The sequence below is a fragment of the Echiichthys vipera genome (assembly GCF_963691815.1).
Source record: "Echiichthys vipera genome assembly, chromosome: 17".
Lineage (NCBI taxonomy): Eukaryota > Metazoa > Chordata > Actinopteri > Perciformes > Trachinidae > Echiichthys > Echiichthys vipera.
The window spans coordinates 26,039,472-26,096,872 of NC_139842.1; the positions used below are offsets into that span (position 1 = coordinate 26,039,472).

The following is a 57,401-nucleotide window of genomic DNA, read 5'->3' on the forward strand; positions in this document are numbered from 1 at the left end:
AAGATGGCAGCTCCCAGAGGCGAAAATTATTGGATCAAGTTGCGAGAACGGACCCCGGCCGAGAAGCTATGTCCATTTTTTATGAGTCATACCTGTGGCCGCTGCCTCGAGGACCTTCAGCCTATTTACATGGGGCGACTGCTCTAACTACTCAGCCTCCAGCCGCCATGGCTTATTGTTTTGAATGTGGACATTGAAAAGCCAATCGAGACGCTTAGGCAGAGGGGTTACCGTGTCTGTTTACTATGAGAGGAGCTGGTACAGGGGCCAGTAGGTTAGTCTTTAAAACACTCTTTTAATAAACTCTGGGTTCACTAACTAAGTTGTTGGTGCTTTGTTTTCTGTGTAGAGACTCTTCTCATGCTACTGCAGAGGTTTGCTGTTATTTTCAGCAGTATTAGTGGTTAAAAAAATAAGTTTTTAATGCCTTCACCCTACTGCCCTGAGCTAATCACTGTTAGCTGCATTTGGCTGTTAGCGACTGTTAGCGTCCGTCCCGGATCTCTCCCATAGTAATTCCTTATGAAATTTCTCCATGGCTTGTTTCATGAGCATATTTGCCGACAAAGACCCTGGGGTGATTTTACGCTGGAATTTCACTTCACTTTTGCTGTATATGAAACAATGAATATCATTATCAAAATAGATGCCATAGGAGTGCTGTTTAGTGTCCATATTCATTTGTGTCAATATTTGTCCATATCTGTTTAGCAACTGTAGGTTCATTAAACTCAAAGGGTTCATTTCTACCAGCGCTAACCAATACAGACATTACAGAACATTTATCTTTTTCCAAAATGTATTCAGAACATTGCACATAAAGAAAGAATTTAGGCTTAAGGGCCTAAGGCTATATTGGGACAGGCAGGCAACAGGCTTTAACACGCCTAAACAGTGTCTCACTAGTCTACTACTAATTCAGGTCCTTATTTTTCAGCATTGTTTTTGCAACATTGTTCATACATACATAATACACAAGGCTTTAGCCTTTTTCTTCTCCTCCTGGGCACCACTTTCATATTTTCCTTTAATTTTTGCTGTCTGCCTACTTTAAATTCTACAAACTAACGTATCACGTGTACAAGCACGAGCGCAAGCATTAACGGCGGCCCTGTCTATTGATTTCTAAATGACTGTTCCTCGCGACTCACATCTAAAAAGATGCAGCCAAACAGTTTGCGGTAGTCTGATGCGCAGGTGGAGTGTTTACTGCAGATTAGGTCAGATGAAATTTTCAAAAACTAATTCTCCAATGGGTGATGACATATAAGCACCAAGCAGTCAAGCCAAGGCTCGGATAATTTCAGGTGACGTGAGTACAAGCAGGCCGGTGCCGTGGAGGAAGAGGGAGGATACCGCTAAAGCACGGCACGGATCATCTGGGCCAAGTGAGTAGCACCCTAAAACGACACGTGGGCACTGGGCGGGGCCGCGGGGTGCCAGTGGTCATGAGCAAAGGACAAAACATATATTTTTATTGTACTGAGTTTTGGTAACATCACAAAACTGTGAAGTAAGTATGTAAGTAAGTAGTAAGTATTTCCTACTCAGTACTTATTACATCCATACATTTTTGCTGGACAGTTACATAACTGATAAAGAACACACCACATGCACTGTAGGTTCATTAAGAATTTTATTTCACATACATGCCATCACCATCAATAAAAGGCATTCACATAGTCCACAATTGAGAATGAAAACCACTGACATTTTAGAATGAAAACCACTGACAGGAATAAAGGGAACATCTTTTGGAGTGTAACTTAAGAAAATACAATGAACAATGCCAAAACAATGTTCAAGCCTCATTATTAACCAAGAGTAAAAACAGAAGTAACAGATTACACAGAAATAAACAATAAACTGTATCCCGATATCTATTTAAAGACGGTGCTAAACATAATGTTAAACTTTAATCCTGACCATGGCACACTGTAAAACTGCAGCTAAATGCTAGCTTTGCTGCTTTTTCTTGTGAGAGGCTCATTGTCCACTGTTGAAAGCCTGAGGCCACTGATGTCATCACTAATACATCCCATATTATTTGATCATAGTAATAGATGTGGCATAGCAGAGTAAACTGAGTCAAAGGGTGGCTTTAACTGGCTTTATGCTTTCTTGTTCTTATAAAAAAAAATATACATATATATATAATTAATAATAATGTGAAAAAAAATAACAGAAAAGAAAGAACTGTTTTTCTAAAATTAGAGTGGAGAGAGGTAGAGTTGTTATAGTGTGTTTCTGCAGCTGTCTTTACCATTCCTTTACGTAAGTGACATCAGTGCCTTTTGACTGTGTGAGAGAGCTGCTCTGTCAGGCAGCAGTTTGGGAAATGAGCTGCTACACGTCCAACCTGAGACACACACGAAAGTCACTGCGGTCTGACGTTGACAAGTCTCTCTCTAATAAAGAGATGTAAAGTTAGTTAGAAAATATGAGCAAAGATGTAGTGGAAGGTTAACAAAACCACACAGATTGTAGCCAATGTTTCTATTGGTCCATAAAACGTGTGTTCATTTTAGGAGTGGGGAACAGGAATGACTGTGTGTGAAATATGTTATTTGCTCTCTATTTTGCTCTACCACTACACCAGTGGAGATGAGAACCTATCCTGATGATGCTAACAATCACTAAGTGAAGTAGATTCTTGTTAACACACACAGAAGACAGAGTTAATGCACGTTACACACTTTCCCAAAGCAGTTGCATTGATTAAAAACTTGCATTGAAACGGTTTCACTGGGTGAGTACTTGAAGTCAGGCACTCATGTGTTTCTTAAATGCCATAGAGTAGCTTTCAAACCAGGGAAGAGTCATTGTGTGAGTATCACTAAGACATTATTGACCTCCTCCCCTGGCACAAAGTACCACTGGTGGAATGTTTACTTATGTACCATTGTAAATCTAAATCCGGATCATGTCCTTTGACCTTTCCAATAGAGTGTTGCTGTTTGTCTTTGCCATATTAAGAGTTGGCAGGAGCTTCTTTTCCCTTCTGGGTTCCCAAACTTATCCTGTGGATATCAACTGCAGATTTCACTTCTTCCCACGACATATTGGCATGCACAGACTAAATAGGGCAGACAAAGGAAGGAGAAGGACCATCTCTTGTTAACAGTCCATTTTTGGAGTAATGTCAACCCAGAAAGGCACTTAAGCTAAACACAACAAGCCACTGGAATGCTGGAACACAAATACCACATGACCCTGGGGGCACTCCTGGTGTGACATTCAAGAAAGAAAGAAAAAGGTTTGAAAAAGGTTTTCATAATGAAGTAACTGCTTCAGTGACAGTACAAATAATCACAAAACAAAGAAACTCAATAGCACACAGCAACCATCTCCAACACTTCATTTAACAGCAGTAAAACAACCGTGTCAAGCTGAAGCATATTTATATCTAAATCATTCGACCTAAAACATCAAATCAATCCACTGAACTGACAATTGGAAGTTAAAAAAAATCTATTTTCCCCTCCTTTCCTTCCATCCTCCCAACACATGGAAATAGAACTCACATGGTCTGTCAGCCACTCTTTCCCTTCATGGAGATTTATCTTCTTAATCTGCCTTGTTACATCCCCTTTCCCCTCATACTTTTCTGATTTTTAGCAATAACCTACAACATGAACTCTGTTACCTTGAACATGTAACATTAATGTGAGTGTGTTGAGCACTGGGTTGCAGCGAAACACCACTTCCCCTGTGTACTGTGGGATGAAAACCATTTGAGGTATGATGGGATCATTTGCTTATCTACCATGTTGAAAAATATATTTTCAATTATTTTCTACAGAGAGACTTTTTATACATATTTCCCTTTAAAAAGTGGTTTCAAATTTAAATATATGATAAAGTGTTTGTTCAACCATAAAAAACTGTTTTCATGGGTCACTGTAACTGAGTATAATAATGTTGCAGTTATGGTACTTTATAAATCTGCATCCCTACTTGAGCTGCACAGCATCATTTCCCATGGACACTTGGGTCTGCAGACAAACTCAAGACATTTCTGTTCACTCTGATTGAGATTTAGGGTCTCTTAATGCTCTCAACCTCGTGTCAGAGAGACGTTCTTCTTAAGTAATGATATTTGCTCCCTCTTTCTTTAAAAAAAAAAAAAAAAAAAAAATCAACCATCACAGGTTTTATATCCTCAGGGAAAGAAGCGCTCGGAAGCCTTTAGCATTCTCACGTTCTCTCTCTCTATCTCTATGACGAACACGGCTCATAATATTACGAAACCATACAAAAGCGTAGGTTTAATGCCGAACAGTTATATATAGATGTTGGTATTGTTCAGGCCATTTGTGTCAGGTGTGTTTTTCTTTTTTGCCTCGGAGCGGTGTGATGATAACGGTGTTATAAATCAACTGGCCAACATGAGAGAGCTCCTTGTAACTTCAGTCTGCCTCGTTTTCTCTGTCTGAATGGGGCCTAAAAGCTACATTAAAGCTCTGTCTTAAAAAGGTGGGAGACTGAAATAGAGAGCACGTCCTCTTGAATAAGGCTGGGATCTCTCTTCAATATTAAATGAAATATTATATAACATAATAATGTTATATAATAATATTGTCAGTTTAATTCTTTTCGTTTTTAATGTCTTAAGGTCAGTCAAATAAGGGGGTATGTACAGGTTCTAGATAATGGCTTCTTAAAGGTTTGTACACTCATGTCTCGAGGAGAGTATCTGTCCACGTGGTGAGCTGATTTCTGCCATACTCAGAGGAGCTTCTTGTCCTCAGGCAGGGCTGTGCTTTTGGAGGAAGAGGAGGATTTGGTGTCAGCAGAGAGGAGGGTCATGAGGTCTTGGAGAGCTTTACTTATCTGAGCTCCAAACCTGTGGGAGTCCTAAAATGAAGAAAACCATGTTTTAAAAAGAGTGTGGGAAAAGGGAAAATATGTAGGACTGTCAGTTGATAATTTTGGTTTCCATTGACCGTTGTTACACCATTTTGTTCTCAACACATTATACAATGTACACCAGTAAAGATTTTGAACTTGAATACTTTGTTCATCAAGGTCTGACTTGTAAAAATCTTATAAAATCTTTATAAGATGCTCATTAGCATTATTATGTGTTAAAACAACAAATCAAATTTGTTTTTCTGAAAATGATATGCCCACAACACATTTCAAAAGAGTTGTGACAGTGACAACAAAAAGAAAACACCTGGTGAAAGATTAACTGGCAACAGGGACATAACATGATCAGAAAATGGGAAAACATTCCACTTACACTCCAATTACAGCAACTAGTCTCCTCAGTTCCCAAATGCTTACAGCATGTTGTTTAAAGATAATGCAAGAGTGGTAAACATGACCCTGTCCAACTGTCTCTAAGTGGAAAAGTCCCGAGCGGTTGTTAACAGTTGTTAATAATATGTAGTATATAATAACTGCAATTTCCCAGGTTGGGATCAATAAAGTATTTCTATTCTATTCTAATGTTAGCAATAGCTTTGGCTGACAGACAAACTGATCTGTTTATCACACACATCATAAATAATAAATACACATATAAATCAAAGGTTTTAATAACATATAACACAGATGATAAACAGTAACACATGAACACCGTTGGTTCACCTATGCAGGCAGTGATGTTTCTGCTGTGTGTACTCTAGCTGGCTGAATGGATGCAAGAATTCCATGAAAGAATCTCGTAGCTGTAGCTGCCTCTCGTGAAGGGAAAAGAATATTCTACCGTGAAACTAAATAACCACCACACAAATCACCAGAATTATGGGCCTTCTGCCCTGAGCTCTGGGCTGGCGGTGCTTGTTCTGGCTTTAGCCTTTGCGAGTCGTAGGGTACGCAACGTGTCGTTTGGTCAACATTTTTGTTTGTTTTTTCTATATTCCGTTTTTGGATCTTCTGGTCAAAGGACAGGCCACTGAAACGGGGAATGTCCCCGGAAACCGGGAACGTCTGGTCACCCTACGGAATGAGTAATTCTGTGTAAATGAGGTGGTCGGTGCAAATGCAGAGAAGTTATTTAATAAAAGGTTTTGTCTCTTCCTAGCATGTTTACACAGGACATCTAAATACAGGCCTGAGGGAAACATCCCACGATGCTACAGATTGAGATGAGAATAAGGAAGTCTTTTTGTTTTGTCATGTCTCATCATCCCAGCTGGAATGAATATAGTTCAAATTGAAGTGCATTTAGTGATGCAGAGGGTTAGTTGTGTAATGTTCTGTAATTTGTTCCTCTGTGAGAGCTGTCTACTTGTGATCTGATTACTCAAGTTGGATGTTAGTACCACATACTAAAATGATCAATACCGTATCCAAACACTGATGAGAGCAACAGAGGAATTACTTACAGTGTCAGCGCAGGAGTATTTGGACGACACGTGGAAGTTGATCATATCCTCCCCCACAATGATGTATGAAACCCCATAGCCATCATCAGCAACCTGACATGACCACAGAGATAATACAAGATAAGTGTCAATACCTCACACATCATGCATTTTACAAATATACTATTATGTGTGCTTTGCTTCTGACTGTGTGAAAAAAATGCATCCAGGATGTTGCCATTTAAATTTGCAACTACAACCGTTAGCACAGGCAATCAGACAGAATGAGAAGGTAAAAGGAATTAATATCAAAGGACAGGAACATACAATAAGTCTATTTGCGGATGATATTTTAATATATTTGGACCGCCCCAACACAAACTTTATTCAATTAATGCACCTTATAGATGAGTTTGGGATCCACTCAGGATACAAAATAAATGTAAATAAGACGCAGATTCTGACCTTTAATTATACCCCATCCCTAGAAATCAAGAAAACCTACCAATTAAAATGGCACGCAAAAACTATAAAATATCTTGGTGTAACTCTAACAAAACGACTCTCTGACCTATACAAAGCAAATTACGATCAGATCCATCTCCAGATAAGTAGAGACATAGAAAGGTGGACAACCTTGCTATTAGATCTTAACTCAAGAATTGAAGTAATTAAAATAAATATTTTCCCTAGACTACTTTACTACTTTCTCTCTCTACCCATCAAGATTCCACAGGAAAAGTTCAAAATCTGGGATAAAATGATCTCCAGATCCATATGGAATGGTAAAAGACCACGGATAAAATACTCTACGCTGCAATTGGGAAAAGAAAAAGGAGGTATGGGACTCCCAAAATTAAAAGATTATTACCGTGCAGCACAATTAAGACCAATAATTATGTGGTGTGACAAGGACTATAATGCAAAGTGGAAAGATATTGAAAAGGTGGTGGCAGATACACCAACCCAGGCCCTGGTTGGCAATCTAAAACTAATGAAGTCACTACAAGAATGGATAGACCCAACAACTCTACACACACTGTCTATTTGGTTTGATTTTGTCAGACAACACAAATTAGAAAGGGACATAAAATTGTTAAGCTGGTTTTCCTATGATGACGGATTTAAGCCAGGTGTAAATGACTACAACTTCAGGGACTGGAGTAGGAAAGGGCTCACAGCAATGTGTAAACTAATGAAGAATGGACACATAATGAGCTTCCAGGAGCTGAAAACGGACTATGGCCTTGAAAATAGAGATAATTTTAGATTTATACAGCTACGGGACTATTTTATAAAGGAAATACAAACTGTGAAAAATCTAAATGGTGTACTTGATGTAATGATCAGGACATACAATGGAACCAAACTGAAAGCATAATGCACCTTATAGATGAGTTTGGGATCCACTCAGGATACAAAATAAATGTAAATAAGACGCAGATTCTGACCTTTAATTATACCCCATCCCTAGAAATCAAGAAAACCTACCAATTAAAATGGCACGCAAAAACTATAAAATATCTTGGTGTAACTCTAACAAAACGACTCTCTGACCTATACAAAGCAAATTACGATCAGATCCATCTCCAGATAAGTAGAGACATAGAAAGGTGGACAACCTTGCTATTAGATCTTAACTCAAGAATTGAAGTAATTAAAATAAATATTTTCCCTAGACTACTTTACTACTTTCTCTCTCTACCCATCAAGATTCCACAGGAAAAGTTCAAAATCTGGGATAAAATGATCTCCAGATCCATATGGAATGGTAAAAGACCACGGATAAAATACTCTACGCTGCAATTGGGAAAAGAAAAAGGAGGTATGGGACTCCCAAAATTAAAAGATTATTACCGTGCAGCACAATTAAGACCAATAATTATGTGGTGTGACAAGGACTATAATGCAAAGTGGAAAGATATTGAAAAGGTGGTGGCAGATACACCAACCCAGGCCCTGGTTGGCAATCTAAAACTAATGAAGTCACTACAAGAATGGATAGACCCAACAACTCTACACACACTGTCTATTTGGTTTGATTTTGTCAGACAACACAAATTAGAAAGGGACATAAAATTGTTAAGCTGGTTTTCCTATGATGACGGATTTAAGCCAGGTGTAAATGACTACAACTTCAGGGACTGGAGTAGGAAAGGGCTCACAGCAATGTGTAAACTAATGAAGAATGGACACATAATGAGCTTCCAGGAGCTGAAAACGGACTATGGCCTTGAAAATAGAGATAATTTTAGATTTATACAGCTACGGGACTATTTTATAAAGGAAATACAAACTGTGAAAAATCTAAATGGTGTACTTGATGTAATGATCAGGACATACAATGGAACCAAACTGAAAGCAGTTTCAGTACTGTACCGAAACTTAAGAGACTCAGAAGATGTCTCCACTCTGTACATTAAGGAGAAGTGGGAGAAGGAATTGAAGATTAACATTACTGTAGAGGAGTGGCAGAGTATGTGTGAAGCATAGCACACAACCACAAATTCGAGAATATGGCGGGAATTCGGGTGGAAAAACCTGACCCGTTTTTTCATCACTCCCAAATTAAAAAGTAAACAAACAGGCTCCCAGCACTCATGTTGGCGTTTATGTGGAGAAAGGGAAGCCAATCATACACACATTTTCTGGGGATGTCAGAAACTTAATCCATTTTGGGAAAACATACACAATATAATTAAGAACATCCTGGGTTATGAAATACCTAAAGAATGTGGTGTTATGTACCTTGGGAACTTGAATCAATATGTCCTGGTCAAAGACAGATATTTAATAAAAATATTACTGGTCACATGTAAAAAAACAATAACAAGAGGATGGTATAAGACCGAGCCACCAGCTGTGAATGAATGGCTAGAAATCCTTAGAGAAGTCCATAACATGGAGAGAATGACATATAGACTTAGAATGAAGGAAAATGTTTTTGTGACTTAATGGGAGAAGTGGACCCGATGGGACACAGTTGGGAATACCTGAAATCTGTCTTATTCATATTTTTTCTCTTGGATCTGTATACAGTGTAATTTAACAATGGACACATGTAGCCACGACTGTTTTACTTCTTTTTTTCTGTTTTTGTGTTCTTTTTTCTCAGTTGTATCTGATTTTTCCAACTGCTCCACACGCAGAATGTAATTCATGGATCTACTGTATATGTATACCTTGTTGTCCACATGTGGAGATGAAAAATTTCAATAAAAATTTAAGTTTAAAAAACAAAACAAATTTGCAACTACAGGAAATTGTGTCACTCACAGGTCCAAATCCCCCGCCCAGAGATATGAAGTCAGGATGGTTCTTCAGGTCAAAGAGCTCCATCTGCTGAACTGGAGTCTGACTGGTGGAGAGACGCCAAGGCTCTGATAGAACCTGGAATGTAAGCGGGAGAGAGAAGAAGAGAAATAGGTGATTCTATTCTACCACACATCAAATTCTGTCTACATCATCGGGACAATCAGAAAAGATTAAGATAGTAACACTGAACAAAACCAAAAGCTTACCTCTTTGAGGAAGGGGGAATCCACCCCCAAGTATTTGGACACCACATACAGACAGAAGAGGTGTCTGTCAACTCCAGCTCCGGTCATGGCCATTCGATAAAGGTTCTGGTGCCTCTCTGAAGCCAGTCGGAAAAGATGCCTGCATTGTTCCTCTGGCTGTTAAACCAATGCACAATCACTTACAGATTATCTATTCACTTTAGATTTACCAGAAATACGGATATTATGACAAAGCCAATATTAGACCGCCATTTTAAGTGAAAAAAAATTAGTTTGAGCTTTCAATTTTAAGGCTTGAAAGAGATTAGAATCGTGAAATTCATCAATACCTCTCCACTCTCTAGAGCTTTGACGAAGGCGCAGCTCTCGTTGGAACAGGATCGCACAGTTTCTGTCCGGCCCTCCCTAAACAGACGGGTCATTGATGCCTCGTAAGTCAGACAGAAACCACCACGATCCTGAAAGGGGGGGGAGAGAAAAAGTTGCAAACATGACAGACACTATTGTGTCTCTCTCTTACTCATGTTTTTAATGAACCAGCACCACTGTTAGGACTGAACTAATGTGCGCACTTGGACACTCAACCATCTATATTCATAATGCCATTTCAGTTCTAATGGGGATTTGCTGATGTTGGACAATATTGAACTAAGTCATTTCATTTTCACCTTGTGTTTCAGACTTGGTTAGTCAGCTCCAGCTACATACGGTTTCACAATTAAGTTTCTGGATTATAAAGTCATATATAAAATATACTTGTGTACCACTATACCACCTCCACTCTACATACAATGCATGTGTTAAATGTGTGCCTGTCACATAAGTGTTACCCTGTAGTAGGCCAGCTGAAGACTGATCTGTATGAATGCGTCAGGGCTGACACGTAGCTTCTTGATCCGTCCTTTTCCGAACTCCCTGAAGGGAAACACATGGCAGTCCACGTCATCTGCCAGCGCCTGGGCAACAGACAGGGAGCTGCACACCTGAGCCTGAACCTGACAAACAGAGAAGAAGTGATCATTTGGAGAAGTTTGCCAAGTGTAAACAACATGGAGGCTTCCATGGATGAGATGAGCAGCTATGGAGCAAGCTGCTCACTAACTCTTTTTTCTCTGTGATTCTTCTGTTGAATATGGACCGGGCTCCTGAAATGGGGCCTTTGATCCGTAAATTCACGTTACACAAACGGAAAATATCCTTTACCCACATGTTGTTCACTTTCTAAGCTTTGCCTCAACGCTGTTAGTACGTGATATGCTTTGTTGATCTGATTGGTTAATTTGGCCCGTATGTTGGTGATAGACAGGTTTATCCAATCAGCAATCAAAAGATCTCCAACCAAAGTTCCCAGATGGAAATGCTGAGCAAATGTGAATCATGCGAATAAATACATCTGGTGGAGTCAGGTAACATTAAATATCTATAAAAGAAAATAAAAACTTTAAAAACAGGGAATCTCGGACACAATATTGTGCAGAAGTTAAAATATTGGATATAAAAAGACACATTTGTGGTAGATAGGTACACGGTAATCGCAAATTGTCTGACATTAGTCACCTTTTATTCAACAGTGACATGCACTAAAAAGAATTTGGCAGAATTTGTAAAAAAAAAAAAAAAAAAGCCTATCATACTCTTTTTCAGGTTCATACATGTATTTTGTGTTTCTGCAAGAACATATTTACATGCTTTAATGTTCAAAACACTTTATTTTTCTCGTACTGCTTATGGCTGCTGCACCTGTATTCACCCTCTGTCTGAGAGACACTGTTATAGCGCCTGACTCTTTAAGACCCCCTTCAGAAAAGCCCAGTCTGCTCTTATTGGACAGCACTTCGGGTTCTCCGCTCCACTGCTCCATTCTCCGTCTCAGTACTAATGCAGAAGACTGAATGCAACAGAGTGTATAGTATTATTTTCTACATTCATAAATCCCCAGTAAGTCTTACAAACCAAACACAATACAAGCGGACATGAAAATGAACAACATCAGCAACTAAAATCACAGCTTGACCTAATGTTAGCATGTAGCTTAATGCAGCTAGCAGTGGCTTGTGAGGGAACATTGCAGCATGCAGTATTCTACAGTCAAAAATCACAAATAAAGGTCTTTAATCCAAAAAAACCAGGACACATTCCAGCAGGCGTTTGAAGCTCCTATGTGCATCACCCTATGGACTGACGAGCCAGGACCGACTATCAATACAAGACAAACATTATGTTATGATGATATTTACAGCCTCGACACGGCCCTTTATAGACGGAACAGTCTCGTCTTTAAGCATTAGCTTTACCCATAATCCACCTGCACATTGGGCTTTGTTGTTGAATGAATCCTTGAAGTGGAGTGAACACATACAGACTCAGCAGTTGTTGGCCTGCTTTCTTCTTCAGGAAAAGCTAAACTAATTTCCCCTTGCAACCAAAAAAGCACTTTCTTGTCAACATACTGAAGAACTTGTAACGTTATACAGTATATAGAAACTAAGGAAAAGTATGCTCCTCTTTAAGGGAATCTCACTGTGTACTTGCAGATTCATTTCTAATACATGCATACACGTTTGTTTGACAGATTAAACAATTGGCAAAAGGGATGCTGTGATCAAAAGAACAGAGTGCAGCCGCCAGCCAGGAAATACTAAAATAAACAGGAAATGTCGTTTTAGAGACCCACAGCTACTCTTTCAGCTCGCTGTAACTGGTCAGGTTTACGGCACACACCTGACACAAGACCCCAAATATCACAAGTTGCATTTCGAACAACCCAAAGAACATGCTGGAAAAAATGTGAACACATGTTCACGTTCCTTGAATGGGAACTTGATAAGGGGAAGGGAATGTCAATACAGCCCAGAGCAGGCGAGCCTATTGTTCACCAGTGCATTATCTCCACTTTCATCGTCCGTCAGCTGGAATGTCAATGTTATTTTAAGATATCACACACATTAATACATACAACATAGACAATATAACGATAACTAACCTGTGTGCCAATATACACAAAGTCTGAGTCAGGTCCACTCCTTTAATGCTTATCAGTGAACCTTCTTTAATACACTTAATCAAGTGGTTTGGACATCTCATCATTAACATATCCTCTGCAGATAGTATGTTTTAGATGGAAGCAGCGCCAGGATACAGAGAGCTTCATTATTCGTCATGACTCAACTCTTAAAAAAAAAAAATCTGTTTTTGCAAACTACAGAAAAAAAAGACAGCCCTTAAAAATCCAGAACCTCCTTGAGAATCATCACATTTTCAAGTTTTCTTCAGGATTAAAGTAATCCAGTGATTCAGTATGCTGATGATACACTGGTCTATTTCCCTGCGGAAAACACAAGAACCTGAATCAACTTCCTCCCTCCATTATTGCTAAGCAACCCCCAAGGACTGGATGTCTCTTAACTGAATTAGATGCATTTTGTCTTCTATTGATCTTTAACTATTAATTCACGCTCTGTCTACTGCCGTAGCCTACTGTCTAGATTATTACACTTCCCTCTACTCATGCCTTAGTCAAGCTTCCCTAAATAGTTTACAGTTGTTTCAAAATTGAGCTGTCAGACTGTTAACTAAAATCAGCTGTCGGTTCCACCTTAAACCTGTTTTTTTATTGCTCCACTAGCTTCCTGTACAATTTGGAATAAAACTACAAGATTGTGTTGATTACATATAGGGCACTGCATGACCTTGAACCCAGTTATCATTTCTAATCTCCTCGGTCCTCATTCTACTTCTGGACCACTTCGATCAACTAAAGTCAGCCTTTTATCCATTCTCCACTCCAGCAGCAAAACAAAAGGTGATCGATTTTAGCCCCAACCCCCTGGAATCAGCTTCCCAAATCCATCCCATTTTCTTTTCCTTTTAGGCAAGTGTTGTTATAGCCTAGCTCTCCATCCCTGTCTTGTGTTTTGGTTTGTTTTGCATTTCCTCTGTCTCTCATTCTTTTTTTATTTTATTGTTAAACTTTTTAATTGTCACAGATCAATGTGTAAAGGGGGAATTCTTTGCCAGGCACGTGGCACACCTACAGTACACTTTGATACAGGCTGTGACTAATCACATAATTTCCCCTTAAAATGCATTGCTTTCTCTGTCATGACACACTGACAGTTTGGGAATACTGTGCAGAGTTTCCTCAGATGAACTTTGTTATCACCAAGGACATACACTGGAGATCAAAATTAGAAAACAAAGTTTCAATACTTGATTTATTCTGGAATATTGTTACTTGTTATTGTTCAGAATTTGATAGAATATCAGCTGTGTTTATACCACTGCTGTCCTAGCAAGTTTTTTTAAATGACCAAGGCACTTCAACAAAAACCTTTATTATGTGAAAAATAACAGTGATCAAAATTAGCGAACAGTAACCACTGTGTCAGAGGAGAAGATTTCAACAATGTTTTCTTCTATAGGATTCAAAAATGAACAAGAAGTGTAGAGGCCACAGCTTTGAATGACTCGTGATCAAAATTAGAGAACACTTTCAGATTCCTCACAGTTATTGGTGTTAATCGGCACCTGGTGAAAATCGACTTCATTGCTGGACACACCCCATTTATCTGCAGCTCTCCTGGTTACTTTTTAAATGGAAGCTGCTCTAAGGTGAGTGAACCCTGAGACAGCAGGTTGTCCAGATGAAGGCCAAAGGGATGACCCTCTCAGCCATCAGAGAGAGGTTGGGCGTTCACAGTCTGTGATTTCAAGTACTGAAACTTTACAAGGACACAGATCCATTTTGAATGTGTTCACTTAGTGTTGACTGCACAGCTACAGGTTGTTCTTATCTACCGCCCCCCTAAGCCTCTACCAGTTGCTCACTGAACTGCTTGCCACTGTTTGCCCGACATCCCCGTCTACTATCCTGCTGGGTGATTTTAACATTCATGTGGATTCCAATGATTGCTCTTTTGCGACTGACTTTTTATCATTGCTGGACTGCTTCAATTTTGTGCATGGCCCCACACATGACAAAGGACACACCCTGGACCTGGTGTGCTGTACTGGCATAACCCCCCTCAACCTGCAGTGCACTGACCTGGCTGTCTCTGACCACCACGCTGTCCTATTCCTGGTCCCTGTGCGTCTCCCAAAGCAGTGCACCAAACGGCCCATCACTTTCAGGAACATCAAACGGGTGTGAACTTCCACTTTATCTGACTCCCTGGCGACCAATCTCGCTACCCACCACCCCTTCCAAACAGTTGATGACATGGTGGAACATTACAACCGTGCCTTCGCTCTCATCCTGGACTTTGTAGCTCCTCTCACCACACGCTACGTGTCTTTCTCTCGTCCTGCCCCCTGGTTCACCCCTGAGCTCCGCAGGATGAAGACCATAGGTCGCAGGCTCGAGAGACGATACAGAAGATCAGGCCTACCTGTCCATCGTGAAGCATTTAAAGAGCACGTCGCGAACTACAAAGAAGCCCTCTCACAGGCAAAAACACGGTACTACTCCACACTAATCAGTAACCAACAAAAACACCTCAAATTGCTATTCTCCACCATCAACCGTCTTCTTCACCCTCCTGATGCTGCTAAACCCTCAGATGCAGCTGACCTCCTCTCCAGGTTCCTGGATTTCTTCCAGCAGAAGGTGGACACCATCCATCGGCAGCTCCAGTTTCCTGGGCTCTCCCCCTGCCCCACACTGTCCCAGCATGACCTTCACCAGTCAGCTGCCTGCTCACCTCGGTGCTGCCTATCCGCCTTCTCTCCAGTAGATGCCGACAAAGTAGAAAAACTGGTCACCTCAGCTAAAACATCAACCAGCAGTCTTGACCCAATGCCCACCACCCTGGTCAAGGCCTGTTCTACCATTCTCCGTCATCCAGTGGAAAACATCATAAATGCATCTCTTGCCTCTGGTGTGGTACCATCCAGCTTCAAAATGGCAGCATTCATCCCCACTCTCAAAAAACCAGGCTCCGACCCTGACGACCCTAACAACTATCGTTCGATCTCAAACCTCCCTTTCATCAGCAAAATCCTGGAAAGAGCAGTGGCTGCCCAGCTTCAATAACACATGTCCCACCATGAGCTCTTTGAACCTCTCCAATCTGGTTTCAGAACCCACCATAGCACTGAGACCGCCCTCATTAAAATCACTAATGACCTCCTGCTCGCTGGCAACAATGGCCTCATTACCATGGCTCCAACTCTAATCCAGCACCCGCCAACCATGGCGTGCCCCAGGGCCCTGTGCTTGGTCCTCTGCTGTTCACCATCTACATGTTACCCCTGGGTCATATTATCCGTAAAAATGGACTCAACTTCCACCGATATGCCGATGACACCCAGCTTTATATCAGCACAAACCCCTCCTTCCATCTCCCACCCATACAACTTGTCAACTGTCTGCAGGAACTCAAATCTTGGATGACCATAAACCTACTCAAACTCAACAGTAATAAGACAGAACTCATGGTGGTAGCCCCTGCACCACTGCTCAGGAAAATTTGAGACCTGGCCCTGGATGGCTGCTCCATTTCCCCATCTACTGAGGTGCGCAACCAGGGTGTTATTCTGGACTCCACTCTCTCCTTCCAGTCTCACATCAACAATGTCACCAAGTCTGCCTTCTACCACCTCAGAAGCATCTCACGACTCCGGCCTTCACTCACACCTTCAGTAACTGAGACACTGAGACATGCCTTCATCACCTCCTGTTTGGACTACTGCAGTGGTGTCCTGTCTGCCCACCAAGGCCCTTAGCAGACAACAGCTCCACTGGTTGCCAGTCAAGTCACGCATCGCCTACAAGATCCTCCTGCTCACCTACAAATATCTCCATGGACTCTGACCACAATACCTCACAGTAATGTCTCCTCCACCCCTACACTCAGTCACGCTCCCTGCGGTCCTCTGACAAGGACCTGCTGGCCACCCCACGCACCCGGTTATGGACTTTTGGGGACAGGGCTTTCTCCGTCAACGCTCCCACACTCTGGAACAGCCTACCACTCCATGTTCGCTCCGCCCCGTCCCTGCCCATGTTCAAAAAGCACCTCAAAACATTAATTTTACCTTTGATCGCTTTCTGCAGCAGGAGTTGGGCCTCAGCTCCATAGCAGGTTGAATGCAAAAGTTTATGTGAACCTCCTCCAGCAACGTGCAATACCTCCACTGCAATTGTCTCCCAATCAGCTGCAATTTTAATGCAGGACAATGCCCCCCGTCACACTGCAAACCAGGTGAAGCAGTGCACTAAGCTAAGAATATTGAAACAATGAAATGTCCAGAGTCCAGATCTAACCCCCATAGAGAATCTCTGGAAAATCCTTGTTAAAGTAATGTCTAAGAAACCCACTACAGTTAGTGAACTGTGGAAGAGACTGAGTCAGAATAGACCAAGATCAAACCAGAGCAGTGTGAGAAACTAGTGATGTCCTGTGGGCGTAGATGTGCTGAAGTCATTCAAAGCTGTGGCCTCTACACTTCCTGTTCATTTTTGAATCCTATAGAACATAGTTCACTAACTAGCAGACCGCGGTCCGAGTCCGGACCCAGAGGCAATCCTGTACGGACCTGGATCTATAATCCATTTATTCTTACGGTAAATTAATTTAACATGCACAGCTTTTCGGCGCAGCTATCTAGTGTTTACGGCTGCTCCGGTTGAGATCAGGAAATGAACTGACCAATCACGTACGAGCTAAGTCATCCCACGTGATGCTACTCAGCCAATCAAGTCTCTGCATTCCAGGCAGCAAACAGCGTCACAGTCAAAAAATAAAGAGGCGAATGACGGATGACAGGGCGACAGAGAGACAGAAAGGATGATAAAGAAAGCAGTACAGAGAGAGGAGACGATCAGAGGAGTGATTTGGAGAAGGGGAGAGAAACAAAGACGATCAACATACAATCGGGAGAGTGAGGCGGGAGTAGGGAGAGAAACAGACGGTCAGAAAGTGAGTCGGGATCAGATAGAGGAACAGACGGTCAGATAGTGAGTCGGGATCAGAGAGAGGAACAGACGGTCAGAAAGTGAGTCGGGATCAGAGAGGAACAGACGGTCAGAAAGTGAGTCGGGATCAGAGAGAGGAACAGACGGTCAGATAGTGAGTCTGCATCATAGAGAGGAACAGACGGTCAGAAAGTGAGTCTGGATCATAGAGAGGAACAGACGGTCAGAAAGTGAGTCGGGATCAGAGAGAGAAACAGACGGTCAGCAGGGGGTCGGGAGCAGAGAGAGGAACGGACGGTCAGAAAGTGAGTCGGGAGCAGAGAGAGGAAAAGCCACAATTGGCACTATCTAAGAAAAGAAAAGTTGATAGCGAAAATAGAGCTTTCAATCCGGAATGGACAGACTCATTTCTGTTCATTCTTCCCTCAGGCAGTACACAACCACTGTGTCTGATATGCTCCGAGACTGACCCACTCATTCACTGCCCAACACAAAAAAACATCTACTGGTGGGGGGGTTGTCAAGGAGTGCATGAGTGCCGAAGCTGAAACCTTATATGAAGGAAAACAATAAGAAGAGCTGTGTAACAAAATAAAGCAAATACCTAAGTCAGCATCATCAGCCACAATGAAAAGTGAGGTTTTAACATAGGATGTACTAGCCCAGCTGAATGAAGCCATCCATGAGGCACCATGTGTAGGCTTGGCTGTAGATGAGTCCACTGATGTGTCTGACAATGCTCAGTTGTTAGTCTATAATAGGTTCTTCAACAAAGAGCAGAAAACATTCTGTGAGGACCTGTTAAGTGTTACTACCCTTCAGACCAGTACACGAGGAGAGGAAATATACCAGGCCATTAAGGAGTCGTTAAGAAAGCGAGGAATATAGTCAAAACAAGTGGTTTCCATAACCACAGGTGGAGCCCCTGACATGACAGGGAGAGAGCTGTAGCAAGACTGAGAGAAGACAATCCTGAGCTCATTGCATACCACTGCATAATCCACCAGTCTGGCCTCTGTTCCACCCTGTCAGATGAGCATGCTGAGGTGATGTACACAATAATGAAAATCATCAATTTTCTCAGGGCATCCTCTTCCTATCAGCATCGTATGCTCAGAGAATTCCTCAGAGATGTTGAAGCAAATGCTGATGATCTTTTGCTGCACAACAATGTGAGATGGCTCAGCAAAGGCAGAGTTCTGGAGCGGTTTTGGTCCATCAGAAGGGAGGTAGAAGAATTCTTAGTAGCGCTGAAGAATCAGAAGGCAACACAGTTTTCTGTCTTTTTAAAAGATGAGAAAAAGATGAATAATGTGGCATTTTTGGTGGATATCACTTCACATCTGAATAAACTATCTGAATAAACTAAATATGAAGCTACAGGGCAAGAACAATTCTATTAGTGAACTGATAATAGCTGAGTGCTCCTCTCAGAGGAAACTAGAGTTGTTCAGCGAAGACCTGCAAGGAGACTGTGCCCACTTACCAGCAGTGCAGGACCAGGTTCAGGGAAAGAGAGATGTGTCTACCTTTGTTGACTTTGTTAATAACGTGATTGTTAACTTTAGCAAACGTTTTGACGGCTTCTGCTTTTGACAGCAGCTCACCATCTTCATTCAGAACTCATTTCTCATCTCAGATGTCAGGGCATTCTCAAAGGAAGTCACACAGCTCTTCAAGTGGGCAAATGCTGCACCTCTGCAAATGGAACTGGTTGATCTCCAGGCAGATGTTGCCCTGAAAGAGCAGTTCAGAGGAGTTGACCCTGCCACTTTCTGGTTCCAAATGGTTTCTGAGTCAGCTTTTCCAGGTCTGAGGAAAGTAGCCCTGTGCATCATGACCATGTTTGGCTCCACGTACAGTTGCGAGGCAGCTTTCTCCACAATGAACATAATTAAGACAAAATATCGGTCCAGGCTTACCAATGAGCACCTCCACATGTGCATGAGAATGGCCCTGACACCATTTAGGCCTGATTTAAAACCCTGGCAGGAAAAGCTATAGTTCATTTTTCTCACTGAGCAACAGAAAGAAGGGAAGTGGAATATAAAAGGGAAAGACGGAGAAACTGAAAGTCTTCAATGTTATGATTTGTAAAGATTTTTATTGTAAAAGTGGTTGAGTTTGTTCAGTCAAAATGTGAGACAGTTAAAGAAAAATTTGATTTCTCTCAAGTTTAGAATTTTGTTTGAAGATGCTACATTTTTCCAGAGCCATTGTATTTATTTTCTCTTTAAAAAAAAATGCAGCACTTCTTGAGAGGGATTGTGTACCTGTGCACTTCAATACTAAGTGACAAATAGTGTCAAAATAATGTTTTATAATATGTTTACTTATCTGTTATTTACATGCAGAAGCTGATGCGACTTCTTCAACATATAACACACTAACGCAAGGACATGATGTTCCAGACCTTTACTTGAATATTCTCTGACTGGACCTCTCTGTGTTTTAGTTGAATACCCCTGCTATAGAAGAAAACATTGTTGAAATCTTCTCTTCTGACACAGTGGTTACTGTTCTCTAATTTTGATCACCGTTTTTTTTTTTCACAAAATAAAGTTTTTTTGAGAGGTGCCTTAGTTAATTAAAAAAAACATGCTAGTACAGCAGTGGTATAGACACAGAGGATATTCTATCAAATTATGAGCAAAATAAAATAATGTCAGATAAAGTATTTATAATTTGTTCTCTAATTTTGATCTGCAGCTTACAGGTTTGCTAGTAAGCCAATGCAGATAAAACTAGAATTGATTCCTCTTTTCAGAGAGAGAGCGAGAGACCAGCTGAACTTCTAACTCTCCACTCTCTTTTTTAGAGGTTGATGAAAAATTAATATCCCCTTTATATGAAGTTGAAAACATCACCACTGAGCTTCCATAGTTTATTGATTTTCAATCAAGATTCCAGCACCGAGCAGACAATTTCAGTGAGACGGCAGCCTCAAAATTTATAATGCAGAAAAAACCCTGAACACAGTTCATAATAACACCTGATATTACCGTATTTTCTGCACTATAAGGCGCACCACATTATAAGGCGCACCCTCAATTAATGTCTTATTTTTAAACTTTTTACATCTATAAGGCGCACCGCATTATAAGGCGCATAGAATAGACGCTACAGTAGAGGCTGGGGTTACGTTATGCATCCATAGATGGAGCTGCGCTAAAGGGAATGCCAACAAAACAGTCAGGGGAGGTCGTCTTGTTGCTTCCTCCACTTCCGCACCATTGATTCGTTCATGTTAAACTCTCTCGCTGCTGCTCTATTCTCGTGTTCTACTGCGTGACTAATGGCCTTGAGTTTAAACTCTGCGTCGTAAGCGTGTCTCTTAATAGGAGCCATTTTGGGGTCTTTACACAAATACAAAAAAGGAAATGAAACGGCACGCTAGCGCAGTCATATATCTCATGCACCGCGCGTTACTTCTTCTACGGGGGAAAATAGAGTCGGCGGCTGCTTACCATAGTTGCAAGACCTGTTATGGCTCAATATTGGTCCATATATAAGGCGCACCGGATTATAAGGCGCACTGTCAGCTTTTGAAAAATTTTAAGGTTTTTAGGTGCGCCTTATAGTGCGGAAAATACGGTACCCGGTGGAGCTGTACGCAAGAACACAAATGTCTGTCAAATGATGGGACATCAAATGGAGTTTACCCTCCAAGCGCCCTAAAACAAAGACTGAATACTCACAGAGTAATCCCATGTTAGAACAGACTAGGAGTGGGCGATATGCAGGGGTGAAAGTAAGCCGTACCGGAAAGAAAGATATACTGTCTCTGAAAAACTTGCACTTTCAATTTGAAAACACACCTGATTACATCAAATTACCAGAAGCAACAGGTTTTCCCCTGTATACCTTGCATATAACTTGTTCTGAACTGTCTCAGAATTAGGTCTCAACCTTCAATGCATCGTTTCACTCGACGGACAAGAAGCGAGATAGTGCACTTACATCCTATCACCATACCATCCTACACCAACATGCGCAGCTGGTATCCAAAGTGTTTTAGTTGTCTCCCAGATAAAAACAACATATACAGAAAAAAAAATGTTTATAAAATATTAAATATAAATATTCTGTTTTTATGTGTGCAGTGTTTCGCTGGAAAGACAATGAGGGGGCAGCATGTGTACGGCTTACCTGCGCCAACGTGAGCAGCTGGTAATCAAAGTGTTTAAGCAGACAGACGTTTGTTTCAAAGTCTGAGACTTTAACACTAACAGTGTGATAAAAAGTACTAGAGTGATAAGAAGTCCTAGTAAATGCTTGATAAGTAGACTATAATAAAAAATTAAGTGTATTTTTCAGTGTGCTATGCGCACTATTGGTTCAATATGATAGTACCGTCAAGAAATAAAAATTACTTTCACCCCTGGCGATATGGAAAAAATATATCACCAATTTTTTTTTACAATAAAATCACAAATTTATCAAGTTTTTTTTTAAACATTGATTTTTAATTATTTTGCAAGCTACTGAACAGTGCAACCAAAGTATTTCCCTATGTAAAAACATAGCCCTAAAAGAAAAATATATTCCAAAGAATTCAGGCGTATGAGCCATAATGAAGAGATTCTTGTGGCAAAGACAATAGACATTTAACAAACAGCTGCCTAAAGCACCTGTTGCTTCTGCTGGCTGAGGTGTGGCTGTTTCACTCTCAATATAGTACCTGATTTCTGTTTTACTCCTGTCGCACGCATTGAAAGTGTTGCGATGAGCAGAGAACAGCTGATCATGAAGTTGAAATGATGAATTATCTAAACCAGACCTCTTCATTCACTACAAACCTAAATAAATGTGTTGTTGAAGCTAAACAGGCCAGATAAGGTCCATTCGTAAGAAGCTCGGAGTGAAGAGAAGGTGCGCGCTCCTTGTTAAACACATGTGTCGAGTATTCACAGCGACAGGGTTTCAATGCCCCGGACAAAAGGAGAAATTCTAGTTAAATAGTATTGTGACGTAAATTACAACTTACATGTTTTGGGTTTTAAAACACAGGACAAGACCTATTTGGTATCGCCTCATGATGCAGAGCTTCTTTATCTGAGCATACAAGTTCAGCTCTGTGTATCTTGTGAGATACTTCCTATCTTGTGATACAAGTATGACGATACAAAACAATTGCCAGGTAGTTTATAAGAATGATACCATGTCTAACATTTTGTATTTAAATGTCAGCTGCTTTTGGATTACTTTGTAGAATTTTCCAAATGAATGTGTAGTAAGAGAGGACAAAATGTTTCAACAGACACATCTGGCAGGGTGTATGTACCTCTAAGGGTATGTCCCAGATGAGCCTCTGGGGTGCAGGTAGTGAGCGGTCCACCTCTCCTTTACAGTGCCCGTCCTCGGTGTAGCCCAGCTGGAAGGCATCAGTGGCCAGGGTGTACTGAAGAAGGGAGCATACATGTTCTTATTATTGTTTTTATTGAGTTTATAACCGAACTGGCAATATCTAAGGTGTTTTCTTATTATGGCAGCGACTAACCAATTATTTTATTCTGCATGACTGTGTATTCTGTTTTTTGTACTTGGCTCAACACATCTTGACTATCTATAAGCATAGTTTTGATTTCTGTGTATCATTTGTATTTGGTACATGTGTGGCAGTTTCTCACAGGAGGCAAGCCACAGGATGTGGTCTGTCACTAACACACAGCATAAAGCACAAAGAACAAGAACTGCTCAGACAAACAGTTCAACTTAAGCTGGGCCTACATTGTATGATGTGAGTCCACAGTCAGTGTTTTTTTTAATCACTGCACCTGTGAGAAGCAGTAAACAGTTTTTGATATGTCAGAGCTACATGACATGTCATTAAATATATTGGTCATTCCACCATTCAAAATAACAGATCTTGCAGAAGAGATCCTTACATTACATATCATAACCCTCAGTATACATGTACAGTAGGAACTTGTGGGTAGAGTGGGACAGGGAGTTGAATGAAGTTGCTACGGCCAGGCTGTTTTAATATATTTTACACGTACAGTGTAAGGACTCAGGTCGTTGATGATAGGACCAAACAGTGTGAGCACATAAATCGTGAGCTTTGACTCACAGATTATTAACTCAAACAGTATCAGGGGGAATCCAACAGCATTTCTGAAACTGTACAGTGTATGCCCAACTTTAGACAAATGGAACCTTACACAGACATACACACACACACACCTCCCAAAGGTGAGCCACTGTGGGTGCATCAGCCCAGGAGTGCTCTGCATTTAGTCCACTCTTCCCGTTCTTGTAAATCACAATGGAGAAGGATTTATCAAACCACCTGAGGGAAGACAGAAGACAGATGGAAATAGGGAAAGAATCTGAGATATTATTATCTTGTATTTACAGAAGAAAAACAGCTTAGACTTTGAGAAATAATAATTAAATGGGTACTAATATAATCAAACAATGTCGTATTTGAATCACACGATATATGCACAATATTCATGAAAATGTGAGAAGAAATACTTGTACAAATGAACATAATGTCTTATGGCCGGGCGATAATTTAATATGATCATTTATCATCTTTCAGTGGACTCGTATCCTGATGAAATCATAAATCAGGATAATGTTAGTAATTATTGTGGAGATTGTCAGTAAAAAATATTGCAATTCTCACCTGTAAAACTGTAAAAAAAAAACAAAAAAAACCTCCCACTCCTGGTAGAATCAGGGATTTCTTTCCTGTATAAATTTATTTTAATTTTATTTATATTACAGACGTCCTGGGATAAGACTATTTTACCCCATGTCCCCACATTAAACTAGTCCTGTTAGAAAGGGCTTTAGAGTCTGCAGCCATACATGCTGCTCTTTAAGGCTGTAAATCAACATCAGCATGCCAGCATGCTCATAATGACACACAAAAGAGATCTAACTCTGTATTGTAGGTGGTTCCACAGTTTTGGAGGCTGACAAAGTATGATTTCACCAGTGGGTTTCTGGGGGGATTTCGATAGCAGCCAAAAGAAGTGTGACCTCATACTGGGTTTGTTTGTTGTTTATATGGTTGTGATATCAGCTTAAAACTGTTCCTCAACACCCATCTAATGTCTTTCCAGTGTATCCTCCTCACCTATCGTAACATTTGCCATGCAGCAGGGACTTGGCATAGCGGTCTAAGTTTCCCACTGGATCCTCTCCCCTCATGCCTTGCTCTTCGTCATCCAAGGTTACGAAGAAGGCTGACCTCTCGATGGAATCCAGTGATCGCTTGTTAATGCCGGAGCTGAAATACTGCTTCCTCAGCTGAGACCAAGGAACCCTGGGATGGGGCGACATTTCATTATGAATATCGTTTAGAGTCTGTATATTTTACATGTGTGTGTGTGTGTGTGTGTGTGTGTGTGTGTATGTGTATGTGTATGTGTTTGTGTGTGTATGTGTTTGTGTGTGTGTGTGTGTGTGTGTGTGTGTGTGTGTGTGATTGATCACAAATGCTCACCAAACAGAAAAGACATTTCTAAATTACACAGTAACAGAGGCTACAGAAAGGGCTCAAACGCATAGGAAGTTCATAAAATGGAAACTCCAGATGTCCTTTTATGATTAAGAAGACTTGTTGAACTCTGAGAAGATCTAAGATTTTTTTATATATTTTTTTTGCCTCATTTCAAATAGGAGCTAATTATAATACAGCATCCTTTGAAATATTTGTATAAAGAATGTTTCAATCTCATTCGCAGGACAATCTTGGAAGACATGAAATGCTTCAAATATGAAATATAAAAGTACATGTATATATCAGCTGGAGTGTGTGTGTATCTCTGTGTGTATATTTTGGGGGGTGGGAGGTTTGGGTTTTCATGGTGTTTCATCTTCCATGTTTTATTTTGTTTTTGTTTTTACTATGCTTTTATTTTCTGTGAGGCACTTTGTAGTACTGTCAAAGTATAAAAAAAATGTCATATAAATAAAGTTGATTGATTGATATTAATAAGAAATGTACTTATACCACTGATACATTACAAGATTATTTTAAAGAAAAGTAACAATATAGCCCACTTTTTAAATTTAATTTCTTTGTATGTACTCATTTTTGCTTCACTTATTGTTTTAGTCTATGCCTTTATATTTCATTGTGTATCTAAGTATTCTTATGTTATGTCATCATGATTTAAAATTGTAATGTTTATTGAAAAGAGAATTGACTGCCTTATATATACATTCCTCTCTTTGTCAAGTACAATGCCAAATTGTTCTTCTATATTTGTATTATATTTGTGAAAATTAGCAAATTAAGTTTTAAAAAAAGTGTTTACAATTTACTTTAAACATGGCGGCCACCGAAGCGCAAAAACGTTACCCATTGATCAAAATTTTAGAATATGTATGTTTTCCTTCTGTCATTTTACAAATAATGCTGATCTAAACAATCCAATAGTAAGCATGAATTCCAGCCATTACTACTGAACAAAACACATTAAACAGTAAGTAATTCAAGTAAGCGATACAATGCGCCTACATGCAAAATAAACTAATACATTCCAATATATACTATGCCAGAGCATACCCCCACCCTACTGTTCCTACCTGTCTCCAGCAGTGAGAGCTCCCAGTTTCTCCTCTCCAGGTTGCGGTGGAGAAGGGTCATCCAGGATTCTCTGGATCTGGTGCTCGATCTCCCTGGGAGACAGCAGCCGGCCTGCCCGGTACACCCACAGGCGAAAAAAGCGCCCCTTATGATACACTGCCACAAACTCACTGTCCTGCCAGTGCTGGAGCACATCTGAGGAGGAATGGAGGATTATTTCAGTGGCTCAGCAGTCGTATCAACAGAATAGTCATGTGTGGGAATCATAAGCAGTAAAATGTGTGCAGCTTTTTGTGGGTATGTATGTAAACGTGTTACCAGTCTCGACTCCTGGTTGACGTGTAGTGTTGAACATCCTCTCACACTGAGCGGCACACAGAGGGATGACAGTGCCTGGAACACGACTCTGACAGAGTAAAAACACACACATCTGTTATTAATATTTATTGTTTAGAAGCGCAACATTCTCTCAGTATTTTTTTCAAGAAGAGAAGAGAGTTATGCTTAAAGAAGCATGACGGCAGGCCTCATATTCAGAGTATTAATTTAGTTTTTATTTTACCAACACTGATTAGCTGGTAAAAAAGTATCTATTCTGTATTAATTTGTGTTTGATGAATGCTTTAGGAATGTACATTTTATGGCATTCATTTGATGTGAGTTGGCGAATGGGAGCTAGCTCTATCGCTTTCCTTTCTTTTTAAGGAAAGTATTGCAGAAACATCTGACTTTGGTAATAACAGAGCTGCATGATGAGATTTTGTTATGTCATGTCCTGGCAGTTGCAGACCTAGAATAGTCTGCTGGCATTTCTACTACACGTCACAGTTACCGTCATTCTGCCATTCCACCATTCCACCACCACCGTGATAACATTACCACAGTAACCTGTTTTGACATGGGGGATAAATGCGCCCAGTTACACAGGCGCATGCTTCCTTTTGTGTTTGGCAAGCAGGAGAGAGAAACAGTTTTGATTGTGAAAATGTTGTATCAGAAAGGCTAAGCGAATAATGAATAATAATAAATAATAGTGAATAATTCCTTAGATAGAAACATGTTATGAATTTTGGAAATGATTACATCGGTCTTTTGGACTTTACAACGCTCTTGAGTTATTGGAAAGACAAGTCATAAACAATGCTACGCAGCCACCACTAGAATCTAAATTTAGCTAAAAATAGTAATAACATCAGTGTAGCCTGATCTTTATCAGAAACTGTACAGAAATAACGGCTTTAAACAAAATAAAGAGAAATGCAGACCTAACTTCGCCTAAATACACTTATTGTCTCATTTTGTTCTACTGATGATAGGAAATAAAAATGAGAAACCTGTTAACGGTCTCATTTATGAAGTGTGTAACATATATATAGGCTATGCTTCAACAACGCATGCATAAAACAAACGTATATCTCTTCCAAATGGCTGGTTGTACTATTTAAAATAATATAATGAAATGGCAGTAACAATGTTCAGGAATGTGAATTTATGCACAAAATTAGCTTGTACATGTGAGGCTGATTGTGACTTGGGCCGCGATGGTTTGTCATTTTAAAAAAGCAGGTCATCAGAAAAAAGTTTAGGAAACACTGCTCTAAAGAATCATTAACCTGCTTCACATCACTTGTGAGAAACTTGTCTCCATATCGTCTCTATTCACTGACTTTAGAAGTGATATCATCAATAGTCCTGATATAGATAAGTTAGACATTATGGCTTCACATTACACAATTCAACGCGGTCTTACCGGTTTGAGTTCCTCCCGGTTGACCTTTCGGCGGTAGAGCAGGAGGGCAGTGATGGTGTTGCCTGCCCTGGCCGCCTGTACGCAGGTCGGGGTCACGTAGAGAAAATCCTGGAGGGCAATCACACAGGATATTAGAAATAAAACAAAAACAGGCTCAGAGGATTTATGCTTTTGAAGACATAAGAAGAAATGGAGAAAAATGTTACGATGTTATACAAGGTAAAGAAAAAGAGATGTTATCCTCCGTCTTGGCTCAACTTAATTGCCAGTATACTTTAAACTGCAAAAAGAACATATACAGTAAAACACAAGATCGACTCTGGTACTTTTCTAAACTGCAATACTGCGAAAAGGCAGCTAGTTACCATGCCATAGTAGTTACTGTTGACCATGATGGGACCTCGGCTCCTCAAGTAGATGTATTCCTCCCACCAGTCACTCACCTGGAATCACAACGGGAACTTATTCACTCAACATAAACAGGGAACAAAACAAAACACTTCCTGTAGAGAGATGAGGAGATTTATTTTTTTAAATAGAAAATACCAAAGCTTTCCAGAACCATACACTGAATATCAGCCAATAGATGATTGAGTAAGATAAATGTCGCTGTGGAAAGTATAGCAATGCTATGAAATGCAGGACTACATAAAAGGGTAAAGGGGGAGGGGAATTTCAGTATTATTCATCCTGGACCCTAGTTCCTTTCTGTGTAAGTGACTAATAGCAAATTAGTCCAGTATTCAGTGCTGCAATACCGACACTATATTTCCACTAAAAAAAATACTTTTAAGAGGGCGGCACGGTGGAGTGGTGGTTAGCACTGTCTCCTCACAGCAAGAGGGTTCCTGGTTTAAATCCTGGCTGGGGCCCTTCCGTGTGGAGTTCTCCCCGTGTCTGTGTGGGTTTTCTCCGGGTTCTCCGGCTTCCTCCCACAGTCCAAAGACATGCACGTGTTAGGTTCATTGATGACTCTGAGTGTGAGTGGTTGTCTGTCTCTATTTGTCTCTATGTGTCCTGTGATAGACTGGCGTCCTGTCCAGGGTGTACCCCACCTTACGCCCAATGTCAGCTGAGATCGGCTCCAGCCCCCCGAGACCCTGATAGGGACAAGCAGTTGATAATGGATGGACAAATACTTTTAGTGGAAATATATTGTCGGTATTTTACAGTGGTGGAAGTGGAATTTTATTACTGTAATAAGAGAATGCAACCCCCCCAGAAACTATTCACATTTAAGAAACTGGAACTCAAGCTGGACAATCTGGCATTTCACTTGCCAAAATTTTTGCTCGGTCACTCGCATAATTTTTTCAGCACTAGTGCGTGACTGAGAACACCTACATAGTTGGTGGCCCACAAAGCTTTGAGTTTTAGGTAGCGCTGCAGGCGGTTTCCCAGGTTAGACTCAAACTCATTGGCCAGTTCAGTCATTCGTTTAAACCCTTGATCAGTCAGCAGAGGGCGCGCTGACCTCAGGTACTGAGAGAGAGAGAGAGAGAGAGAGAGAGAGAGAGAGTGTGAGTAACAGAATCAGTCAAAATCTGCTTCTGAAGTTATGAAATTATTATCAATTTCCGAGCTGCAATTTCATTTCTTCATTTCATTTTTAGATAATTATACATAGATACTGTATACAAGTGTGTGTGTGTGTGTGTGTGTGTGTGTGTGTGTGTGTGTGTGTGTGTGTGTGTGTGTGTGTGTGTGTGTGTGTGTGTGTGTGTGTGTGTGTGTGTGTGTGTCCATGACTATATGTCTAAGCATGTGTACCGGTGTGTGTCTGCTCACCCTGTTCAGTGTGTCTTTGATGGCAGGAACAGGCAGGTGAGGCAGAGAGGTTTGATAGCTGTACAGCAGCGGTTTCCTGCTTGATAATAATCCCAGCAGAGTCTGAGAGAAACAGACAGAGGTTTGTGACTTTTCTGATATAATAAACGTGGGATCTGAGTTTGTTGCACTACAGAAAAATGTGTTGTTAAACACTCAGCCAAATTTATGACTTAAGCACTCTCTACTCTTTTCGCGTGTCCGCTGGAGGTGCTTTTAGGCATGATTCTGGCTTTTGCTTTTTTGGCAAAGTCTCTCTCAGTATTACATGAATCACAGTCTTTTTACATGTTGGCAGCAATCATTTTCCTACATGTATAATGTGCTTTGAAACAAATCTCTGAATTTACTTTACAGACTTTAACATAACAGACACCTCATGTATGATTTCAACAAATTAACTGGGATTATATGTAACAATAAGATGACATTTTAAAGCCTCCTTTGCCAGGTGTTAGATACCATGTTGTTAAAACCAGCTAACCTAGCACTAAATTAAATTCAATTTTGAGTCCAAATTTGACCTAAAACAACCTCTGCAGTGCAGCCACCGGCTGGAACTGTGATAGTAGAAGCATGACTTACCACCCAGATTTTCGTGGTGTTGGAAACTCGGCCGTGCTGCTCGAACATCCATTGGTGGTAGGAGAGAAGCAGTTTGAGGCAGAACCTGAGCGCGAGGATGAGGGAAAGCCACAGCAGAGTGCTGAAGACCAGCGCTGATAGCATGGTCTGACCCTGGGCGCTGAGCGAGACATGGAGACTGGACAGTAGGAGAGGGAAACAACAATTACAGGCTACATAAATACAACAGGATGCCTGTCACTTTTAAACATTCAGCATCACTTTTTAATATTACCTGGAGCTGAAAGTAGGAGCTAGGGAAAAAAATAAACATACAAAACAAATTATTTCTGACTGAAGTTTTCTAAAGAACATTCTAGAAACTGTCAACTTAATAAAAACACCATGAGTAAAACTAATTGTCAGGTGCAAGAAGTCCAACTGTGAGAAGTTCTTATGAAAAAAACCCTAAGAATAAAAAATCAAAAGTATGTCACAAAATATTTATGCACCTATGAATGTCCTGCAGAACAGATTTGACATACTACAGACACTAATCTGTCAGAGTATATGCCTCATTGCAGCCAGCAGAGGGCAGATAATTCACACTACACACAGTGATGAGGTCAAATGAAAGATGCAGGGACAGTAATGCAACTTATATCACAAACAGTGAATTTATGTGTCAAAACTGAAAAAACTGTAAGTTCTGTATCCATTAGACATTTCTCATGTCACATCAACAGCAACATCTGCTGGGTCACTTAGGAAGAGAAATATATTATTATATTCGAAATCAGGAAAAAGAGAACACATAGAAACTTGTATAATAATGTGGTGAAATATATCATTGCAATAACCCCACAGGGTTTTATCATTAAAGTGTAAATGGTCTGTCTCAACACGGCTGCAAAATAAAACTAAAAACTATTACCTATTAAACTTTCTTCTTCAGTCACAATGCTGTATATTCACAGAGGCCACCATATTGTTTTCAATATGCTAATATTGATTTTGATATGGGAAATCACATAAAAATAAAATAGCCTTTAAACTGGAGCTGTGCATTTTCAGCGGGCAGTTTCATCCAACAGCAATGAGACAAAGATAACAATCTTCATCACCGCCATCCTGTCCATATTTTTTTAAGTCACATATCTAGTCTGTCAACACCAGACTAATTTGCATAGAGCAAATGTGAGCTAGTCAAATTTGTCTGGTCCCAAGGCTAATACCCTGTTGCTTATACTTTACATTGGCAACTTTACTCCAGAATGAATATTATCAAGGTGGAATGTACAATGTAGCAGGTGTGTTTGTGTGAGGTAGAGAGTAGAGCTACAGTAAGTGAATAGACTGGTAGGGAAGTAGGGGAAAGTTCAAGTGCAGCTACCACACCCACACTACCAAACAATGACTCTGTTATAAGTACTCACAAGTAATGTTTGCTTTGATCAATTCTTGTTCCTCCTTCCTGTCACTTGCAGCTGGCAGCAAATTCAAGTATAGCTCAACTAACACTGGATTTTTGAGGGAGACACTGATATACTGTAGATATATAATAATAATTATATATAATTAATTTATTAATTCATCTTCAACCGCTTGTCCCTGTCGGGTTCGTGGGGGGCTGGAGCCGATCCCAGCTGACATCGGACGTGAGGAGGGGTACACCCTGGACAGGACGCCAGTCCATCACAGGGCACAGAGAGACGAACGGAGACAGACAACCATTCACACCTACTGACAATTTTTAGAGTAATCAATTAACCTAACACGTGCATGTCTTTTGGATTGTGGGAGGAAGCCAGAGAACCCGGAGAAAACCCACGCAGACACGGGGAGAACTCCACACAGAAAAGCCCCAGCCGGGAACCTTCTCGCTGTGGGGGACGACAGTGCTAACCACTACAGCACTGTGTCGCCCTCTAATTATATATCAACAGTGTAAAAACAAATCTGTCAGTTTGAATGTATATGATGGGATAATATGAGAACCGTAGGTTGATTTCACACCTGACCTGTTTGGTCCACTTTAAACAAATCCTGGTTCATTTCCATGGATAATGTGGTTGGTTATGGGTGGTGTGAAAGCTCAACCAAACTCTTGTGCGGACCGAACATTTTTCTTTCTTACAATTTTTTAATTGATTTTTGTAGACCAGAACACAGAAACAGGTAAAACACATTTACAGTACATCTGCTTTAAGGTGGAAAAAAAAGGAAACCACAGATAAAAACAGAAAAAGCCCAACATGAATCCCGCTATCCCTCCCAACAACCCATGTCAGACACGGTCACAATTAAAAAAACAACCAAGCAACCAAATAACATGTAACATAAGTAGATAACGTAAGATAAAGTACAAAAAAAAAGAGAGAAACACACTAAAACAAATAGCAGAAATATTTAACGTCAACAAAGAAACAGGACAGCAAAAAATAAATAAAGGGGGGCGGGGGGGTCTCTCCTTTCAGTACTAGGAAGTGTCCTCCGCATCGTCAGGAATAACAGTAATACTATTGCTAATAAAAGCTAGCAGTGGATCCCAGGTTTTGTGGAATTCAGCAAGCTTCAGGCACCTCCAGAACATGTGTGCGTCGCCGGCTGGGGACTGCTTACAGTGGTTACAAGCATCACTTTGACTAGGGTATATCTTAGCCAACTTATTATTGGTGAAACGGGCTCTATGAAGCACTTTTTACTGTAATAGGCCGTACTTGGCACAAATCGAGGATGAGTGGACCAGTTTTAGAATGTCCCTCCACTGGTCATCAGTAATGTCTACCCCCAAGCCGTACTGCTTCCAAATTTTAATGGCATTAACGACAACCAGAGTCGATGAGACCTTGTGGGCAGTTATAGGGAGCTGTGAGCAAATCGTAGAGTTCAAAAAGCAGGAGGAAGATGTTATCTCAGTATGAGCCCAGGGCGGTCAGATGTCTGCAACTTCACCGCAGAGCTAATATAAAAGTTTATTAATGTTGCAAGCCTAGAAGTAGTTGTGGAAACAAGAGAGTGCTAGTCCCCTTTCAGGTTTAGGGAGTGAAGAATATGTTTTTTGTCAGGGCTGGTTTATTTTGCCAGATAGAAAGGCGTTGTTGGTCCAGGTTAGTGAAGAACGATTTTTGTTAAGACAAATTGGGAGGTGTTGAAAAGGGTACAGAATCTTTGGTAAATTGACCATGTTAATAACATTAACCTGACCTGCAAGGGACAAGGGGAGGCCTGCCCATCTAGACAGGACTTGCATTTATCTATTAGCTGCTCGAAGTTCTTTTGAAAAAGGTCCCTGAAGGAGCTGGTGATAAATACCCCCAAATACTTGAACCCCTCGTCAGCTGTTTCAAAGGGGAATATGGATTGTGGGAGTGATCTCGCCAAGTTGTTGACAAAGAATAATTCACTTTCCTGAATATTCAATTTATACCCCGTGTCCAAAATGATACAGGATTGATAAAACTGGGGGGAGAGAGGTTGTTTGGTTTGAAATAAATAAGAGAAGGTCATCTGTATGTAAGGAGAGTTTGTGGATTAGACCAAAACGAGTGATGCCTTCAAACTCATTCTGGGTTCTAAGCCAGATGGCTAACGAGCCGATGGCTATGTTGAACAACAAGGGTGAGAGCGGACAGCCCTGCCAAGTCCCACCCCTGAGAGGGAAACATGCTGAGCGACACCATTAGTGTTTACAGATGCAGAGGGGGTTACATACAGAAGCTTAACCCAAGAAATAGAATTAGGATCAAAGCCAAATTTCTCCAAATTATAAAATAGGAAGCCCCACTCTATCCGGTCGAAGGCTTTCTCTGCATATAGCGCCACTACGACCTCAGGAGTGTCCGATCCATGTGAGAATATGATGTTGAGCAGCCTTCTGGTGTTGAAGAATGGATGTCTCCCTAATATGAAGCCGGTCGGGTCTTGTGAAATCATCGATGACATCACACTTTGGAGGCGGAGGGTGAGGACCTTAGCAAATATCTTACAATCAATGTTTAGAAGCGAGACCGGTAGCTGCCACATGAAGTAGGATCCCTGTCTTTCTTCAGGAGCAATGAAATAGATGCTTCATACAAGGTCGCTGGCAGTCTGCCTTCAGTAAAGGAGTCATTGAACATTCTCACCAGGATGGGAGCTAAAAGCATCGAGTACGTCTTAAAGAGCTCAACTGTAAAACCATCTGGACCAGGAGATTTCCTGTTCTGCATCGACTTGATTGCTTCGTGCACCTCCAACAGAGCGATGGGTCTACCGAGCTCCCTAGAGATATTTATATCAATCTGAGGGTACGTTAAGCAGTCCAAGGGGTTGGGGGCCACTGCAGTATTTGGGTTGCATTCAGAAGTACATAATGAGGTGTAAAAATCAGAAAAAGACTTGTTGATCATCACTGGATCAGAAGTGTGGCTACCGTCTGGTAGTTGAATTTTAGAGATTAGTCTGGAAGCACTAGCTGTGCGGGCCTGCTGCGCAAGGAGTCTCCTTGCCTCATTTCCCTGCTCAAAAAAGGTTTGTTTAGATTCTGGCAGCTGTCTCTCCACTACACGTGTCATTAAGAGGCTGTGTTCTCAATGCAGTAGTAGCCGTTTCTTATATAGAGGAGGGTGGTGGGGTGGAGAGATAGAGTAAGTTCCATCGAGTTTTACCAGTTCCTCCGCAATTTCCACCAGCCTAGCCCGTTCAGCCCTTCTCATTTGAGAAATATGGGATATCACTTGTCCTCAAACAGTAGCTTTAAGTGCTGCCCACAGAATGCCGTGGTCAGAAGTGACTATTGGGTGATATTCACATGCATTCACACAGTCGAGGAGGTTGTTATCGATTAAGAAGAAATCAATTGGGAGAATGTATGGTGTACATGGGAATTTCTGATCCCTGGAGGTTTAGATATCCCCATGGGAAAGTTTTCTTCGTTTTTTCTCAACTGTGATGCATATGTTTTTACAGTGTAGTCTGTGTAGGAGAAGTTCTGTCAAGAGTCACATCCTGCCCCATATTGAAGTCCCCCCAACAAGCACGTTGCTAGGTTACCTTAAGTACCCGGCCGTATCAAAGCCGTGATGTGATGTTTAATCCACTTTAAAAAAAAGAAAAGTACAAACCAGATTATTAAGAAAAATGCAACAATGTTGCATCTTTCCCCCTGAGTCCACTGAAGTCAAGGTGTGAAAGCGACCTTAAAGGCATAAGAAACAACCACATGGCAATACCAAGATGCATCTGTAGACATTATGAGTTCCAGCTTTTATTTGGTTATCATTTTTGTAATTTTGATATTTGTTTTTTTGTTTCAAAAATGTAGGATAGAATCCTTAAAGAATAATGCCCTTAATTACAGTTAACTGAAAGACACATGTTGCAGCACAGTGTTTGCATTTAAACTCGGTGTGAGAGTCTTTACTGTGTTTAGCTGTCATCTACAGTTGCTTCTGCTCTCTTCTCTTTTCTCTCCTCATGCTGGGACCAGGTGGAAGCAGGGAGCAGCAGGGAGCTGCAGGAGCGACTCAGCAGCTAGCCTGCTACAAGCATTAGCTGCTTAATTTTGGCTTTAAAATCATGTATGGGTGGAGAAATGCTTCCTACATAACCTCAGCAAGAGGTGTGAGGGACAGGATATTAGTGGTCCTTTACGCTTGTATTTAGTGTTCTCCACTTGTGATCTGATGCATTTTAAAACCAAGTGTAAACAGGGCCTCAGATACCCATGTGCTCCTAAGAAGAATGACATTACATGGACCAACATCTTTATATGCAAAAGAGAAAAGTACAGTTGTACCCTCTATCTAAAGAAGGTAAAGACAGGTCCCTGTGTTTCTATGTACCTTAGTGGCAGGTGTTGCTGTATCTTGGTGATGAGCCCCATGCTGGGATCTGAGCGCATGTACATGGTGGCCAGGATCGCTATGACGACAAAGAGCCATGAGGAAGGGCTGGCAGGGTACACTCCCTTGATCACCCTGTTCTGTTAGCACAGAAGCAGAAACAAAAGGCATTAATGAATTAACCTTTTTTTCCCCCTTTTACACTGGGGTAAAACAGCTGAAACAAAAAATAATAAACTCTGACGCCCCCTTCACATTTCCCCTCATGTAACATTAAAGTAACATGTATGATTCTGTCTATTCAGCATTCTGTATCCACTTGATCCAACATATGGGGTGCATATTGAGTCCATTCTTCAAATGCAAGATGTTTTAACAGCTGGGCCATAACATCAAATACAGTACATGTACATTCTCCAAAAAGGTAAACATGCCACATTGGTCCATTGGACAAGAAGAAAAATGCATTTTGTGGGATTGAACAATGTTTGGCATCAGAACATCCACATGCATGTACTGGCACGATTAGTAAAGAGAGGAGCTTGTTTTTGAGCATAACACACAACTGCACATGCACATAATAAACAGCTATGCCTATGTCATCAGGGGCAGAAATGCTTGTCAGTACATGTCAGGAAAGGCTCTTCATCCCTAACCTATACAGATGGGAATATGAGCTCTGTAATAAAGCTGTCTGCATTTAGCTCCTCTCCATACACAAATTACATCCCTACACACCTCCTCCAGGGGAGTGGGGATAGTGGGTGCTGTATGTTGTACAGATTATAAAATGCTCTGTAACAAACTCGTCATTGTCTGCTATATAAATAAAAGTGATTTGAGGCACTTTGATAAATTAAGTACCTAAGGAAGGGTATTACAGTGCTTACCAAATCTTTATGTTTAAAACTTTTCTGATAGCTTAAATACTCTGTTGAAAAATAGCATTGTGTCACTCTGAGCTAGAAAGTAGCAGCAAGTTTTTTTGTTCAGTTACCATGAAAACAAAAAAGACCAAACGCAATGTGCATCACAGACCTTTTAAATTGCAAACGTGTTGGAGCTCAGCTTTAATCTAGTTATCAAACATCAAATGTCATTAAATCTACCCTGTAAATGGCCGTACATTTCAGTACATGTAGCTTTGTGAGGAACCTGACAGAAGACATTCCCCTGCCCCTTCCCCTGACCTTAACCATCACAACTAAATGCCTAACGTCGATCCTTAACTTGACCTAAATCAAATTCAGACCTGAACCTTAGAACCAAGTCTTAACCCCCAAAAGGGCCTTTGAGTAAGTGAGGACCAGTCAAAATGTCCTGACTTTCCAAAAATGTCTAAACTCTAAAATTGGTCACACAGAGTATTGTTCCAATCATCCTCACCCTCAGGCGGCTGACTCGTTTCTTCCAGGATCGTACTCCAGACAGGTAGATCTGGTTCAGGGCCTGATAGGATAGCTGCAGGTCAATCCCCTCTGGGGTTATGGTGAACTGGAAAGCCACTGCCTGGTGGGCCTCCGCCATCGCTATGGAAACACAATTAAACAAAACTGTAAACACCGATATCACTCCTTGAAATATGTCATTCTGAACTGTTTATTCTAGTTTAAACGACCAAAGTCCCATGCAGTGTTGGGATAAAGCCTGGAATTACTTTACTGGAAGTGTGGCATAATTGATGACAGATTATACAGGATTTAATAACCTTTTTAGATTTAGTTTTATGACAGAACTGATCATAACACTAGTTTTGTAGGGCAGCAGGCAGCTCAGTGTGTTTGCTGTCTCTCTTATATGAACCATCTGTGTGCCAACACGTGAGTAATTGAATGCGTCAGTGGAATGTTGTTGTCTCACTGAATCCTGCTGCAGCACCAACAATACTGAGTAAAAGCTGCTCATACTACGCTGTTATACAGCATATCAAGATACAGGTGTTGGTTTTCCAGCTGGGCATTACTGCCTGACGCACCTCCTCCAGTGCCTTTTGAACAGGTGCGCAGTGACACCTCACTGAACACCTCTGGGGGCCTAAACGGATCATCAGCTGGGGACCACCACTCATCAACGTTTCGTTCCTTTAACCCCAGTAGTTCTCTTTGTGGCGGAGCGATCCCTGCCACCCCCTGCTGATTCCCTAGGTGTTTGCCCCACATCCCTTCTGCTTCCTCCTTAGCCACAGCCAGAAGCTGCCTTTCTCCGCCTCCTCTGCCAGCTCTTTCATGGCTTTCCGATGCCTCGCTCATGTGTATCTCATGTCGCGGAGTAGGCGAGCAGTTGAGGAACCTACGAAGCCCCTACACCCCACTTCCACAGGGAAGATAACAGCTCTCCAGCCCGCCTCCCTGCACTCTGCTGCCAGATCAGAGTACTTGGCTTGCTTCCACTCATAAGCAGCCTCCATACCTCCCCTCCCATGGTACAATGAGTTCCACCAGGAGGACTGTCTTGCAAGCCTCTGACCACATGACGAGGTCTGGCTGTAGGGATGTTTCCACAATCTCCCTGGGGAACTGGAGCTGCTTTCCCAAGTCAACCCTCATGGTCCACTCACTTCCCGGTGAAAGGAGCCTTGCTGTATCTCTGTGGCGGGAGGGTCTGACACTCTCTCCAGCCCTTGCAACCTGGATGGGATGTCGTCCTCGAGCGGACGGTCTGCTGTTTGCCTCCTTTCTGCATGACTCTGATACCTCTGCCAGCACTTGGTCGTGTCGCCACCTGTAGCGGCCTTGGGACAGTGCTGTTGTGCAGCCCGACAGGATGTGCTGGAGGCTTGCGTTGACGTTGTTGCAAAGGGGACAGGTCGCTTCAGCACCAAACCATTGGTGGAGGTTTTCGGGTACAAGGCAAAGTGTCATATGTTGCTCTGATCAGGAAGCTAAGCCCAGCTTGGGGGATCTTCCATAGGTCGGACCATGACATGGACCTGTCTGTGAGACCTTCCCATGACGTCCAACGTCCTTGCTGGCCCTGGGACACTGCTTTGATGTTAAGGCGTTCCTACTCAGTTCTTGCCACTTCCGCCACCACCATGGCTTTTCGGTCTTCTTTGAAACCCTTTGACCAGAACAAGGGAGCATCGCCCCTCCCAAGGCCTGCTCGACCCTCCTGGACTCTGCCGACCACCTAGCGGTGCTTCAGCCTGCCGATTGCCATGTCGACCTCTTCTTGGACTTTCCACTTTCTTCCCGTTCTTATCTGGGTGCCCTCTGCTCTCACCAGCTGGTCAATGGATTCCCTCAGCTCCAGCACCAGCCGATCCTTCTCTTGCTTATATCCCACGCTGATGGATCGCAGTTGTAGTTGTAGCGTGTTGCTACTAAAGAGGCCTACCTCCGAGAGGCATCTTGGTAGTCCAAGCCACTTCCTGATGAATGAGTTTGCCAGCCCGTCCAGCTTGCTCACCATTGAGGAGGGATTTCGCTCATCTTCAGTGGCCACATCACAATTTGGTACAGTATGAACTGGTAACACCAAACTTTGTACTTTCCGGGGAGTTGGCTTTGATTGATCTTAGCCAGGCCATCTGCGAGATGCTTCCTCACAGTCCCCCCCATCTGCCTGTTAGAGAGCTCTGTTGTGTAGGTGCGACCCAGGCTACAAACAGGTTGATCTGCCAGAAATGGTATTTCTCACCGCCTGCTACAAAGATGGTGTTGTCGTTTCTGACTCCTTTCCTGATCGACAGACTGCGTGACTTGGGGGGTTTGATTTTCATCCGCGCCCAGCCCACAAGCTTGTCGATCGTCTTCCGCAGTCTTGTTGTGCATGCTGCTGTCTGGAGTATGGTGGTGATATCGTCCATGTAGCCTCTAACTGCTGGTAGCCTTTGTCCTGACGGCAGTTTCACTCCTCCGACCATCTTCCTAGCCCCTATGAGGATGATCTCGAAGGCTGCGACGAAAAGGATGGGCAAGATTGAGTATCCCATGGCAATGCCTACTTCCAGCTGTTGCCAGCCTGTTGTGAAGTCCTGATGGGTGCAGCACATCTGGAGGTCTCCAAAGTACTTGGCCACAAGGGCTCTTATACAAACTGGGACATGGTAGAAGTCCAAGGCGAATTCGATGAGATGGTGGGGGACTGACCCATATGCGTTGGCAAGGTCGAGCCACACAACGTGCAGGTGACCTCTCTCTCTTTTCGCCCTTTGGATCTGCTCCCATATGACTGCAGAGTGTTCCACACACCCTGAGAAGCCTGGCACACCTGCCTTCTGGTAGCTGGTGTCGATGTACCCGTTTCCTGTGAGGTAGCTGGTCAACCTCTTGGCCAGGATGGAGAAGAAGATCTTCCCTTCGACATTCAGGAGGGCGATACTCCTAAACTGGGTTTAAGGTTTAATTATAAGACATGAGCAGGTTAAGCCGATTATCACGCAGGCTCATCTGCAACCAAATATTGAAAAACAAAAAGCAACAAATATCAGGTGCACTGTATGTCCTACAGTGTCCTACATTATTGTATGAATAACTTAGTCATTATATTGCTGACTGGCAATTAGCTCATCAAGGTTGCAATGACAAATTCCTGTACATTTAACTGTGCATTCAGGTAAGTGAATGTTCTTTGCAGAGGTAATGGTCAAACTAATGGAAAACAATATGGGTTTTTCTATGGTCGATGGTGATCTTTAGAAATCAGGGCAGCTGATGGCTGATATAGGATGCCGGTTGTTTTTGGGCAATTGTTTTTTTGGCTGATATTTCTTGTTTCCCTCCATCTGTTAAATTCAACAGTTTAATAATAAATGATAGAAAAATTAATAGGGTATTAGATTTCTCAGCCATCTTAGCAACTATGTAAAAACAAAAAAACAACAACAAAATAACAAGGTTAGTATTTTATTTATTTTGTAAGTAATTCTATAATTCCATTTGAATCTAATATATTTTGGAAAAAAAACAGATGAGGGAATTTGGGTAAATGTTAATAGTAGCCCTATACTGAGTACTATAGTAATAATAATAGTACAGGGCTCAAAACCTTTTAAGCATCTTCCCAAAAATGTCCTGAAGCATGTTTTTTGTTTGTTTGTGACACTGTCAGAAGGCAGATGGCTGTAATCTATGTGATTGAAATAAATAAATAAAAACAATTCGGACTGTACAGATATTGGAGTGAAATAAATAAATAATAAATAGAGTGTGCTGTTAAAGAGTAATGCACAGATATGCAGATGAAAAAGGCCTCAGGAACACAGTGGATGATGACACGACTATAATTACAGTCAAACGTCCTACAGAGAGTAGGTCAACATATAACCTCTAAAGTTATGTTTGTGTGCATTAGCTGTGTTTGCACACCTCTGCCATCTCTTCCCCTCCTCTGTCCAGCCGAGCAACTGATTGCTGCATATTTCACACTACCCACAGCTATTTCTCACAAGTGTGTGTGTGTGTGTGTGTGTGTGTGTGTGTGTGTGTGTGCGTGCGTGCGTGCGTGTGTGTGTGAGAGAGACAAAAAGATAGGGCTGAACTCTCAAATTTTGTTCAAAAACATTTGTTTAAATCGGCTATTGAGCACTTATCCTTTGCTTGACAGGTGTGGTACATCGAGATACTGATTAGACAACATGATAGTCTGTATATGTCTACACAAATGGCAATGTTCCAACTTTGCCAACTATAGGCTAGATTCACATAATTGACTAATTGATGTTTATCTTTATATTGACGTGAGTCATTAGAGGTTAAGCTGTAGCAGTATTAGTTAGTGGTGGGAAAAAAAACAATACTGCGAAATATCATCCTAATTTCTCTTGCGACACTGGCGCCAAATATGGATATTTTATGACAACATGCAGGTGTTCTGTATTACTGACTCACTTTTGCCATTTTGACAGTCACTATTATATACATGTCTCCTGTGGTGGTGCGAATCCAATGAATGAGGGTAAAGTGGGTGGAATTAAACTGCTGAGAAGAAGCTTAATGAATACAGGTGAAAGGGTGGACAGCGACAAATTAGTAAGAGAGGCAACGCAAGCTCCTCTCTGAGAAGAAAACAACTATTTCGTTTTTAAAGCAAAGCTTCCTTGAGCGTCCCCAGGGCTGCAAGTAATACCAAGTGGTAAGTCCATTGTCACGTTCATTTTCAAGCACCTTCGACCATACTGTGTAATGAAAACGTAGGTTACAACAACAGTGGAATGAAACGTAGGAAAGCTAACAACACTGGAAACAAGAAACAAAATGCATGTTCTTGTACAATGTTCTTTAAACTTGAGCGCTTTAGTTTGGAGAAATATTACCAATAAGTTTGGTTTAAACATGTGCTGTACTGTAGTTTCAGCAAGAGCAACTTTGAGAGTCAAATTAAGCTGATAAGTGAATAAATGCAGGTGTCTTAAATGTATTGTGGCAAAATGTAACAATAATTCAATTTGAGACTGGATATTTAAGTGAGTGTGTTTAATCTGCTACAACCAGCAGCAAGTTACTGTACGTTATGTAGTGGAATCTAGTAAAGCTACAAATTGGTATTTCATTCTGGATGGCAAGACAGTGTTGAGAAACGGGTTGGACCTGCTGGGGAGGAAAGGCAGCAAAACCCCAAAGCAACTTCAGTCAAGAGCAACTGGACTTGGTTATTTGTAATAACCAATAACCAAATAACCAAGTCCAGTTGCTTTGGACTGAAATTGCTTTGGGGATAACGATGACCTAGAGAAATGAGAACATTCACAGGCCCAGGGCATTTAAGGTCAAACAGGCTCAGCTCGCACACGCAAGGGCGGCGGGAAGAAAGAAGCGCGCGTGCACGGACTACAATACAATACAATAATTCAGATATGAGCGAGACTAATGTTAGCGTTATGTAGAGTTAATTGTCTGTGGACTATTGTTTAGTCGAGGCACCAACGGGTTGAACGTTTTATGGGCCAACCACACAACATTGTGGCGCTTTCAAGATGTTAGTTAGTTGTTTTTAATTGACTCTTATCTCTCGCATTGGCCTAGCTAACAAGAAATAAGCCCTTATATCTGACTAGCATCGCTTTTTTATTTTAGAGTGCCATGATTAGCTGGCCTGGCATAGGCCTTCTGTCTGTCAGATAGCCTCTCATGTTTGAGCGTGTGTCTTATAATGGTTTGTATGTAAACAGGCTAACGTTACCTTTACTTTTTTTTAGATTTGCCTCCACAGGTGTTTCCCTGACGTTAGGTACTGTCCGGCCTCGTAACGTTAGCTCACATGTTGTCATTTCAACGTGCTAAGCCTATATAACTTTAGCTGTAAGTAACAATAACGATTTAAAGTCACGACGTGTGGTCTGTGTCGGGCGACAGCTAGGACTTGTTTAAATGTGACTGAACCTAAACCAGTTTCCTTTAAGAAAACTGCGATGCAACCATGAAGCTCTCCATCACTGCCACCATGTTCCGGTGTGAGTGGAAACACCCACAAATACCAAAACAACAAATATGAACTAGAAACTCAACACACGTGAAGTTAAGCAGTAGTGTGAAAGTACAATGATTTAGCTTACATTACTGCACTGTAGCCTTGTGTAATATCAGTGCACAGTGGTCCATTCATGCTCGGTCGGCAACATCTCCCAACCCGCGCGAAGCACAAAAGAGCAACAGGATAGCAACAGTTGAGCAAAAGTGGCCCAACGGCTCGATGAAAGTTAATAAAAAGGGGTGAAAATGTACCTGAAGTGTCTTTCGAAGAGCTTTGTCAATGAGAAGGTTGATAGAGACACGTTTGTTCGCACCCCTCCCTTCTTCCAGCCTGCTGCCACTGAGCACACCCAGTGAAAGCGAACTTCCCCCGACCAACAAGGAAATCACTGACAGTGGTAGCAGACGAAGATAGTTTGGGTTTGAGAAGATGAGGCACTCGTAGAAAAGATAGGGGGCCGAACTGGAGCTGTAGGCGTTAACTCTAACGCATTCGCTGTAGCCAGGGACTACATTTTAGGAAATTATGAGATACAATAAGGTGACTTTATGTATCAAAATTTGAAAGAAATATCCGAATTTGACTCTGCTTTTTTGTTCTTGAGTGTAGGTACTGCACATGGAACCATTTACTGTTCTCACCTTTCTTGTTTATTTGTCCTATACAGCCAACAGAGTATCACTGTTTACTGAAATGTTATATTAGTAAATCATCATTTTTACTGAGCTGTTATATTGAGTAGCATCCAGCTGCAGACCCGGAGCACAAGCCCCTCACTTGTCACAGGTCCCTCACTTGACAAAGCCCCTTGCTTGCCGGAAGTGAATCAGTAAGTGGGCGGGAATTTTAGCGAACATGATGAAGATAATGGAGACGTTTAAAAACAACGTAAGCTTTGCTATGTTGATAATGTTGCTAACTACGAGCTAACTAGCAATCTTTGATGCGCGCGAATTTGAGGATAGTGCTGTCACTCTGTGGCAAATACATTTCTGATAAAGTTTTTTTGCAACCTGTGAGATGTGTAAGGGATTTTCCTGCGCTGAGATTGTTGTGTCAGCCGCTAAAGGCTTATTAAACTGCCAGTGCTAATGAAAACCATGAGCACCACAATGATGAAAAGACAAGCCAGCCTCAGCATGTTTCTCTTTAACCCGTATATGGATGCACCATTTGACTTCACTGTTGTAAGTAGACATTATCAAACATGAATAATATCTCTTTGGAATCATGAGGTTACCGTACAACATAGAAAAATACAAACATGCACTTTGTATTTGTGGCAATGTTCTACCTTTAGGATGATATGGCAGCTCTGCGGAGATGGTGGTGTGCAGTGCTAGTGGAAAACCTGCACCTGGAGGGGTCTGTGTCTGTTTTTGTCATATTTTGACTCTTTGTTTGTTCTACAGACATGGCAGAAGGTTTGCCCATTTTTCCAAGGAGGCAGAAAGCATGCTGAATGGTCTTCTTCAACTAGTCTTTAGACTAAAACGAAAGAGAGGTGAATTAAGTGTCTAATATTATAAAAGTCTATGTATGTTAATCACCATAACTGATTGATTTCTAACAGTTTGACATGGTTAAAAAAATAAATACTTTCCTCAAAAGGACACAGTTGTTTTTAATGTCCAGGAGGAGGTCACAAGCCAAGCGGAGGACAAAAATGGAAAGGTTTGAGACATTATTTGTTTAAGAAACTAATGTGATTTTTACAATTTTAAATAGTGGTAGTAATGTAAATTTTCATGACATTACTAAAAGTTCATTATATTATAATATTATAAATGTGGAGCCAACACAGGATGATCACGTCATCAGGGAACACAGTGACTTAAAGAGGCCATGCACAATCAACCTGGCTGAGTTGGTTAGTATGTGATTTAGTTATTAATATCAAGCATGCTATCTTGTCTCCCCAATTTATATCAAGCATTTACTAAACATAACTACATTTTAAAATGTTTACTTTTAGGACAATGGATCTAAGGGAGCATGAAAAAACTAGAGGTCAGTAAAAAGCCATCTAAGTATCTGGAATTAACTGCGCTTAGTATAATTTTAATATTTGCTCTGTGAAACTACAGGAAATTGTAGAAGAGGCACAGGAGAAGCGGAAACAGCAGTGTTCAGTACTGATTGACTTCATAACAGGGAACACTAAACTAAGACAACACCTTGAGGTATCTATATGGCACTAAATTCATTAGAAGTTATGGCATTCACTGGATGTCCATCTTAAAGCATTTCTCAGAAGATGATCAATGCCATGTCATTTTAAAGTGATGTTTATTTGCAGGCCATCACAACCGGCTATCTGCATTCGCTGTGGGAAGGAAAAAAAGCAACAGCCATCATCTGCTTTGATGACACGCAGCTTGATGAAGTTCTCTTTTCCTTTTGGAATCCTTAAAGACACACCAGGAGCGAGACAACCCATAGATTGTGTTGCCTTTGTCTTTAACGTGCTTTTGCCTGAGGTAAAATGTCAGTGTTCATCATTCAGATCCAGATTGTTAGAAACTGGTATATTGCCTTACTATACATGACTATTGGTGTTAAAGATTTGAACGGTGTAGATGTGAACCCGGTGCAGGACACCCCTGTGGCCTCCAGAAAGGAAGACACCTACATTCACTCCAGTGTGGACGTGGAGATCCAGAGACATGTGGAGAAGTTACCAGAAGGAGCAGCTATCTTCTTTGAATTCAAGCACTACAAACCTAAAAAGAGGTTCACCGGCACTAAATGTTTTGCCTTGGGCCCCATTGTCATGGAACTGTACAAGAAGCCCACAGACTTCAAGAGGAAGAAACTGCAGCTTCTAACAAAGAAACACACCTATCTCCATCTTCACAGCCACTGCCTTAATAAATAACACGCAAACGGCATCATGTTTTGATCCATCCTGCCACAAAAAGTCCCAGAATTCTGTCCAGAGTGGTTTCAGTGTGCCATAAAGACTTTTTTGATGTTTAATTATTACCATTTAAATAGATTAAATAAAAAAAGCTTGATCGGCTCCATGTATTGTTGCCTAGATGATTATTGATTATTGAATTCTAAAATTGGATCATGAAATCAATATTAAAAGGCTATTAAACTAAAGTTTGTTAATCCATACTCGTGTCTGCTGGTCAAACTCTGCACCATCTCACAATTTGTCCGCTTTAACAATTTACAGTTTCCATTTTGTGATTTCTTTAAAATTAACTAACCTTTCACATAACATAATCATTTATTAATATAAATTCATATATTTTTCAATTTTATTTATATTTATTGGCAGTCACAGGACTGTTGTGCTCGTGGACTAAGTATCGTCATTTCCTACAGCCCACTATTATTTTGAAATTTCATGTCACCCTGTTATAAAGGGCTTTAAAATATTTGTTTATGAAAGTTGCATTTAATTTTCGTTTCCATTAAAACTTTGCAGATTTTTATCTTCACTAAAACATCCACATTGTAATATTTGATTTTAATTTTCATCTTTGTAATGTCACAATATTCAGGACTACATTAACTGTAAGATACACTAACTGTGTATAAAGGACTGAGACCTGACTGAGGGGAACTGTATGTTCTTTTTCAAAAAAACGAAAACTTATTTTTTCAATAAAGTTAAAAAAAAAAAACGATTTCCTTTAACTTGCTATGTTTTTTTGCTTTTTCAAAAAAGTTTAAATAACCTATTAAAAAAACTTATTTTTTCAATAAAGTTAAAAAAAATCGATTTCCTTTAACTTGCTATGTTTTTTTGCTTTTTCAAAAAAGTTTAAATAACCTATTAAAAAAACTTATTTTTTCAATAAAGTTAAAAAAAATCGATTTCCTTTAACTTGCTATGTTTTGTGCTTTTTCAAAAAAGTTTAAATAACCTATTTAAAAAAACTATTGCGTGACTTTGCATAAAGTAAAAAAAAAATACATTTTCTCTTCCGGCAAGCAAGGGGCTTTGTCAAGTGAGAGACCTCTGTCAAGTGAGGGGCTTGTACTCCGGGTCTGCAGCTGGATGCTATTGGGTTATATTAGTGAATCATCATTTTACTGAATTGTTATATTAGTAAATAATAATTTGAAGGGTCTCAGGCATTTAAAGTCTACTCTGCCCCAGTTCTTCTCACCATCTTCATTTTCTTCCAGTGTATGGGACTACTTTATGCATGATTCATAGATATGGATGGATATGGATATGAATCAAAATATAAAGCCCTTAGCAAGTTGTGTAAACCAACTGATCATGTTTTCACAATGGCAGTCATACAGTTCTAGAAAGACACAGTTCTAAGAGCATAATGAATATCAATTCAATTCAATTCAATTCAATTTTATTTATGGTGCCAAATCATAACAAAAGTTATCTCGGGACACTTTACAGAGTAGGTAAAGACCACATTCTATGAATTATTTATGATTTGCATTGACCCAATTCCCCCGTAGAGTACGGTGGCCCTACAACAGCAGGAACGTGAACATGAAAATGATAATAATTATGGTGGCAAACTTGATTAATGATGAGTAGCAGCATAGCAGCTACGAAACAGCGAGACATACCACTGATGGTGTTTTTATGGCTACAAATTTTATAATTGTAAGACTAGTGACAGTATATATGACTAATAGTTATATAAGTAGCAGGAAGCGTCATGCAGGACCACGGCAGCAGGCACCACCACTATCAGCAGAAATTTGCGAGACAAGAAAGCACAAACAACGACATGAATGACACAGACAGAGAGGAGAGAAGGTCAGAGTATCTGGAAAAGTATTATCCCCCGGCAGACTAGGCCTATAGCAGCATCATTAAGCAGAATAAAATCTGCCTAAAAATAACAACATAGCTAAGGGCTCGTAAGCCCTAGCTGTAAGCTTTATTAAAAAGGAAAGTTTTAAGTTTACTCTTAAATATGGGGACAGTGTCTGCCTCCTTAATAACACTTGGGAGTTTGTTCGACAGGAGAGGAGCTTGGTAGCTGAAGGCTCTGCCTCCCGTTCTACTTTTGGAGACTCTAGGAACGACAAGTAGCCCTGCATTCTCAGAGTGCAGCGATCTATTCGGGTAATACGGTACTATGAGCTCTTTAAGATACGACGGAGCCTGACCAATAAGAGCTTTGTAGGTAAGGAGAAGGATTTTGAATTCTATTCTAGATTTTACAGGTAGCCAGTGCAAAGAGGCTTATACAGGAGAAATATGTTCTCTTCGGTTTCCTCAAAGCAATTTCAGTCAAAAACAACTGGACTGGTTGTTTGTCTAGGAAGCTGTTCACCTCTCATCCAAGAGGCTTCATCAGTTCATGTACGCATCTGACCAGGCTGGGACTGGTCCAACTAACCGGTGTGAGATCCAGGTATTTAACCTCTCACAAGGCCGATGATGTCACTGAGGCCAATGGAGGCCTTGGCCACGGTAAGAGAGCGGCTCACACAGGACAATTCCTTACAAAACCGAACAAATCACAAACCAGACCACATTTGCCAACTTCTGGATTTGTGCCTGAATACCACATATTTCCAGTTTAATGGCATTTTTTACAGACAGAAACACGGCTGTGCCATGGGTTCACCAGTATCCCCTATTGTGGCAAATCTGTACATGGAGGAGGTAGAGGACAAGGCTTTGAACTCCTTCAAAGGAGTAACCCCAAGCCATTGGTTCAGATATGTGGACGACACATGGGTTAAGATCAAATCCGAAGAGGTGCAAACTTTTACTGAACACATCAACTCAGTGAACAGAAACATCAAGTTCACCAGAGAGGAAGTTATGGACAACAGCTTGCCCTTCTTGGACTGTGACGTCCATATGGAGAATGACAGGAGCCTCCACATAGGGGTATACAGAAAACCCACTCACACGGATCAATATCTACTTTTTGACTCTCACCACCCTTTGGAACACAAGCTTGGCGTTATCAGAACACTGCAGCATAGAGCTGATAACGTACCCACTAGCTCACAGGCTCAAGGGGAGGAACGCAAGCACCTGAGAGGCGCCCTCACAACTTGTGGCTACCCCAGCTGGACCTTTGTTAAAACGGCAGCTGCCTCCAGAAAGAAAACCAAAGTGGTTGAGAAAGAAAAAGATAACAGGAGAAACAACATAGTCATACCATATGTGGCTGGGGTATCGGAGAAACTCAGGAGGATTTTCAGCAAACACTGCATCCCTGTGTATTTCAAACCCGGTAACACACTCAGAGAGAGACTAGTACATCCGATGGACAGAACACCACACCACCACAAAAGCAACCTGGTTTATGCTGTCCAATGCAACGAGGAATGCAAAGATCTTTACATTGGAGAAACAAAACAACCACTGCATAAACGCATGGCCCAACACAGGAGAGCTAACTCCTCAGGCCTGGACTCCGCTGTCCACTTACACCTCAAGGAGAAAGCCCACTCCTTTGATGACAGCAATGTCCAAATCTTGGACAGAGAGGACAGATGGTTTGAAAGAGGAGTAAAAGTGGAGAAACCATCGCTAAACAGTGGAGGAGGTCTGAGACACCACTTATCTCCAATTTACAATGCTGCCCTTTCATCCCTTCCCAGGAGATTCAACAATCTAACCTCAAAGGACAACTGTTCACACATGGCCCCGGGTGACCCCAATGACTGTCGTTCAGACTCAATAGAGCACTAACGAAGTCGAAACCAACTGCCCACCAACGACTGTCACTCTAACGACGGGCGTGGGCTTGGAGCACAAAGGGTTTCAGTGACATCATCGGCCTTGTGAGAGGTTAAATACCTGGATCTCACACCGGTTAGTTGGACCAGTCCCAGCGTGGTCAGATGCTTACATGAACTGATGAAGCCTCTTGGATGAGAGGTGAAACGTCTTCCTAGACAAACAACCAGTCCAGTTGTTTTTGACTGAAATTGCTTTGAGGATAACGATGACCTGGACGAATGAGAACATTCACAGGCTTCTCTTCGGTTTGTTTTAGTTAGTACACGAGCTGCAGCATTTTGGACCAACTGGAGACTCTTAACAGACTTATTGGAGCAGCCTGATAATAAGGAGTTGCAGTAGTCCAGCCTAGAAGTAACAAATGCATGGACTAGTTTTTCTGCATCTTTCTGAGACACAATGTTCCTAATTTTCGCAATATTACGCAGGTGAGCATATGCAGTCCTTGTTGTTAATTTTATGTGAGAATCGGAGGACATATCCTGATTAAAAATAACACCCAGGATCCTTACTGTGGTGCTGGAGGACAACAGCCAGCTTTTTACTTCCTTAATGCCCGTTTAAAGTTTAGCTAACTCATTGGTTTCTTCTGGTTTGATCGACAAATATAATTGTGTATCATCAGCATAACAATGAAAATTTATGGAGTGCTTCCTTATAATATTTCCTAAGGGAAGCATATATAAGGTGAATAGAATCCGTCCAAGGACAGAACCCTGTGGGACTCTGTGACTGACTTTAGTGTGCATGGAGGATTTGTCATTAACATGTAAAAACTGAGATCTATCTGATAAATAAGACTTAAACCAGCTCAGTGCGGTTCCTTTAATGCCAATTAGATGCTCCAGTCTCTGTAGCAGGATGTGATGGTGAATAGTGTCGAAGGCAGCACTATAATCTAGTAAAACAAGTACAGAGACAAGTCCTTTGTCTGAAGCTATTAGAAGGTCATTAGTCATTTTTACCAGTGCCATCTCAGTGCTATGATTGATTCTAAATCCTGACTGGAAGTCCTCAAATAACTCATTATTATGTAAAACGTCACACAGCTGATTGGCGACTAACTCTCAAGGATTTAGAGAGAAAAGGAAGGTTAGATATAGGTCTATAGTTGGCTAGTACCTCAGGATCAAGACTGGGCTTTTAAGAAGAGGTTTTATTACAGCTTTTATAAAGACTGTGGTACATAACCTGCTGATAAAGACATGTTAATCATATCTAATACAGGAGTGCTAACAACACAAGTTGACCCAAAATGATTTGTTCCACCATTTCAATCATTTCCTTTTAGATGTGAATTTAAAATGTGAAGAATGTGGAGTCTGAAATTGCATCTTTTCAATTTTGAATAATTTAGGGTATTTTTATTGGGGGGCGGGATAGGGGGGGCAATTCATGTTTTTCAGAAATTGGAAAACATGACATCCCCCCAGGATCTGCAAGTGTGAAAGAAAATGATGAACTAAAGACCATAGAAGGACTTTGCCATGGTTCAGTCTTTATGCTAAGCTAAGCAAAAACTGCCTTCAAGCTGCTGATTCATGTTTTCTGTACAGAGTCTCACCAAGAAGGCATATTTTACCAAAATGTTGAACTATTTAAAGATATTGAGTCCAAACAATGCCACAATCAGCACTAAAAAAACATAACGTGTAGTATTGATGTTACTACAGAGTGTAAACTCCCAAAACCTAAATTCCATATAAACCTAGCCAGAACATGGCCTATTGTTAAATAAAGGTCTCAAATAAACTTTAAAGTAGCTCAAAGTGCCTTCAGTCATTGAGGTCTACTCTCTGGAATTCTCTACCACAGGAACTAAGGATGGCTACAACAGCGTCTACTTTGAAAATCAAACTAAAAACAGATCATTTTTCAAGCTTTTAGGTTTAAAAATGTGGGTTAATGGGTAAGTATTGATTTTTTTTATCATATCCTTTTAAAAATACTTTATTATTTTATTACCTTATTGTAATACCTGCCTCTATGTAATACCTTTTTTTGTTTGCTTGTTACTTATGATATTTAGCTTTTAATTGTAAAGCATATTTAGGTTGTGCCTGTCGTATGAAATAAGCTGTATTAATAAACTTGACTTGACTATAGTTGCCACAACACAACTTTAGCCCTGATTTTCCACTCTGCACATGAGCTGAGAGACTCGCTGGTGCCTCGCAGATGCATTCCAGATGTCTAGCAGGCTAAATATCTGGACCAGCGTTAGCTGTGGCTCTGCACCTGAGGACATTACATGAGCCAGGAGAACTATAAAAGTCATCTTGCCAACACTCCAGGTGAAGGTAGTTACTAAACATGTTTGAGTGTGCAGTGAAACAGAACACAAACATCCACATACATTTCCATTGTTGTTTATTGGGCAGTATTTCTCACAGGCAATAATAATCAATGTCATTATAGTGCACTTTCCCTTTTTTGTAATTATACTACAGACATTTCTCTTCATCGTTGTTGTCATCATCATCATTAAATGAGTTAGTTGTTTTCTCGACCCACCCTCCCCCACACACCTCCCTCAACTTTTTTTCTGATGTCCCGAATTCCTCCTTCTACTGTGCTGAGTGGAGATTCCCAAGATGGGGGGGTGGTCATATGGGCGGGGTGTGGCGGGGCAGGGGTGGAGTGGAATATGGGTGGGGGACAAGAGATTATAGTCGTACAATTATAGTTGGAGAAGCAGAATGAGCAATAATGATGAGAGGAAGACTCGTACAGTGACTATAGTGTCGATAAAAGATAGTGAACGCTACATGGATATGGATGGCATACAATGGAGACGGAGACAGGCATACAGTGTATACAAATGTATACAGCGTCTGTGTTGAAGTATACAGTGTATAAAATGTATATAAGGTGAGGGGATGAGGGGACGATTATATAAGGGGGTGAGATATGTGCAGTGGGGACAAGAACGGGTGTGGAGCAGGATTCAAGAGATACAAAGAGGTGAAATGGGGGAGTAGAAAATGTAAAGTAAATGGGGGGTTTGCAAGCAGTGGAGCCTCTAAAGCACAAATCAAGGGTCCCGTTGTGTCTTTGAATGTATTATAATGCAAAGTTTTCCTCTCTTTCCTCTGCCATTTATATCGTTTAGCTAGCTTCTTTCTACCTTACGCTAATGTAAGGTGAGAATCCCTCTGACCTTGTATTTTTTAAATTAAAAAAAAGACTATAACACAACATGCTCTTATATATGTGTGCAGCTCTAAACCTTCTTGACCTTAAACCTTTGAGATGTGTTTGTCTGGCTTCTCCTAAAGGGCCCACTTGGAAAAGAACTCCTCTGATTATACGAGAGGGGGAAATCCCATTTAAATCTACTGTTAAACCAGCACAAAGGGAAAATCATTGCTGATTATGTCCGCCAAGCCAGTTGTTTTCCCAGCCCTTTTCTAAAATGATTGAGAAAACTTACCTGTGGCTATCTGTCGGATAGGACAGTGTGAAGAGGTTCAGTTTGCACTCTGATGTTAATATGTGGGTATTAATGGGTGTAAAATAGATTCTTGGATGTCCAAGGGCAATCGCTAACCACATTTTTCTGGCTTTCCTGGAATTTGTGAAAAACTGCAGAGACTGGTTGTTAAAATACAAAGGAATGGTGTTTTCCTTCCATTCTTGTTTAGCAGTTTCAGTTAAGTGTGCAGTGTGTGAAGACACTATTGAAAGTTAATAAGGAATGTGTAATGGTTTCAGTGGCGTGTTGGATGGAATGAACAAACAGTGTTTCACAGGTTGTAAACATGACGAGAAAATGCATTTGTGTTTGCAGTCATGGTTGAAGAGTCGACAGCCATGCTAGCAGCTCTGTGAGGCCGTACTTAGGCACAGCCGTGCTTGAAGCTAAATTCTAACTGATGTTTAGCAGGTATCAAGTTTGCCATGTTCACCCTCTTAATCTAACTTGTTAGCATGCTAGCATTTGCTAGAGAGCTCCGAAGACAAAGTACAGCTTAGGCTGATAGGAATGTGAGTTTTCAGGTATTGGTCACAAACCAAAGTATTGGGTGCATTTTCATTTTTGAACAAATGCTTGTGCTAGATGAAAAATCATATGGGTTCATTCTCTGGGGATCATGAATTGAGATATTTCAGTCTACACCAAAGTGGTGGACCTACCGACAAACCGGCATTGGCATCCACCGTCGACGTGTTTTTGTCTATGTAACACATTGTGTAGCTTAGCATCCTGCCCTCTTTTGCCTCACGTGTGACTGAACAAAATAAACAGAAGAAATGCCTGTGTATACAGCACGTATAAATATCTTGTGATCAGAGCCCAAAAAGTCGTCCACATGAAGCTTATCTCTCACTGCGATTGTGGAACTTTTGTATAGCTGCGTAAAATGTGTACACCTATGGTAGCCTAGAGTGCTAAATGAACAAAACAAAAACAAAACAGGTTAAAACACAATGTATAGCTGAAAGGTATTTGCAGCATCAATTTTCAGAAAATTAAAGAAAAAAGAGAGGAGTTGTTTTTCCAGTTTTTCTGTAGTGTCAGACATCGTGCAAGTGATACTTCCTTGTTTGAACCCATCTCCTGCTTTTCCATTCATGACAAAAATCACACTTTAAACACATACATGGTAAATAAATAAATAGATAATAAATAAATACATTTTCAATAAATATATGGACAAAAATAGGTTTACAGTTTTTAAAGTTTTTGACATTCACAAGGTTTTCGCCACCCTCTATTTTGCTGGTGGCAAACACAAAAACATAAAAAAACCGCATAAAAAGGCAGGAGCAGAGTAGAAAAAAGAAGGTATGGAAAGTAAAAACAAAAAAGCTAAATTTCATTCTTTATGTGTGGCTTCATTTCTCCTCTTCCTCCTCCAGAAGTGTGTGTGCAGTGTTGGTATGACAACAGACACACCAGAGTTTTTTTCTTGCTTATTCCCCCCTCTTGTGAAAAGTTTGTTCATCTCCACCATCCTCTCCCTGTCCTTCCTCCACCTCTCCTTTCAGAGAGGCAGAAAAGGCTGAGGCTTTTGTTGGGACTTTGGTGTCACCCTGTATCCTTCTGCATCTACTGTCGAACAAAAAGGAACATTGGAAGGGTTTCGTTGGCTAATTCTGTTGGGCTCGACCTGTTGGACCAGCCTCTTTATTCTAGTTACACCCTTTTCCCCCCTACATTTTCAATTACTTTAATTTCATGGACTTCAATTTTTGTCTCAGTTAAAGGATAGCTTGGGATTTTTTTCAAGCCTTTCATGCAATACTCACATGCCCATATACATTATTGGTTACTGTAATAATTCCTCCTCTCCACACTGTGAAGTAAAGCTAAGTTTAATATTCAGCAGTGTTAGTTAGCCACATCAAATGACACTGTCATGGCAGTTGAATGAAGGCATGTGCTACATTTACATCGTATCATTTAGACCGTCATCACCAGCAGCAGATTTTGGGAAAAAAACAATAATGTCAGCTTAGTTTTAATTCTAAATCAGCAATATCTGGAAGTTCTGACAAGATGATATCTACCTTTTGCTAAAAGGAACAACAGAAATGTCAGCTATGTTTCTGGTTTCATTAGTTGACAAACCGCTTCAATCCATGTTACACAGCAAAAGTTCAAATTTAAATGATGTGACTTCATGGTTAGCTGTATGACTAACCATCTGCAAAAAAATGCTAGAATGCTCTTTTGCAGTTTTTACAAATTTTTCCCATTCTGCTGATTTTGCCTGAATCATGTTAGGTTTTCAGTAGTCTAGTTTACCAGATGTACAGCACTGGAATAAAGCCTGACATCCATGGCAAACAAGTCTGAGCGTTGATGATGATAATGATTAGTCAGTGTAGCCAGACTCCGATGTGGCTGCCCCAGCAACAAAGCTGAATCTGACTGCCAGTAAATTTCCTCCACCACGACTAAGCAAGAAAACACATCTGTGGAAAACAAAGAGGGCACCTGTAGAAAAAAAAACAAAACATAAGACTTGTTATTTGCGAAGCCCGCAACCCTTTGTTACTGTTGCTACACCTGCCAAGCATTCTTTTCTTACCAGGCACATGCCGTTTACAATGGTAGCCTAATGGTGGCAGACCACCTGAAATTCTTAGCCTTTCAGATCTATCTGATTTCAGATAGAGGTAGACACAATTCTTATTATTTTCTAACTTATGACTGTCAATTTTTTCAGCTGAAAAGACTGCCAGGCAGTCTTTATCAGTGGTAACTACTAAGCTTATTAAGGTAATGGTAGCTTCATGAGTTGGTAGAAAACCTTTAGCTACTGTATTGTGCTAAAATACAGAAAAAAAGCATGCACACCACTGCTGTGCCTAGTTACAGTTGCTATCTATGATTCTTGTTTTAGTGACTGCTGATACCTTACATTAGCTTTGGCTATAGAATTCAGAGACTGTAGGCCTATGTACAGGAGAAAAAACTACAGAAAACAGTAACTCTTATATGGTATATGAATAATGTACTGAGAAAGACTTGAGAAAAAATCGTCACCTAACAGAACGGTCATCTTTAAGTTAGCTAAAGCTTTTGGCTGCTAGTTTTTCCTTTGTCCTTCCTTCGCTACCAAATTCATACCTGTTGCTAGCAATGCTCTGTTATGTCTCCATCTATCTATTCTTCACTCTTCTCCAGTGGGAGTTTTCACTTGTGAGACATTCTACTTGTGGTGTGACTAGTGTCCACAAAATGGGGCTAAATCTAACTAGCTATCCACTTTTTCTCCTCCATTAAAGGCAATATGGTATCATAGCTTCATCAGTGTAATTCAGAAATAATTGTGGTAATTTATGCCTCCCAAACACTCAAGGAAAAGTTGTCTTGTCTGTCTTATTTTGATATTCACCTAGCTGTAGGCTACATAATGCACACCATGTCAGATCCATTCTCCGTCATTTCTTTTCTGCTCTCGATTTGATTGTTAAAGTACAGCATTATGTTTGCTGATAACCTAACGATAAAAAATTCACTTCAGCAATTAAATCTAAATCCTTTCTCCAAAGACATCCTCATTGTGTT

The 57,401-nt window shown here is 40.9% G+C and overlaps 1 protein-coding gene and 1 long non-coding RNA gene across 7 annotated transcripts; one reads left to right on the top strand and one right to left on the bottom strand.

Moving 5' to 3' along the window:
• Positions 1 to 1,619: 1,619 nt before the first annotated feature.
• cpt1a2b (carnitine palmitoyltransferase 1A2b) lies at positions 1,620 to 44,051 on the bottom strand. Its single transcript, XM_083931852.1, has 19 exons — positions 43,929 to 44,051; positions 37,651 to 37,793; positions 36,265 to 36,404; positions 30,461 to 30,638; positions 29,837 to 29,938; positions 29,393 to 29,530; positions 28,414 to 28,491; positions 28,049 to 28,156; positions 26,617 to 26,704; positions 26,298 to 26,493; positions 24,841 to 25,029; positions 23,937 to 24,042; positions 23,035 to 23,151; positions 10,666 to 10,830; positions 10,165 to 10,293; positions 9,836 to 9,991; positions 9,591 to 9,704; positions 6,336 to 6,428; positions 1,620 to 4,857 (listed from the first exon to the last, which is right to left on the bottom strand). Exons 2-19 carry the CDS (start codon positions 37,789 to 37,791, stop codon positions 4,729 to 4,731), a joined length of 2,367 nt encoding a protein of 788 aa, XP_083787978.1. The 5' UTR covers positions 37,792 to 37,793; positions 43,929 to 44,051; the 3' UTR covers positions 1,620 to 4,728.
• A 489-nt stretch (positions 44,052 to 44,540) lies between these two features.
• LOC310959745 lies at positions 44,541 to 46,798 on the top strand. 6 transcript variants are annotated; one of them, XR_014593583.1, is made up of 7 exons: positions 44,541 to 44,864; positions 45,090 to 45,181; positions 45,289 to 45,351; positions 45,473 to 45,547; positions 45,653 to 45,687; positions 45,765 to 45,860; positions 45,977 to 46,798. It is a non-coding gene; the product is annotated as an uncharacterized lncRNA (long non-coding RNA). The 6 variants fall into 6 exon arrangements; XR_014593580.1 differs by having other exon boundaries at positions 45,090 to 45,547; positions 45,977 to 46,157; positions 46,242 to 46,798; XR_014593581.1 differs by having other exon boundaries at positions 45,090 to 45,351.
• The last annotated feature ends 10,603 nt before the right edge of the window (positions 46,799 to 57,401 follow it).

Excerpts from the sequence above, each read along its gene's own strand:
- cpt1a2b (XM_083931852.1), bottom strand. The coding sequence starts at position 37,791 with ATGGCGGAGGCCCACCAGGCAGTGGCTTTCCAGTTCACCATAACCCCA. Across the intron at positions 36,405-37,650 it reads AACGAGTCAGCCGCCTGAGG|AACAGGGTGATCAAGGGAGT; the intron begins GTGAGGATGATT and ends CTGTGCTAACAG. Across the intron at positions 29,939-30,460 it reads ACACCACGAAAATCTGGGTG|ACTCTGCTGGGATTATTATC; the intron begins GTAAGTCATGCT and ends TGTTTCTCTCAG.